The sequence below is a fragment of the Euphorbia lathyris genome, chromosome 1, assembly GCF_963576675.1.
Source record: "Euphorbia lathyris chromosome 1, ddEupLath1.1, whole genome shotgun sequence".
Taxonomy (NCBI): Eukaryota; Viridiplantae; Streptophyta; class Magnoliopsida; order Malpighiales; family Euphorbiaceae; genus Euphorbia; species Euphorbia lathyris.
In genome coordinates, this window is record NC_088910.1 from 103,322,286 (window position 1) to 103,394,374 (window position 72,089).

The following is a 72,089-nucleotide window of genomic DNA, read 5'->3' on the forward strand; positions in this document are numbered from 1 at the left end:
GTTTACAAATAAAGGTCTATGATATGTTTTATTTACAAAACAAAGTATTACAATTACACAATTAAGTTCTGATTTACAATCAAAGACATTTTTATCTTAAAAAAATTATTCTTACATATCAGCATAACACAACCCCCGAAAAAAACAACTTTCTAAATCGAAAAAATCAATAATATGTTGGAATTTTACGTTTTTTACTAAACTGGCAGTTTATTAACTAAGTTGATATTTAAGTTCATTTTACAGTTGCAATTTGATATTGGTATCTGTTTTTTGTCAATATATATTAATGTAACTGAAAAAAAATTAAAAAAAAATACTCTTCTTATCATCGATCATTTAAAAATTTAATTTTAAATAATTTGTTTTGTAAAAGAAAACATACTATATACCTTTATTTGCAAACTTTTAAACCACGGACTTCTATTCGCAAACAAGGCAAACCACGAGCATTTTTTTTGTACTTTACCATTTACTTGCTGGACAGTTACTTACTTATTTTTGCAGTATAAATACAAGTTTTGGCAGCAAGAAAAAGAATCCAACTCAATCAATTCAAAAATCAAACTCAAACAACAAATCTCAACAATGATTCAAAAGTCTTAGAAAAATCTCTAGAACAATTATTGTCAATCTCTTTCAATTTTCAATTGTCTTAGGCCCTGTTCTTTTTGACTGAAATTAAATTAAATTAAATTAAATTAAATTAAATTAACTTAACTTAACTGAACTGAACTGAATGCTACTGAACTGAACTGAACTGAACTTAACTTAACTTAACTACACCAAATAATTAGTTGAACTTAACTTAACTTAACTGAACTGAACTGAACTGCTGAACTGAACTGAACTTATTTATGCTGAAATTAAGTAAAAAAGAACAGGGCCTTAGTTCTACACTTTCTTTCATTTGTCAATTCCAGGTTCAATTTAATTCAATTCCTATATCTGAAATCTTTCAATTCCAAAATCTCAACTTCCATTATTCAAGCATTCATTTTTATTCTCAATTTCAATTTCGGCATCGTTTCTTTCAATTAATCTCGATATCCGTAGATTTAATTGACGAACTTTAAGCGTTTTTATGTCTTTTAAGCTTTCATACAATGTTTTGATTTAGAAGTCAGATTTCTAATTTTTATAAGTTTTCAATAAACTTTCTGGTATACTCGCAATCCAATTCACACAAAAAAAAAAACCAATTCACACACAAAAAAAAAACGTTAAACAGATGTGCATGAGTTGAATTACACATCCCATATTATCAAACAAACTTTCTAATTTTAGGATAAAAGTACTATTTGATCCCTAACCTATTAAAAGTGTTGGTTTTTATCCTCTAACATAGAGGACATCAAATTTGTGAAATTGGTAATTTACTATCTACATTGGTTGACATTTAATATGTCAGGAAGCAAAATGTTACCAAATACAAATAGGTTAGAGAAAAAAAACAATTATTTTAAATAGTTGAATAGAAAAATGTTATGTTAGTGGATAAATACAAATATTTTGGATACAAAATTAGCAAGCAATGCTTTAGCTATCTATTTTACTGGGAAAAGTACAAAAATAAATTTAATGGTAGAGGTATCAAAAGTATACATGACACGATTACACGACACGTAATTTTAGTGTTTGAGTTTAGTTTAGTAGAGGTAAATTACACCAATAGTACCTGAACTTTACCTATTTTACACTTTGGTATCTAGATTATATTTTGTCCCAAAAAAATACCCGAAGTAACGATGACCGGACAATTTAGTAAATTTTACCGGTAAATGACCGGTCAATGCAAGTTTGTCTGAGTAAATTACATCAATAGTGCCTGAACTTTTCCTAATTCACACTTTGGTACCTGTATTTTTTTGTCCTAAAAATATAACTCAAGTGAAAGTGACCGGATAATTTAGTACATCTGATCGGTTAGTGACCAATCAACGAGAGTTCGACCATTTTGAATTAAAAATTAGGACCTACAATACACTCAATTAACATAAAATTATAATACTACCCTTTAATATATATGTAGAGCTAAAGGGTAGTATTGCATATGTTAATTAAGTGTATGATGGGTCTAAATTTCTAATTTAAAATGGTCAAACTCACGTTGACTGATCAAATATACTAAATTATCGATTCATCTTTACTTGGAGTGTATTTTTTGGACAAAATGAAATTTAGGTACCAAAGTGTGAATTATGGTAAAGTCTAGGTATCATTAGTGTAATTTACTCATCAAACCCGCATTGACCGGTTATTGACCGGTAAAATATACTAAATTGTCCAGTCATCGTTAGTTCAGGTATATTTTCGGGACAAAATGTAATCTAGGTACCAAAGTGTGAATTAGAGTAAATTTCAGGTACTATTGGTGTAATTTACTCAGTTTAGTAGGTAATATGTCATTTTTGAGTTGACACGAAACTGACACATAAATTTTTGGGTCGGATTAGGGTTGACATGTGAATCCAAAAATGACACGAATATTGAAAATTATTGTTATATCCTCTCGTGTTTTTTTATGTCACTTTATTGATAAAGATAATAAAATTATAATTATTACTTGCAAATATTGATTCAAACCTCCTAAATTGTTATAAACACATTACATGACCCTAATATGATATTAACGAATTTTTCAATAGTTAGTATTAATATACTAATCTACAAGCGATATAAAATATTTAAGAATAGTACCATATATCTTCTTATATTTTTACAAGTTATCATTAATATATATGTATAACAAAATTACATGTAACTCAAAACACGATACGAAATCGACACTAACTCGACCAGATTAATACGATTGTGACATGAAAATTTTTGGATTGGGTTTGGGTTTACTCTTTTTGACACGAATCCGAAATGACACAACACGAACACGATTCGAACATAATAATTGCTAGGTCTACTCAATAGTTTTGAACGATTTGCAAAGACATCTCCGTGGTTTAAAAATTTACGAACATATATTTGTGATTTATGCAATTTGTAAATGCATGTATTCCATAAAAAAATATTACAGTGGCTATTTATCTAATATTTTTTTTTTTTGATGATTTCAGCAATTAAAAATACTAACTTCACAAATTATTCCATATGTCAAACTTTGAAAATCAACTGAATCGATTTCGAAAAAATTGACTCATATAACCTTTAATTATAAATCATAAAACCACAAATTTCTCTTTATAAACTGTTAAACTACGTAACTATATTTAAAAATGGATTAAACCATATCATTTATATTTTTATATTGTTCTGATAATAAATTAACTATCAATATAAACTTGTCTTTTTTTCCATTATGTCACTGTCTAACTTCTTTTGGTTTTTGAAATATGTCAGTGTCAGTGATAGAATGCAAACATCTCCTCGTATTATTAATGAGAAGGAAATTAATCTAATGAAAGAGGGTAAAAGGAGAACTTAGAGCATCTCTAGTGGTGGTAACACCCAAGTGGTGCCACATAGACATAAGTTACTCTTTATAAAATAACATCCTACTAGAGCTGCTGTAACTTTTTAATTTTAGAGGGTTAAAAAATAAAATCAAACTAATAATAAAGGATTGAAAAGAAAAATTGACATAATATAAAAATATATACAGTAAAAGCAAGTGGAGATAGTGGACATTCTTTTTGAGGCAGATTTGTCTCAAAAGAGGCGCCAGACACGCGCCTATGGTGCGTGTACTATCTATACGCATATGTATAGTATCCTCCGTGTAGTACCCTCTCCATACATTGAGTGCTTTTTTGTTTTTGAATGTAAAATTTGTGGTTTGTTACCACAGAAAGTAACAAACTTAAATTGGTTACAACCTTCATAGTGGTAGGTTGTAACTAATTGGAAGAAAGTTACATTGAAGTTAGAAGCATTAGAGATGCTCCGTCGTACATACTCAAATATTGAAATGTATATTTTTATGAGTTTTTACAAAATCATATTTTTTAGTTTCAAAAAAAAAAATCATATTTTAAGTTTTATTTATATTTATCAAAATATTTTTTATATATTTTTATTGTTATATAATTTTAAATCTTAGGCCCCGTTTGTTCGGGGTAAAATATTGTGTTCTGGAAAATTTTATGCAGGGAAAATATTGTGCAAGAAAATAAAATATTTTCCTGTGTTTGGCAACAACACTGGAAAATATTTTCCGGTGTTTGGCTACAAACACTGGAAAATATTTTCCAACCACTAAATATAGATTTTCTGTATTTTTTTATTTTCAATTGTATATATAAAACACAAAAAATATGTAGAGACGTGGAACACTGTGAAAACGTAAAAAAATAGAAAAAAATGTAAAAAAACCCATGAAAACAAGAAAATGTAAAAAAAAACACGAAACACAAAAAACGTGAAAAGATGTGGAAAACGCGAAAACGTTAAAAACACAAAAACCTTAAAAATATGGAAAACGGAAAAACATGAAAAACCACAAAAGAAACGTAAAAATTTATTAAAGACACAAAAAGTGAAAAAATGCGAAAATTATGAAAAGTAAAAAATATTAAAAACATGGAAAAAAAATTGAAAAACACAAAAATGTGAAAAAAAAAAAATATAAAAACACGAAAACCTTTTTTCACATTTTCGGCATTTTTTGTACGTTTTCTCGTGTTATTAACGCTATTAGGTTTTTTTTTGCATTTTTTCTTCTTTTTTGTGTTTTCACGTTTAGCTTTTCAGTTTTTCGGTTTTTCCCTTTTTCATGTTTTTTTTTCGCGTTTTTTTTTTCGCATTTTGTTACTTTTTCGTGTTATTCAGGTTTTTTTCATGTTTTTCGTATTTTTCACGTTTTTGTGTTTTTTACGTTTTCATGTTTTGTTTGCATTTTTCGTCTTTTCATGTTTATCGCGTTTTCACGTATTATCACGTTTTTGTGTTTTAGCATTTTTCGCGTTTTCGTGTTTTTCGTATTTTTTCACGTTTTTGTGTTTTTTGTATTTTTCATGTTTTTGTATATTTCGTGTTTTGTCTCTTTTTCGTGTTCATGTTTTGTGCTTTTTCAAGTGTTTGCTTTTTTTGCGTTTTTGTATTTTTCGCATTTGTTCACCTTTTCATGCTTTTTGCGGGTTTTTTTTGTCATAATCTCGTGTTTTGTAACGTTTTCATATTATTTATATTTTTCGTGTTTCATATTTTTACATTTTTTAACGTTTTCCCAAATTTTCTCTGGACGCATATGTTTTGGGAAAAATGTTTTACCCTTGTTTCTTCCTTGCTTTTCCATTGACTTGCCACTTATTTTCCTGCCCAAACAAACACTGGAAAATTGAAAAAATATTTTCCTTGAAGAATATTTTCCCCCAAACAAACGGGGCCTTAAAATATCAAAACTATTTTTTGTTTTTGTTAATTTTTCAGTTAGTCAGTTATAAAGAAAAACAGTTTTTTTTTATTAGAACTAGGTGTGGAGATCCTAGAACAGAAAATCCCAACTAGGTTGACACCCCTACGACTCTGAGAACCTCAAACCTACTTTATTAAAAATCGAAAAGAAAGAATAAACGAACCGACAAACAACACGATCGTTTAAATTCTCAAAAATAAACTCTAAACAAACTGGGAGGGCAAGATCCCACCAATGAGTCACTTGACTAACTCTACCTATATTTGCCAAACAGTCTGCCACCTTGTTTCCTTCACGAAAGATATGCCACACAGTCACCTGCATCCGGTTCAAATTATCCAAACAGTCCTCCTAATCTTCTCTTAGAATCCAAGGAACCGACTTAGCTCGAGTTTGGAATAGCATTACAACATATGTGGAGTCGGTTTCTAGCCAAAGACGACCAAGCCCTTTATCCAGCGTGAACTTGATCGCCTGCGTTGCTGCTTTCAGCTCAGCGAGGTGCGCAAAAGGTAGATCAGTCGGAGCAGCAAATGCATCGATCGGGTGACCTATGTCATTTCTACAAATTCCACCGTAACCCGTTGTTCCGTTCGCGACAGACACGTCCGTGTTCTCCTTAGTCTATCCCGTAGGAGGGCGTTGCCATCTGACCGGTAATACTTTCGGAGCTTGAGGGGGTCTAGGTGTGATTGTCAGGTTTGCTAAGATCGTGAGCTCAACAGCGAAATTCCAAACCGTACCTTTATTCAGCCCATTCGCTTGCTTGATGTGCGCCCAAAGGAACCTGAGAGCCATAAATATTGACGGAGCTACGCCATCATGAATAACCGCGTTGCGCATTTTCCAGACCATCCACACGACATGAATCACCGCAGTCTGCTAGAGTGCCTTAACTTGGGAGCTGAAATTAATTTGCAATGCGTGGAGCAATCGATCCTCAATATTATCTGTATCTAATAGTCGTCGGCTGAATAAACTTTCAATTGCCTGCCAAAGGGACCTAACAAAATCACAAGTGACAAATAAAATGATTAGTTGTTTCCGTGTTAGCAAAATAGAGACCACAACGCGAGGCCAACGTGACGCCCCTCCTCTATAGTTCGTTTTGTGTCAAAATTCGGTGCTGGAATACCCGCCATACAATCAGCGAATGGGACGATGGAATATACGGTTTCCAGATTGAGCTGATCGGATGAGTTATTGGGGGAGGAAGCATCCATTTATAAAAGAGGCCGACCGAAAACATACCATTAGCCACCGGCTTCCAGATGCAAGCATCGACATACGCTTTACCAGTGCGGGTTTCCTGAACCGCTGTGATGATGTCTGGAGGGAGACTAAGGAGATCGACCTAACTGTTCTACGAGCGGAACTGCTGAATAACCTCATCCCGTTGAATGCGATCCGTTTGAGTTAAACCGAGTCTCTCCGCCACAGTCGGATTCAACCATTCTAAATTCCAGAAATTAAGGTGTGAATTATTCCCCACAATCCATTTACAGTGTTGTCTAAGTTGCCCATAAGTCGATTTAATCGATCCCCATATTGATGAAAGCGAGATTGGCCTGGTTAGCCCTACACGGTTCAAACACCTGGATCTCATGAGATTAAAACAAAAAGATGATTCAGGAAGGACTCCCCAAGCAATTTTACCCGTCATCCCCATATTCATTATTTCAAGATTTTTTAATCCCAGACCACCTTCAGACACGGCTTTAGTGCATAAATCCCAAGACGTGGTAATTAATTTTCTCTCCCCTGTAGAACCAGACCAGATAAAGTTTTTCATCTTCCGAGAGAGACTTTTCAGTAGAACCTGCGGCCATTTATATACAATAATGGAGTGGATGAGCGAGCTACTGACCACAGTTTTCACCAGCGTTAAACGACCCGCCATTGAGAGGGCGTTGCCTTTCCATCTGGAAAAAACGTTTGTGGCTTTGTGTGCCAATTTTTTAAGGTGAGTCGTCCTAGGGGCACCACAGAAAAGCAGCACACCTAAGTACATAAAGGGTAATTTACCTAGTCGGATACCTGAAATCTCTGTCAGCCTCTCACTTCTTCTAGCCGTTATAAACTTCCGACGAAAAATTCTGATTTATTCCAGTTAACCCTTTGTCTAGACAAGGAGCCATAAAGGTCAAATGCCGACTTGATGATTCTGATGTTAGCCACTATCGCTTTACAAAATAATAGGATATCATATGCGTAAAGTAGGTGTGTAGGCATATGACAGGTGGCTGAGTAAGTCACCGGAGTAAGCATGCCCGTGTTCTGAAGCTTAGTTAATAGATGACTTAAATAGTCCTCCGCCAAACTGAATAAAATTGGGGACAGTGGATCCCCTTGCCGGACCCCATACGAGCATCCAAAATAACCAGATAATCCTGATGGCATCATGATGGATATGCGAGCTAACGATAATATATTTAACACCCAATCCCTGAACTGCAAGGAAAAACCAAACGCATCTAGGACCTCAAGGAAGAAGTTCCAGTCCATGGTATCAAAGGCCTTTGCAATATCAATTTTCATGCTTAAATTACCCCCAAAGCACTTTTTCTGAAGTGAATTCACCCTATCTGAAGCTACAACGATGCATTGATGTATGCTACGACCCTTAATAAAACCAAATTGATTATGCGAGACAATTTCACTAGCAATCTGTGATAATCTATCAGAGAGTAGCTTCAAGATAATTTTGAATACAAAGTTACTCATGATGATTGGTCTGTATTGTTCAATTTTTAGGGCCCCGTCAATCTTCGGAATTAAGGCCATAATGCTTCAACCCGGTTGAAATCAAACCCGTGTGGAAAAAGTTAAGGATAGCCCTACAAACATCCAAACCCACCGTTCCCTAGAAAGTTTGAAAAAATATGTGAGTGAAGCCGTCTGGACCCGGCGCGCTCGAAGGATCCATACTCATGACCGTTTGCCTAATTTCAGAAATTGAAGGAGCTATAGTAAGCGAATTATTCATTTCTTCAGTCACCAGACTTGGGATTACCTCCTTTACATTTGACAGATCCGCCAGGTCATTCGGGTTGCCGAACAACTATGCGAAATAAGCTGTAACATGGTTAGCGATTGTTGTTTCATCCGTGCAGATGTTGTCGTTTATCATCAGAGCCTGAATCCCAGACATTGATTTCCGTTGATTCACCATACGATGGAAAAACCTGTTATTCCGATCTCCCAGAGCAAGCCAATTAATTCTACTTTTCTCCTTAAGATAGGTTTCTTTTTGCAATAAGTGAGAATCAAGTCTAGCATGAGCCTCAAGCTCCTGCGCATGTAGTTCCGCCGTGATCCCACTCGTCGAAATAGCAAGTTAGATCGCTGCCAGTTTTGCTTCACTGTTGGAAATATTATTATCGAGGTGATCAAAATTCTCCTTGTTCCACCTCCTCAATACAGCGCGAAGCCCCTTGAGATTATGCCCCAACGATTGCATCGGCCCCAGATAGAAAAAAAAAGACAGTTTAAAAAAAACAATCAAATTTAACATTTAAATATTTTTTTTTAAGTATGAAACACTTATAAATAATTTGTCAATCATAACTATTATATAATTTATCCTTTTTACAAATACATGTCATGTGGTTATATGGATTAACAGATAAGTATATGTGATATTTTTCTTTACAAACGCAACTTTGTGGTTGCAAAATTTTGCATTTTGTTTTACTTTGCCAAACTTGACTGATAACAACATCAAAATGAAAATTTTCAAAAACTAAAATTGTTTAGTATCATATTTACTATAGAACCATATTTTTAATTTTTTAAAATCATCATTTTTTGAGTTTTCTCTCTAAACATTAACTTCATTTCACATAAAAAAAACACCTAAATAAACTCAAATCTAAAAAGTTGAAGTATTAAAATTACTTAAAATATAATTTAACTTTTGAAAATTTTCATTTTAGGGTCGTTATCAGTCAAATTCCGACAAAGTGAACCCAAACATAAAATTTAGCAAACCACAATGTTGCGTTTACAAAAACAAAAATACCATAAGTATTAATCTGTAAATCAACGAAACCACATGACACATATATATATATATATAATTAACCTTATTTTTATATTAATTACCGGATTTTTTATATCGTTTTCATATTTGGATACTCAATAAAAAAAAATAATACGAACTTTTATAGATTCATATTATATATATATTTTGAAATGTCTCCATCTAGGAGGAAGATTTCCTCCGAAAAGCTGAGGGGTCTAGAAACAAGAAATATCGGAATTTCAGAATAAGACAAAAAGAGAATTCTTTTGTTGTTGGGTCGGCCACCCAACCAAAATATATACTATGGTTTTTATGAGTTGCGCGACGGCTACCCCTAGATGAATTGTTGGCGGTTTTCATGTCCACTCAATTTTCTACTTCCCTTTTCTTTAATTCTTTGAAGGGTAAATTACACCCGTAGCCACTGAACTTTACCATTTAATATTATGGCCACTGAACTTTAATTCTTAACGGTATAACCACTAAACTTTATACATTTTAACATTGATGGTCACTCAACACCTCAAAACGACCATTGACCATCTCAAAATAAAAAACTGAAGAGTAAAATGAGATAAAAATGTATAAGAAAAATAAGCCCTCATAGTAGCCCAGTATTCTTAGTAAGAAAACATAGCGAACAAAAGAGAGGCAAAGCAAGAATGGTAATAGATTATCGAGAATTCCATGCAATTAGAAAATTTTAAATCTTGGTTAGGAGAAAAACGAGCACATGGAACCCTCAGAGAAAAATTATCATATCAATGAAAAAGAATTACTAGCTGTTAAAAATGGAATTAAAGGGTTTAGGTATCATTTGTTACCCATAGAATTTATCATAAGAACAGATAATACACAAGTAGGAGCATTTTCTTCAGTTAATGATATTTTAAGAAACTTTAATTCTTGACAATTTTCGTTTTGAGGTCATTTAGCTGTTTGGTTCGGAGAGAGAAAATAAATTTTTAGAGAGAAAAAGCTCCAAAAAATGTGATTTTGGAAAATAAAAAATATAGTTTCATTATAAATGTCGTTCTGGACAACTTTAATTATTGAATATTTTTATTTTGAGTTCGTTAACGGTCAGTTTGAGAAGTTAGTTAAAGTTGAGTGATCACCGGTGTTAAAAAGTGTAAAATTTAGTGATCATACTGTTAAAAATTAAAGTTTAATGACCACAATATTAAAATGAGGGAATTTAGTGGCCATGAGTGTAATTTACCCATTCTTTAAACATGCAAAATATCATATTTTTTAATATAGTTTATGCCATTTTCTCGATCTAAAAGACAATGTTTCGGTAAAACTTTTTCCAATTAGTTTTTTTTTCCATACATTAAAATTCGAATTTAAAATTTAACTTAAGCTATTTGAGTCTTTCAACTCTTTAAGCCAGTCAACCTTGTTTCTTCTTTAAAATCATCTGTGATGATTGGTGGTGAATTCTCGATCGGTATCCTTTCCTGCGGAGGGCGCCATTGGGATCGACGGGGGAAGTTCCGATGCCAAAGTTAGTATAAAGTAATAGAATAAATTATAAGCACAAAGTAGGGTTTAAGAGAGCGTGAATGTGTATCTCAATAGCTTAGGATGCAAGCTATTTATAGTCATGTAGTTGTAACTCTCGGTAACTAGAAAGTCTTCATTAATGCTCCATTAATGGCGGTTACTGATCTTATTCAAGTATGACCGTTAGTTCAGGTTATTAGTTGCCTTTGTCGGGAATCGGCTCAGCCGTTCTGCGGGCGGATCGAGATGTGATGGCGGGTCTCCCGTAGGTTTGACTACGGATAGCGTGTGGAGGAATCTATGTGATCCGCCTTCTTGGTAGCTTGCTTGATACGCCATAGTTTTTCCAATTGCCTTGATACGCAGTCGTTTGATCAATTTTCCTTTTAGTCCCGTAAATAATATTAGGATGCTATCAATCTCTTTGTTGTTGGAGTGTTTTAGAAGAGTGTTTGATCGGACATACTTGGAAAAGTCCTCGCATTAGGAAGACAATAATTACTTGTTTTCCTATAATAATGTTATCAATTTTTGACATCATTATTATCTTTTTTTAATGAAAAATATAATTAAACGTTAAAATATTTTATTATTTAATTTAATAGACATTTTTAATATAAATTCATTTTTTTTCAATGTAATGTACATTTATCAATTAAAATTGGGGTATATTCTAAATAAAATTCTTATAGTTTCATCAATTTACAGATTGGTGACTATACTCTTTTTAGCAAATAAATTGTGACCTACACCTTAAATTCAGGCTGACCTTGAAATTCTGGATGCCTAGGGACGAAGTACCAAATAAGAGACCAAATAAATAAATACAAGTAAAAAAAATCAATTACGTAAAAGAAAAATTATTTTAAAATAACATATTTTTATTACACTTAACAAGTGATCTAATAAAAACATCAAATAAAAAATAAAAAATATTTATTTCGCATTAAATACTCATTTGCTTAAACAAAACATTATCTACGAGCATTTCTAGATGTAGAATAACTAAAAATAGTGTCTACATGAATATTCTATAATATATTTCTTCCAGTACATAAAATTGTTAAAGCATTTAATCTTTCTTGAGATGTTAATGATCTCAAATAGTTTTTCAATAATTTTAACTCAGAAAAAATTCTTTCGGCAGATACAACGGTCATTAACATAGTTAAGAGGATTCAAAAAGCAAATAAAATATTTGGATAACAATCTACTGCTTTGACAAACTCAAAAATTTCAAATATCGAAATCAACAATTTTGGCAAAGCATTTGCAACACTTTCATTTCTGAAAAAAATACCGTCTTCATCAACATGCGAAAAGTTATTATAAGAAAACTTAGTCATAAATGTATGTATTGTGATTGTTTAGCCCTATGAATTATATTTATATTGTCATTGTATCTTTTGAGAATTTAATTTCTGTATTTTTTATAACAAATTTATTTTTTGACCCATTCCTCGTGCCTAAATGTGTGTTGCAAATTGTTTAGACCTAAGATTATTTCTATAACGGTTGCAACATCTAAGATTTAATTCTATATTATTACTATTATTATTGGAAAAAATATTACTTATGGACCCCTTAATCCTTTGGGCCCTGGGCGGCGCCCCTCCTTCCCATGCCTAGGGACGGTCCTGCTTAAATTTGATAACCATAAGCATTATTATAACATAACCTTACAGATCAAGTTAAGAAATGATGAGGACATAAATACGTTCATTCTGTTTCAGACGAATTGAAGTTCATGAGTCTACCTCTTCTTAAAGCTGGCTCAAAGGTCGGAAGGCAACTCTCTGAAGGGTTTAAAAACCTCCCTTTTGGTGTATAAGTGTGTGTAAATTCATATTTGTTTGCTATGGTTTCTGAAAATTCAAGCAAAATGTCTTGGTTTCTATGAAGATGGTCGATCGACCACCTAGCATTATCGATTGGCTATGGGTCTAGAGACCCAAAATTCCTACTTCGTCCTATTTTAGTTTGTATCTGGGTTATATATGATGTTTTCATTATTTTTCAATTTCAGTAGATTAAAATGATCATTTAAATGTTTAACAAGTAATTTTAACTTAAGTACGGATAAAGAGTAGTTTAGGAATAAAATGAATCCACTACAATAAATATATCTACGGTTCAGATTGAATGTCATGTTGATGTGCTAGAACTATATGATCTGATTGAGTCCTATTTTATTGAGTCCCTCGTCGTAGTATAAATCCAAAGACGTGATCCAATGTCCGACAGCTAACGTTTATCTGTCATACTAGTTTAATGGATTTATCTCTTAGGACTAGAACATATGTATATGATTTTTTTATGTGGATTTGAAATGTAATTTATAATTCTGCATTTATTTATCGCTTTCGTATAATGATTGTATAGAAACTCGAAAACATAGTAGATTATAGTTAATATTTTAATAAAAAGTCAATTGCACAAATTTATTGATCAAACCCTTGTCATGTGATAATTCGTGAACCCATCTCTGAAGAGGTGACATTATATGGGCGCATGTGTCATCTGTTTATTTTTCCGAACATAAATCCCAGGTGGCGACTTTGATAAATTGTATTAGCCTAAAAACATGATAAAAAGACTAATCAAAATGTGGCACAACCCACAACAAAATTAATAAACATGCACCGAAAAGGACCAGACAAGCGGCGTCCTAAGAAAACGTTAAGTGATAGTGTACTTTGCAATTAAACCGGCCTTTTCCAAGAAAAGGTCTAGGCGTTAAAAAAATTACCCCTTAGTGAGTCTTTGAACGTCAACTCGAAGCGTATCAAGTTTTTTTTACGTTACGTTACTTTAAGTTATGGTATGTTAAGTTTCGTTAAGTTGCATTACGTTACTTTATGTTACGTTCAGTTATAGGGTTAATACATCACCAGCTCCCTGAATTTGTCCAAAATAGTAGATTGGCTCCCTGAACTTTACAAGTGTCTCACTCCCTAAACTTTGCAAGTGTCCCACCAACTCCTTAAACTTGCTTATTCTGTAACAACTAAATACAAAACTTCTTAAATCTAAATTCTAAAAATACGTCTTCATCTATTCGAGAGGTAATTTTTTTCGCTTCTCCTACCTTTAACCTATTATAAGAGTTAGTGTTGCAGGTTTGAGAGATTGAATGGATGAGGATCGAAAGCTTAGTATTATGGTTTTTGTATTTAGTTGTTACAGAATAAGTAAGTTTGGAGAGTTGGTGAGACACTTGCAAAGTTCAGGGAGCTAATCTACTTTTATGGACAAGTTTAGGGAGCTGATGAGACACTTGCGAAGTTCAGAGAGCCAATCTACTATTTTAGACAAGTTTAGGGAGTTGGTGATGTATTAGGCCTCAATTATATTATGATAAGTTACGCTAAGTTACGTTACATTACGTTATGTGACGTTATGTCATATTACGTCACGTTATGTCACGTCACGTAGAGTTACATTACATTATGTTACGTTACTCTAAGTTATGTTACGATAAGTTACGCTATATTATATTATGTTATGTTACAGTATGTTACGATAAGTTGCACTATCTTATATTATGTTACGTTACGTTAAGTTTAGTTAAGTTATACTATGTTACATTACGTTACGATAAGTTATATTTAAAATATACTCCATAGTGTAGATATCAAGTAAAGTTACGTTATGATAATGTAGTTACTGGCATTTTAATGGTTCATTACTTAAACATAATTTACTTAAATTTGTATTTGTACAAAAAAGAATCATGAAATTTTCGAAAATATCGAATTTATTCGACTTTTTGGTTTGATGCTCGTCAATCGCTCTTTAGATGGATGCTTTGTCAATTAAAATTTCTACGTACACTAAAATTCGAATTCGAGATTTTTATTTTAAGGGAATGGAGATCCTTAACCACTCAAATTAAAATTAAAATCAAATTAATTTTAATTGATTATGTATATATTTTCTTGATTTGAAAACGAAAATGAATATATTTTCCTAAAAGAAAGAAAACGAAAGATCAGAGGCCCCGTGGGTGCCGCAGCTGTCGCATCCTTTCATTAACCAAACAAACAACTAATTCACATAATTCATAATGAAATGAAAATGAAATGAGATAAACGTAATTAATTAAGAACATGGGATATTAATTGTGACTTGAGATTTTATTTTATTAATTAGATTGAATAATTTAGCCAGTTTTCAATTAATTTCTTGAATGATTAATTTGGTCTCAGAATTTTAATTGATCAAAGGTGCCGATAATATTGGACAATTGGGAGTTGAAGTATATGATTAAAGGATTGTATTCAAATTTATAATGCAATTTTATTTATAATATTATCAAGTAAGGTTAATTTTATTTGTATTTAACAATAAATTTGAATGGAAAGATTTAATAGTTATTTAATTCGACTGATGTGTCTTTCAAATAAATTTTTCCTTAAACCAAAGCTATAAATATATTTTGAAAAGTTATTTATAATTATTTTAATAATATTTTGAAACATTTTAAACAGTTTATAATCACTAAATTATATCAAAATAATTTAAAATTATAAATATTTAACTATTTAATACAATTTTTTTTTTAAAAACTCAAGGATGAATTTCCTAACACAATCAATACTTAATAGTTTCTTCTCTTCGATTTTTATTCTATTAAGCATACCACATTAACTAGTTACCGAGTAAATGTGCTATTTATCAATATTATGAGAACTGGACCAGATATTAAATGAGATTGATAATTGGGTTATGGGTCATTTAGTTGGATCGGATGACTCGGATTGATCGAATCAAATGACGTAATAAATAAATAATATATATATATATATATATATATATATATATATATTAAACATATATAATTAATTTAAAATTATTTTTATAAATTATATATATCCAAAATAAATTATTGACAACTTTTGGTTTGTTATTTTTTATGAACTTGAGGCTTAAATATATAATGGATAAATAAATTTTAGAATAACTTGAAATATGTCAATGTATTCTATGCAATGAGATCTTTTTAATGATATATTATAAACCTTTAAACGGACAAGTGATGAATGAGAAATCGATGCTCAAAGTGAACCACTTGAAATTGTTTGGAAAAATATAGAAGGAAATTAAACATTCTCATCCTACATAAAAGAAATGAGAATCTTAACTAGTTTCTAAGTAAATGACCCTTTAATCAATTACTAGGAAAAGCTATCTCATATGTAAGGAGATGTAGTCGATATGTGCAAAGGGATGTAGTCGATTAACCATTGAGTTTGGATCATACTCACACGACATAGGCATGGCGAATGCCACATCAAAATAAATTCCCTTAAAAAAAGTAAAAATAAATAAATATATTCATCAAAAAAAATAAAAGTAAATTTAGTTATAAACAATAATTGTCTCCAATTATGATAAAAACCACACCCAACAAGAGAGAGTAGAACACATTAATGATGGATTGCTAAGGGAAGGTGGGACACACTGGAGAGTGAGACACATATAAAGTCTATATTTGAAATTTAATTTTCTTAATAATTAATTGTGTTTTCAATCCTTCTTGATTAATTAAAAAAAAAAAATTTACCCATCAAAACTATAAAGTAACAAATGTCTAGTGGAGTGTAACTTTTAGGTGTAATTTGAGCCATGGTATAAAATTATTTAAACTGACATAATTACTTTTTAAGTAATTGTGACAGGATAAAAAAAAACTAGTTGAACAAATTTAAATATATATCAGTTTAAGAAAGTTTATGGGCAACATAACGCAGCATGACCTTATACAGACTTTGGACTAAATAATAAAATTTGACTCATTTATACATAAATTATAAAATTTTAAACACATATTCAGAATAAATATGAAATTCAAAGAATGGAAAATATGAATTTAAAGAAGAAAGTTTACGGGTTATTTTAAATCTTGGAAATTAGACTGAAAGGCCACGAAGTGGAAGCAAAATCTTATATATTGCCTTCAAAATTAGTAATTGTTTTCAAATTTTTGGGATAAAGTATGAGAGCATCTCCAATAGGCTTTTAGTTCATTTTCTAAAAATAACTAATGCATATCATCTCCAACAATACTACTCATATCCACTCCGTATATTTATTATTTTATCATTTAAATTATTATGTATCATGCTATTTACCAATAGTGAGAGGAGACTGACTCTTCAATTATAAATTATTAATAAAAATAAAATAAGGAGGGGACAATGAGTGAAGAAATACTCATCAATAATAGAGATGAGAATACTCTTAGAACATCTCCAATAAAGGTTGCTTTAAAGAGTGTTAAAACTTAACACATCGTACTAAAAATAATATTTTATTAATTGAATCATCCATATCACTATTTGCAACTTTTGTTAAGAAAATACTCCAATAGTAAGCAACTTTAAAAGTTGCCATAATGACCCAACAAATAATTACTTTATATATAATTTATTTTAGGATAAATAATTATAAGATCCCTATATTTTTACACAATACACTAGTTAGTCTCTATGTTTTTAGAAATGATTATGTAATCCCTCAGTTTTTATTTTTGTCAACTCTTTAGTCCTTATTTTTCGGTGAATGGTCAAATTAGATTAAATAAAATTTAAAATACCAAAATTACCATTTACTATATGTTTTAATAATAACATATCCATTTTTTCTATTTTATGTATTTTTCCTTCATAATAATAATCTCTCGAATATTATTTCTCTAATATTAGTTAATTATTTTATTAATTTTTATATTTTATAAATTTTAATTTAGTAGTGTAGAGCTTATTTATTAAAAAATGAATGATAAATATTGTAAAAAATTTATTAAAATTGGAGTAGAATAATATAAAATTATAAAAGTGATTTTTTTAGGAGAAGAAGAAATATAATTTTCTTTTTACAATTAATATACATAAGTATAAGAATTTCAGTGTCTATATACTACACAAATTCATTAAAACTATTTTGATTAAATTTGAAAACTAAAAAGATAAGTTATTTTATTTGTATAATTAGGGGTAATTATGTACTTTCATATATAAAAATAAATAAAGATACTAAAGAGTTGATTAAAGTAAAACCGAAAAATCTTATAGTAACATGATGGATCTACTAACGAGTTAAGTAAAAACATAGAGATCTTAGAGCACCCATAGTGGTTATAACAAACCCTTGTTACAATAACATGCCACCTATACACAACAAACTACACACCACTATATCTCTTGTTATTTCAAAATCACAAATAAAAAATTAAGGTAAAAAAGTAATTGATTTAATTTATAAAAAAAAGAAGAAGTACTGGAAAAAAAAGAGTGGCAGTGGCAGACAGTGGTCTGCCACTCAAACACAATACAACTCTTGAATATACAAGAGTTTAAAGAGCGTGGTTGCCACCCTCTAAAATGGAGCTTGCGTGTTATTCACCTTCTTTTTCCTATCTCTTTTATTACATTTTCAATCTAAAATTTTGTGTGTTATTTCAGTAAGTAACTTCCCAAAAATTGTAACAATAAAGATATAACACCTCTAGTGGTTGGGTGTTACAAACAACAAGATTGTAACACCCACTAAAGGTGCTCTTATAATTATTTACCCTTTATTTTAATTATAAATATTGTCAACCAATAGTGAAAGGAGAGAGAGACTCGTAAAAAATGTGAATCAATAGTAATCAAGTAAATCATTTTTTATATTAAAAAAAGTTTTGCAACCTTAAAGGTAAGGTTGCTAAAAATTGGTAACCTTCCTTGCCACCCACCATCACTCCAATAGTGGAAACCCTTTGAAAGTTGCGAACCCAATCTCACACCAACTCACACTCTTTCAAGCACCATCTATTGGAGATGCTCTTAGTGATTTGAGGAGTCACTGAGAGGCTATTGGAGTCGGTTTTTAACTCTCGCTTCTAAAATTTTAACTTAAGAGTCAAACTAAAAGATTGGTGGAAATGTTTTGAATTTGCTCCTATTGTTCTAAGGGAAGTGCAACTTTACTCATGACGTGTGAAATAGTTAAATTTTACCTTTAATGTTTTTAAGCATGATAAATTTTACACATATCTTGTAGAAAATTTGAACAGACTAGTTTGACCATCAATTGATTGTTAGATCGAACTTTCTAAATAAGTTTGTCGATAAATTGAGCAATTTCGTCTATTTTCTCAGGTTATTTGTAAATGTGTTAATAACGTAATGAATATTTTATGCAGTTTTTTTTATGATTAATTTATATATTGTAGATTTAATTTTTGATATTTTGGCAGTTTTTTTTGTAACTATTTGTAACACAATAAATATTTTAATTAATATTTAGAAAATCTGATATAACAGTTAAATGATTAGTTAAATTATGGTAAATCAATCTGTTCAAATTTTATGTCTATTAGAACATTTCCAATAGAGGGTGTCTGGAAAAGTGAGTGTTTGAAATTTTCAAACAATGATGCCACTTTTTGACAACCTTCTAACAAGGTTGCTTACCTTTGTTTTAATATAAAAAAATGATTTAGTTGTATACTATTGGGCTATTTTTATGACAACATTTCTCATGAAATAAATTATATATAAAGTAATGATTTGTGGGGTCATAATGTCAATTTTTCAAGTTGCTTACTATTATAGTTTTTTTTTACAAAAGTTGACAAAATTGATGCGAATGAGTTGGGAAATAAAAATATTATACTTTAATATGATGAGTTAATTTTGTGTGATCTTTATAGCAACTCCTATCGGAGATGCTATTAGGGGTAAAATTAATCATGCCTAGAAAAGTTAGCGGCGAAATTTTACTATTTTATTCGTTAGATGTGAATTTACACTTTCCCAAAAAAAAAAAAAAACTTATAGGGGCAAACTTGAATCTTATATGCAGGGGCAGATATAGAGAGGCTCTGGCCACTAGAATCACAATGCTCACGAGTAGTTTCGGTCCCCCTATCTCCATAAAATTTGAGGTTGTGGTGGTTCCGGCCGCTCTGTCTCCAAGAAATTTAGATCGGGTGCTGAAGTAGCATCCTAAAATTGGCCCATGTCCTATTAGGCTCTATCTAAATCTAAAATTCTAATTTTTTTTTACCTGTTAGGCCTTCATTAAATCCGAATTTCTAAATTTTTTTAACCTGTTAGGCCCTCTAAATCCGATTTTTTTAGACACAATTTTTTTTAGAGAAATTTACACTCACATTCAATTCTTAAAAAGTATCTACAATTAGGTCAAAAAATAATTTTAATTTTATCAAATTAAAAAACATCAGTTTTTTTTAAAGCAAATCACGTCACAATCCTAGAATACAACAATTTTGAAATTCATAACTACTGACATTTTTCAAATATATTTACTGTTTTTGATATTTTATTAATTAAATTCTCCATATTGACTGAAGTATAAATACTATTCTATTCATGAGTTTTGTGTAAAAGACCATTTTTTTTACTTATTAAGAATATTAAACACAATGTAGCTTAATTTTGAAAAGTTTTAGAATAGTATTTAAAAATTGGTTCTTGACTACTTATTAGGTTATAACACATAGATATATGAAAAAAATTTGAACAACACGCACCTGTAAAATCGGCCATCTCAACCAAACAATATCCCTAATGTTTTCTTTTTAAGAATTCAAGCTGGAAAAATAGATTGCTTTAAATAAATTCTAAGTGGCCGATAGATAAGTTTAACTAAATTAAGGAGACCAAAGTTTCTGGGATACAATCGTTTTTTGGACCAAATCCAGGGCTACTGATATTGATGTATTAAACTTTTCCTTTTTTTCGTTAACTGTATGCCTCTATAAGTACCATACTCCATAAGGAAAGTTTATTAGATATCCAACTCCCAAAATAAGAAAGATGTCAAAGCCCCATGGAATCCCAAACTCCCAAATAGAGGCTGTCCAAACAGTGCCACCATACACCCTAACAGATCCAAGACAGGTTTTGAAAGTTTCAGGCAAAGAGCCAATTGGATCTTCCATTTTCAAGGCTGCTCTTAACATAATCTTCTTCTGTGAGGAACAAGGTTCTGGCCGGGTTGCTGCTGGCTGGATTAAGGAGTCTTTAGGCAGAGCTCTCAAAGATGAGCCTTTGCTCAGTGGTCGTTTAAGAAGAGGTGAAGATGGGCATGGTGATCTTGAGATTGTTTCTAATGACAGTGGTGTTAGGCTTTTTGAAGCTACCATTCCTATTTCTCTGCTAGATTTTCTTGCTTTGGAGGATGTTGAAATGCCTGAATCTCAGCTTGTTTTCTGGAAGGATATTGATGAACAAACTCCTCAGTTTTCTCCACTCTTCTATGTTCAGGTTTGTGCACTTTCATTTTCTTTTGAAAAAATCATGAAACCCTTTACCTTGACCTTGAGTGTTTATATAGTGGGTAAACAATTTATAAGTTATAAATTTGGTCCGTCACCGATAGATATGATCTTATTACAATTATATAGTGGAGATTAAAATTATCGTAAGGTTTATATTTAATAAGTTTAAATTTAACGGTGACGGATCAAATTCACTTGATCAGTCACTTACTAGGTGAAAACCATCGTTGATGAAAAAACTTATGTTTTTAGTTTTTAAAAATTTAATCACATATTCCTAATAAATTTTCTTTTATATATATATATATATATATATATATATATATATATAAATTTACACGTATTAATTTAATATATAGATAATCTATTATTTTTTCTCTTAACTTTTTATTCTTATTTTTTATTTATTTATTATAATATATTTAAATTAATCTTAAATATTATTATAAATTTTGAAATATGTTTTATAGTTATATTTGATTTAATTTTGTTCATAAATTTTATTAAAAATAAAAAGTTCACATATATAATTTTATTTTTCTCTCCTAATTTTATATGTTTGCAATATTTTTGTAATAAAGTAAAGTTATGCCAGTAAAATTCAAGTTCAATAATTATATAAAATTTGATAAATAAATTATTACATATTCGAGAGATTAATATTACAGTAAAACCTATATAGAAATATACTTGGGAACGGACTATTTGTATAACAATTGAGAGTTTATTATTAAATAGAGTTTGATAATAGGGGTTATTCATGTATAGAATATTCCTATATAGAGGTTATTATTAAATAGAGTTTGGTAATAGGGATTATTCCTGTATAGAATATTCCTATATAGAGGTTTTACTGTATATGGAAAAGAAGAAAAAATCATAACATAGGAAAACAAGTATGCAATCATTAAAAAAATATGGTAAAAGGTAATTTTGTCATTTCCAATTTTATTTAGTCATTGACTTTAACAAAAACACTAAAAAATTTGATGAAAACACAAGAGACTATATAATTATTTCTAAAACCATAAGAATTGATTAGTGTAATATGTAAAAATATAAGTACTAATAAATGATTTATCCTATTAATTATAGAAAGCTGATACACATCAAGAGTATGTTGAGAGAGAAATGTGAAGGTTTTGACTTTAAACCAAACTTGAAGAAATTAAAGATGGGAAGGTTTTGACTTTAAACCAAACTTGAAGAAATTAAAGAAATTTTCCAAATAAGAATAAGCCTTCAAAGAAAGATTAAACCTTTGGGAAAAAATATCTCAATTAATATTGAGTTTGATAATAATAAGATGATCCTTTTAGAAATATAAAACTACATATTTATAGCCTACAAAACGAAATTCTCAAAGTATTTATATGATTGGAAAATCTTTCCTTACATAGATAATTACATTGGTTTTCTTTCAGAAAAAAAACAAGAAGAAAGAAATGAGGACATGAGATCAATCCTGAAACTCTGAAACAGATTGCTTGCTGACGCAACCAGTTGAACAAATCTATAAGACATAAAACTTGATGACACATATTATTACCCTAATATTAGTCTAAGTCCTAAAATACATCCTAGAGGATTCGGTGGACAACCATAAAGATTCTTCCTAGGCCAGATCCTCACTCATTCGATAGATGTCCGCATCATTCTTCCTATCTTGTAAAGGACATGATCCCCTTCCTTCATCTAGGTAGTTTAGAGGTTCATCCGACTTCTAGGGACTTAGATCATTGACATTAAAAGACAATAATATTTCTGCCTAACCAATCTAGAAGCTCAAGGGCATATGTGTAACGATCGAGCTTTATTAGAACTTAATAATGTTCATACTTCCATGGCCAAAACATGCTACTGGTCTTGTGGGTGAGTCTTTCGTTCCCTAAGTAAACTATCACCTCATCCCTAACATTGAAATGCACATCGCTTCTGTGTTTATCCACCATTTCCTTGACCATGACATTCTTGCTCTCCAAATGATTCCGAGCTTCTTCGTTGATCACTTGGACCTCTCAAACCATCCTCTTAGTAAGATCATTTGTCTGCATTGTGCCCGAAATTTTTAATCCTTATTTTGATTATTGGGTAAACTAACAAAATCTCAAGTGGTTACACTTTTTGTTAATTGCATGCTTGTGTTTTTTTTTTTATCTAAACGGGGAGTGAGGTGTTTGCTTTGCTAAAAACGATGATGTTTTAGTTTGACATTATGAAAATGACTATTAATGACCTCAAAATGGGAAATTTCAAGAATTAAAGTTTTTTAGTGCCACATTTACTATAGAAACAAATATTTTATTTTTCAAAATCATCACTTTCCGAGCATTCTCTCTCTAAATATTCACTTAATCCATCCTCACCAAAAAACACCTAAATGACCTTAAAATTAAAAAATTGAAGAATCGAAGTTGCTTAGAATATCATCATTTCCTGGAATTTTTCAATTTTGAGATCGCTAACTGAAATTTTAAAAATATCAACAAAAAAATCATTGTTTTTAGCAACATAAATACCTCAGTCATCTTCTGGTCGTAACAAAACTCAAATCTCCGGTTGGATAAAAAAAACTATAGGCATGCAATTGATAAAAAGTGTAAACATATAGATTCTTTTGGAATTTATCTTAGATTATTTTATATCTTTTATTTTTACTAATTACTTAGAATATAGACGTGGGAGTGTGTAGTTTTTTTCCTTAAAACACTCTTCATTGTCCCCTTATCATATAATTAAATATTTTGAATTAGTTTAAGATAATCTAACTATCTTATTTTCTAATTATCAATATATATATAACATAATCTAAATTATATTTACATACATATAACTATGTATTAAATTAATTTATGTAAATTAATATATAATGTTAATTTACATTGATTATGTGGGCATTTAATTTAGTCCAACTGGAATGAGCTTAGTTTGACTTTAATCCAATTAAATTAGCCACAACCCATTTTACAATTTTGCACAACTATCAATTTATATTCAAAATAAATATAACTGTTATATTTATTTAATTTCGAACTTCTCATACGGACTTAGTATGATTTCTTTAGTGTGTAGTGGGCCTGATTCCATCTACCATCCCATATATTAAATGAACTCTAGCAAGTCATTTAAATCGTAGATTGAATAGTATAACACATATGGTAATGAGAAACTAATAGCAACCTTATTAATTACATTCCTTTACTAATGGATATTTGATTAGCATGCAGCAAGATCATTGTCACCCTCATTATATGCTAATGCGTTCGTTGATCCCCAATGAACTGATAAGATTCAAATGAACAGTTACCATACTGTCTCATTGGGTATGATCGTACACTTCTCAATCTCACCTATCAATGGAATGTGATATCATCTCTCACTTAGGAGAGTAGTAATCCCTTCACTTCACTCATGGTCCCTCAGCATGATTCAGAACATACCTAGCTAACCCATACTTGGCACTAAGTTACTGGCCCGTTAGGCGACAACAAACTTATGATGTGTCTCATCTAGGTTTCATAATGACTTTAGGTCTAAGAAAATAAAGAAGAGAGAGAAAGAAAAGAGAATATAGAATATGACTATTAAAACGAGATAAAGGCATACAAATAATCAGAAAGAAGGCAGTGGAAACATTATCTGTCTAGAAAACCATTGAAACCTGCATTTGAAACATGAGTGCTCTAGTGACTTCTAACAATTGATGATTCTTTCTTTTAACAACTCCATTTGGCTAAGGGGTAACAATGGAAGAAGTTTGATGGAGGATGTCGTACTGAGAAAGATACATCTGCAAGGTGTCAAACGTATATTCTTTAGCATTATCACTTTGCAAAATCCAAAGGTTTTTAGTAAACTGTGTTCGAATTTCATTATGAATGACATAAAAAGTAGTAAATAATTCAGAACAACATTTTAAAGGATAAATCCAAGTTTCTTGAGAATAATCGCCCACAAAAGTTACAAAGTAAGGATAACCAAGTTTTGATATGAGAGGACACAATCCCAATACATTGTTATGCACTAAATCAAATAAAAAAATCCACATGTTTATTTAGACATGGAGAATACGATAATTTGTGAGGTTTAGCAAACTGATGAGCTTCACACACCAAATTAGATTTTAATGAAAGACTGTAACACAATTTTTATAATACAGAAATAGATCAATGACCAAACTAATAATGGAGCTATAACAAGGATGAGCTTATGCATACAATTGATTGGCACCAAATTAGAGGTGTCAAGAACATAAAAGCCATTCACCATATTTCCTCTACCAATAATATGTTGCGTCCCAAGGTCCTAAAAAAGGAAGTAAGTGGGAAACCAAACAACACAACAATTAATGGTTTTGGTGAGTTGGCTAACTGATAATAGATTAAAGGAAAATTGAGATAGACATAAAACAAAGGATAAAGGAAGTGTGGAGGTTGGATGGGCTGTCCTAAGACCATTTAAAGAAGTTGTAGACCCATTAGCTAATGTTACAAACGGTAGATTGACAGAAGTATTGAAAAAAGACAGAATACATGTGTTGCCGATCATATAATCTGTCGCACCAGAGTCAATAGCCCAACTACAAGATGATATGGAGAAGCAAGCAATATTAGTACTCGTATCAGCTAATGATAGTTGAGGAAGTTAGTTATTGTTGATCATGATTGATGGATAGTTTCTAGAGCCGAGCATATTGGTCTATTGAAATAGTGATGGTTGGAAAAGAGGATGGATGAGATGGTAAGATACCATCATTAGCAGCTATGTTAGTAAACTTCCTAGTGGTGGTGTGTCGAGGGTATTGTGGAGGCTTTCCGTGAAATTTCTAACAATTCTTCTTGATATGTCCCTCACCTCCACAATAATGACATTTAAAAGAGATATGATTCCCAACCATGTTTGGGTGACCATCCTTCCCCCCATGATTTGCATTTCTAACTAAGGTCGTTGTATCTTGAGTCATTTCCATTTCACCACCCTTACAAATAGGGATCAACCAACCGTAGAGTTCGAAAAAGGATGGAAATTTTCCACTAATTAATATATAGGAGCATGCTACTTCATAGGTAGGGTCGAGGCAAGCTAGAAAGTAATGAGTAAACACATGTTCCCTTTGCGTACTTTTAATATCAACAACAATAGGGAATTGAGCTCATTTCTCTTCAAAGCCTTATTCAGAATCATTGTAATATTGGAACAAAAGTACATCCTTTTTGTTCAGCATGATATATCTTTAATAGCAAGTTGTGAATATGAGACAAGTCTTGTTTACTAGAATACATTGACTCAAGGTATTCCTAGAATTCTATGATTGTCAAAGTGAGTTGCAATATCATCAATAGTGGGATCTAAAGTATTCTGAATCATATTAATCCATTTTTATTGCTCCATCATTCATTCCTTTCTAGCCTCCATATTAGTTTTCGGTGGGGGAACATCAGATAAATGACTTTCCAGATCCGCGTTGTTAATAAACATATTAATAGTTTGTTTCCATTGCCTGTAATCCTTACTACCCATCAATTTTGTAATTGTAATTTTAGTAGTACCAAATGTAATTGTAGTGATATTTTTATGATCTTTTGCTTCAGCCATTTGTAACCCAATTCAAACTAATTCACCACAATAATCTAATTAAACTAGCACACAAAATCACTCAACTAAATAGAAAGACTAAATCCCAATTAAGGAAAATAAAGCCCAATCAATAGAAGCCAAATACACAGAACAAGCAACCTAATTTCCTTTTTATGCTAAAATAAACTTCTACTACAACTAGCCCAAATTACAAGAATGGGAACTAGAAGAAACTGGTCGGACACGTCAGTTCATGGCATCACACTTTACTTCAAATAGCTTATCAAATTTTGGAAATTCGAGGATAAATGTGGTACTAAGATTTTCTTTGATTAAGGCAAAGATGTTTTCATCTTTCTCCATCCATCTAAAACCATGTCCTTTCTTTAGGCCTTCAGTAAAAGAAGACAATAGTACTAAAGTTTCCGATAAAATTGCGGTAGAACATAAGAAATCCATGGAAACGTCTGATCTCTCTAACATTCATGGATTCATGCCACTGTCTGATTTTTCTGACCTTCTCTTCATCCACCTAGATTCCTTCTCCATTGATTTTGTAACCTAAGAATATCAATGTTGTAACATGAACTGGAACTTCTTAGTGTTGAAGAAGAGTTGGTTTTTCCCAGGAAGTCGAACACAAACTTTAGGTGGTATTGATGTTCTTCCATGGTTTAGCTATGCACTAATATATCATCAAATGAGACCACAAAAAAATTCCAATAAAAAACCACAAAACCTGGTTCATCAGGTGCATGAAACTACTTGGCGCCTTTGTCAAACTGAAAGACATAACCATTAACTCATATAATTTTTCCCTTAACTTGAAAGTTGTCTTCCATTCGTCCACAGCCTTGACCTGAATCTCATGAGAATTTCTCCTTAGGCCAATCATGTAGAAGACCTTCGACCCTCTTAGTTGATCTAGAATATCATCCAAATGAGGGATTGGGAAGTTGTACTCGGTTGTAGTCTTGTTTAATGCTCGGCTGTCTACTCACATCTGTCATGTCATATCCTTCTCACGCATTAAGAATGTGCATATCGCGCAAAGACTGATGCTCTCCTGGAATTTCCCTTTCTGCAATAGTTTGTCCATGCATTTCTTCATAGCTTCGAAGAGGACTCATTTGATAGTGTAGGAGATCCGACAGACCATCACCAATTATTAGGTCAAAATTATGATGGATATCGCACATGATCGGTAATCTTGGAATAAAACATCATGAATTCTTCCATGAGTTTCCTGATAGTCTCTTGGTTGGTTTCACCCACTCGTAACTTTTGATTCTCTAGATTGATCATTAATAAGTATAGTGGTCGATATGTGGAATGCTCTCCTATAAAGGACTTTCGATTGAGAGATTTCACTAGCGTCACCTTAGTTTTCTTGTCCACATCCTCTCTCATTAGAGTAAGGATTGTTATCACACTATCTTTTGTGAACTTGTACTGTTATTTCGATCTAACAGCCATGGGCATCCATATCCACCACATAATAGTACACCTCGTCCAAATACATTCTAATGGTGAGGAGTAGCTGACACCTCTATGTGACGTGAAGGCCTCATATTCTAAGAATCCACCCAATGTTATATGGATTCAAATGAATTTCAGGCGTTGAGTCGAATATTAAGGGTGAATGACTAATGGAATTCACTTGGCTATCACTAACAATGATGACATTGCATTTTCCACTGCAGACCAAATAATGAGTCCGAAATAGCTGGTGTCAATTGCCTTCATCTATATTGTTTTACACTAGGGTTCATCTAATGACTAACACAACTTGATGTTATCCTTCTTCGGAATAGTCATCCTCAATGATCGGTTCATAGTATACCCTATCATCTTTATCATCTTCTTCACATCTACCTACTAAATTGGAAATTCGCCTCTGAGGACATCCTTTTGAACGATAGTTGGGTCCAGTGTTCTAAAAAATCGGCCAAGGTGGCTGCCTAGGCGGTGATTTTTAGAACACCGTCCCGATTTCAACTAGTCGGACGGTATAAATTGGTTTACCGATTTTTTTCCTCCTAGACGGGTCTAGGCGGCTCCCAAGCGGTCATAAGCGGCTCCCATGCAATCCCAGGCGGTCCTTTTGAAAAAATTAGCCGTTAAATTTTATGTCAATTTTTTTTTATTTTAAATAAAATATTAAATAACAAAAAACAAAAAAACCTTAAACTATCACATGTATTTTTAAGAATATTTATTTTATTTTATTTTGACACATTTTGTTATAAATGTTATTTTATTGATCTATTTGTTATTTTTTTAAGGAAATTAATATAAATAATATTAAAAATATGTATTTTTTTATCCTAAATATTTTATATTGTTATTTTTACATAGTATAATTCATATATTAATTGTATTTATATTATCCTTTATTTAATAAAAAATAAATAAATACAAAAAGTACAAATCCGATTAATCCGCGATTAATCAATAAGGACCATGTCCGCCTGACTAGCACCTAGCGTCTTTTACAACCTTGGCTAAGGGGTGACCAATCTCTTTCTACATCCTTCTTCTTTTGACATTCTCCCTCCATATATAGGTTTTATTCCGCTAGGTCTAGCCCCAGTCCTTCCCTTATCCGCTTAGGGTTATCCCTTGCAAAGGAATGACCCTCTATTCTTTTTCAGATAACTCTACTGGTTTTTTAGCTCATCTTATACTCTTAGAATCATCTGGATGCTAATCTTTTCCTGAATGTTGGTTCACATTCCCCCTAGTTAATGAGAAACTCTCTAGACCTTCGACTCAATGAGTTAAGCTATGGAGGGTAGTCTCAAGAACTCGGTAGTATAATCTTGGACACTCTAAGTTCCTTTCAAACAACATTGATGGAACTAAATATGTATTTCCTGTGTTACGGTGATAAAAACCCTTCCCTCAACATGGCTCTCATCCGCTACCAAGATCTTATTGGATTCCTTCCACCTTTCATTCTATCTTGGACACATGATCCCACCAAAATGTTGCTCCTTATTTTAGTTGGTAATCTGCCAACTTCACTTTCCTATGCTCTAGTATGTCAGCATATTCAAAGAACCTTTCCACCTCTGATGTCTAATACAGAAAGCCATTATTAAAGATACAAGATTAAAGATAGGGTTTCTGGCAAACATTTACAGAAGAAAAAGAAGAACAGTTCGAATAACCAGAGAAGAAGAGGAGAGGAGAGACTCTTGGTTTTCCTTCTCGAATGAATGATGAAGTGATTAAATGTCCAAGTACAAATCACAAGACTTTAAGTTCTCCTTATCAACACGCAAACAGACATCCAAGGGCAGTTTGGTCCTTTTGCTCCAGCCAGGGGCAGTTTCGTCTTTTCCAACCCAATGGCACATTCTAGAAGAGGTCCACTACATTGTAGTGTCCCCTATCACATCCAATTGCATCCCAAAGGCATCTCCACCATCCATCACAATGGTTGTGATCAAATGGCCATCATCAAGACACTTGTCTCATTTTTTTCCTTGCTCATTAAGTTTACTTGATTAACAATCCTAGCATTTAGATATAAATGTAATAGTTAGAAGCCTTTAATTTTTTAATGAGAATTTTAAGTATTCAAGGATATTTTACCTCATTCAATTAATATGGTACCAGAGCAATTCTGAATCTTCTCATCTTTTGAGTAAGCACAAATGGCTGCTCCTATAATCAACTCTGGCAGTCCCTACCACCTTCCACCTAATGAAACTCTGGCCTTATCCCTCGTCTCGCAGGAGCTTTCTGGATCTAACTACCATCAATGGTCTCGGGCCGTTAAGGTTGCCCTCATGTCCAATAACAAATTTTCATTTGTTGATGGAACTATCAAGGCGCTAGCTTTGGATGATCCAATGTACAACCAATGGGAGAGATACAACAACATGGTCATCTCGTGGATAAACCATGCTATTTCCCCCTCCATTGCTCGAAGCATTATGTGGTTGGATAAAGCGGATCAGATATGGGCTGATCTGAAGGAGCGTTTTGCTCAGGCAGATTCGTTGAGGATTTTGGAACTCCGGCGCGAGATCCATAGCCTGAAACAAGGTAACAGAAATGTTACTGAATATTACACCAATCTAAAGATACTTTATGATGAACTATTGAACCTGCAACCTATGCCCAAATGTACCTGTCGGACGGCGTGCAGCTGCGGCGCGTTCAAGGCCTTGCAAGATCAACAAGACGCAGACCAAGTAATCATATTTTTACAAGGATTGAATGAATCGTACTCCACCGTATGCTCACAGATACTCCTCATGGAGCCATTGTCGTTGCTCAATAAGGTTTATGCCTTGTCTATTCAACATGAACGACAGATTGGTTTAGTACCTGTCAAACAAGCAGAGGGAAATGAAAGCAATCCGTTCGTAGGTTTCACTAACACACAGGGCAGACAAAACAACAATCGAAACAATAACCCAAGGTATGCGAATCGGAAAAAAAACAATAGAAATACATCCTTGTGCACTTATTATGGAAATACAGGTCATACTGAAGACATATGCTTCAAGAAACATGGCTATCTGATGAACTATGGGAATAGAAACAAAGGAGGGAATCTTTTCAGAACCAATCAACCCAAGGCCAACTCAACAGTGAATCAGGGCAGAGACGATGGGGACTCTGGTGAGGAAGATAACAGGCAGGCAAATGCAGAACCGTTCACTCTAACCAAGGACCAGTATCAGATGCTAGTTGCCCTATTGCCACTGAGCCATTCAGGAAAGGCCCCAGCCTCAGGTAGTAGCGTCAACACCTTTGTCAAGGGAGACAGTTCTGGTAAAAGCCTAAACCCTAACTCTGTTTCATCATGCTGGATAATAGACACAGGAGCCACGTACCACATCATTTGTGACACGAAACTATACACTTCATACACAAAAATTGACAAATGTTGGGTAAACCTGCCTAATGGAGAAAAGGTCAAGGCAGAATATGTTGGTACTGTGACCCTAAGTCCGCGACTCGTTTTGCATAATGTCATGTGTATACCCGCATTTGATTACAACCTCATATCCACTAGTAAATTGCTAGACACCGGTGAATTATGCGTTGTGATAACTGGGTCCATATGTGTGATACAGGACACAACAAGTTGGGAGAGGATTAGCTTGGCTAAGGAGCATGAAGGCCTTTACTATTTAGAGTACCCATTGCCTAGTAGTCATTTTTCTGTTTTTTCAATTAAAGCAAATGTATGGCATCAGCGTTTCGGCCACCCCTCTCACGAGAGGATGAAAGGCCTCAGTTTACCTTGTAATGACATTGATTCATCTAAAGAAATACCATGTGACATTTGCCAAAAAGCCAAATAGAAAAAGACATCATTCTCAAACAGTCATAGCATAGCAAAAAAGTGTTTTGACTTAATACATGTGGACATATGGGGTCCTGCCATAGAATCATACTCTAGCAAGCGTTATTTCCTAACTATACTTGACGATCATAGCAGGTATACATGGGTAACATTAATGCAAACGAAAGGGGAAGCAAGCATAGCACTACAACAATTCTGCGCGTACGCAAGAACACAGTTCAACAAAGACATAAAGATGATTAGAACGGACAATGGCCCTGAGTTCATCATGAAGGATTTTTACGCTACAAACGGAATCATACATCAAACATCATGTCCAGAGACACCACAACAAAATGGCAGGGTAGAAAGGAAACATTTAGACATCATGAATACCACAAGGGCACTCATGTTTCAAAGTTCTTTGCCCAAAAGGTTTTGGCCCAAGGCGGTCAGTCATGCGGTCTATCTCATAAATAGGCTACCTTCGACACCTATCCTAGGACAAACCCCTTATCAGAGGTTGTACAGAGAAAAAAGCAACTCAAAGGATCTCAAGGTTTTCGGGTGCTTAGCATATGCATCATCACTAGACAGACACAAGAGCAAATTCACAGAAAGAGCCATCAGATGTGCATTCACGGGATACAGGCATGGCACAAAGGGATATAAACTCCTCAATTTAAACACTAACATTCTTTTCTTTTTCATGCATGTCAAATTTTTTGAGCAATACTTCCCATTTTCAGAAGCAAATCAAATTACAGAACAGTTTTGCAGTGAGGAAGAATTAGACTCGTTGCACACCGCAACCATGTTTGACGATGAGGAAGAAATCCCAGACACAGACACCCAAGCAAGAATACCAGAGATAACACAGCATGTGGATGCAGTAAATACAGACAATCATGAACCCATAGAAGCACAGAATATGAACACCCAACCAGCAAATAAAAGACCACAAAGAACCAGAAGAACACCAACTTATCTCAGAAATTATCATTTGGCCCTAATACAAGGTTCGTCATTGCCTTGTCTTACAAATTCCCCACATGTGCTTTCCAAACACCTCTCATATGAGAAGCTCTCCCCGGCCAAGAAAGTTTTTTCCCTTAACCTCACTTGTCACAAAGAACATGCAACATTCATAGAAGCTCAGTCAGACCAGAATTGGGTGAAAGCTATGAAAACTGAGCTAGTAGCCCTAGAGGCAAATCAAACATGGCATCTGGTCGATTTTCCTGAAGGGAAAAGACCCATAGGATGCAGATGGGTCTACAAGATAAAGCATAAAGCGAATGGCAGCGTCTCGAGGTACAAGGCCAGACTGGTGGTGAAAGGGTATACCCATCAGGAGGGCGTTGACTTCACGGCAACATTTGCTCCTGTTGCAAAATTTACAACTATCATAATACTCTTAACTCTAGCCATTAAAAGGAATTGGCACATCCACCAACTAGACATAGACAATGCTTACCTGCATAGGGATCTAAATGAAGATGTCTACACTGCCTCTGGGGATTGAGCCGCTACACAGCAAGCAAGTCTGCAAACTTAAAAAAAAGCCCTGTACGGGCTTCGGCAAGCTGGACGACAATGGAATGCCAAGCTCACGGCAACTATCAAACAAAGGGGTTTTACTCAATCCACAACAGATCCTTCCTTATTTACCAAGGCCAAGTCAGAACACATGACCACAATCTTGGTCTATGTAGACGATGTTATACTGGCATGAAGTGACATGCATGCCATCACCATGGTCAAAAATCGTCTGAATGACATCTTCAGTATCAAGGATCTGGGGATCATACACTACTTCCTTGGTTTCGAGTTCTCACACACCAGCCACGGCCTCCACATGACACAAAGAAAATATACATTAGAGCTGCTATAAGAAATGGGATTCATTGACTGTAAGCCAGCCTCATCCCCAGCACTACCAAACTATAAGCCTAGCCAAAACGAAACACTACTACGAGATAATACACCCTACAGACAGCTCATTGGAAAATTAATCTACCTTACACATACAAGACCAGATATTGCATTCATTGTAAATCAGTTATCTCAATGTCTTGTACAACAAACCACAGAAGATCAAAGCAGAGCTCAGAGGGTGTTACATTACCTCAAAGGGACTGTTGGGCTAGGGTTATTTTTTCCCGTCATTAACGAACTTCAGCTGCAGGCTTTTACGGATTCCGACTGGGCAAATTGCACGGAAACACGAAGATCGGTGATTGGGTACGCAGTCTTTCTCGGATCCGCCTTGATCTCATGGAGATCGAAGAAGCAAAACACGGTCTCAAGGTCTTCGTCGGAAGTAGAGTACCGCGCCATGGCTTCCACCTCCTGCGAGCTTCATTGGCTCACTAATCTCCTCCGAGATCTGCACTCACCTCCAACCACCGCCTCTCTCCTCTTCTACGATAACATATCAGCCATGCATATTTCCCAGAACCCCGTCTTCCATGAAAGAACGAAGCATATAGACATCGATTGCCATGTTGTTCGCGAGAGAGTCCAGGCCGGCCTTATCCGCCTCATGCCGATTCTGTCCGCCTTACAACTCGCCGATTTGTTGACCAAAGCACAACACTCGCCGCAGTTAAAGTTTCTTTTGAGCAAACTAGGCTTGAAGAACATGTATCAAGTCTAGTTTGAGGGAGGATATTGAAGATACAAGATTAAAGATAGGGTTTCTGGCAAACATTTACAGAAGAAGAAGAAGAACAGTTCGAATAACCAGAGAAGAAGAGGAGAGGAGAGACTCTTGGTTTTCCTTCTGGAAAGAATGATGAAGTGATTAAATGTCCAAGTACAAATCACAAGACTTTAAGTTCTCCTTATCAACATGCAAACAGACATCCAAGGGCAGTTTGGTCCTTTTGCTCCAGCCAGGGGCAGTTTCGTCTTTTCCAACCCAATGGCACATTCTAGAAGAGGTCCACTACATTGTAGTGTCCCCTATCACATCCAATTGCATCCCAAAGGCATCTCCACCATCCATCACAATGGTTGTGATCAAATGGCCATCATCAAGACACTTGTCTCATTTTTTTCCTTGCTCATTAAGTTTACTTGATTAACAATCCTAGTATTTAGATATAAATGTAATAGTTAGAAGCCTTTAATTTTTTAATGAGAATTTTAAGTATTCAAGGATATTTTACCTCATTCAATTGATAGCCATCAATATCCATATCTCCTCATAGTGTTGGTAGATCGACTTTGAGCTCGACATTCTCATCACTATCCTGCATCGACATTCTTATCTAGGAACTTATGTGCTTCTAAGGCCTCTTCCATTTCTATAATGGTAATGAGCATTTTAACTCATATATTCAATGTTCTCTTTTTCAGGCTCAAAATTGCCTCTTTTGTAGTCAAAATCACCCCTTTCATTGTACACTTCCTCATCCTCATTGTCGTCATTGTAAATAAGTAAGGATCTATTACCTCACAATGTTTGAGGCATTTCAGATCCTCCACAAAACCTTGAGATTGTTGTAGTGGAGGCTTTTCCTCCGGGTACTACGTTGTTCCCTCATTGGAACTCTAGGGTGCTTACACATTTCATGCTCCGTCTAGAAGATTCATAATCGGGGGTTAGTTATGTTTAATCACCTCTATAAGCTTTCTTATAGGGTGGTGACTCTATCTTTTATGACTTGAGATTCAGTACGAGCTTCTTGCCTAAATCTTCCATTTGCTTGTCAAGCACTTCCATGTGTTCTAAAGTAACTCTTTGTTGGACCATATCATCAAAGAGGTTTTTTGGTCGGGAAACAATGAAGCTGTAATACTATTTGATACAAATCGAGAGGAGGTTGCGCGAAAGAAATGTGAATTTTTCGACCTAAACCAATAAAACTGGATTCTCAAGCTTAGGGATTAAAGAAAATTCCCAGAGAAGAGCATGCCTTCAAAGAAAGGTTGAATCTTTGAGAGAAAATATCTCAATTGATAATAATAAGATGATCTTTTTACAATCTGAAGCTACATATTTATAGGCTACAAAACAAAATACTAAAAGCATATTCAATAATTGACAAAATCTATCCCTAAAGAAATAACTACATAGGTCTTCATTAAAAAAAATGGGACAAAAGACCAATCCTAAAACTGTGAAATAGTTCCAAGCTGTTGAATAGATCTTCAAAACATATGACTCTACGAGATAGATTCCCATCCTAACATGAGCTCGAGTCCTCAAATATGTCGTGGAGGATACGGTGGACAAGTATAAGGATTATGCCTAGGTCGGATCTCTCCTTAGATCGATATCCATATCAAAAGCATCATTTGTTAAACTGAAATATTAGTGATTCATGTATAGAAATATTAATTGGTTAAGAGTTCTAATATGAACAACACTAATTTTTTAGTGAAATTTTGAACATATGGTTAGATGGATCGGTATTGTACAGGGCTTCAATTTGGGTTTTTTAACTAAAAAAGTTGATATTACTTGCAGGTGACTAACTTCCAATGCGGTGGATACTCAATTGGGATAAGCTGTAGTCTTTTGTTTGCAGATATTTTAATAACGGATAATTTCCTGGAGAAATGGGCAAAGATTCACAGGGATATTCTCCCCAAAAACAATGAAGCAAAATTGCCAATATTTTACATCCCAAACCTGAAGGCACCAAGTGCAAATCTCAATACCCTATTTCCCTCTGCAGCTAGAGAGAAACTCAACCAAACTATCATCTTTAAGAACATCATAAGTACTGAAATGGTTGATTTGAATGAGAATGTTGGATTGTTTTGCCTTGAGGAAGCTGAGAAGAAACTCGGAAAAGGTAAAACTTCATCAGAATTTGTTCTTCTTGTGAAAGAATCTCCAAATGTAATCATGGTTCAGAACTGGAAGAAAAGTGAGATTGGAAAATCTCGTTCTGAGAATGAAGTCAATTTGAGTTCTTTAAATTTGAAGGAATATATGGGGATGAATGAGGTATCTTTTACAGAAGGGAGTAAACCAACTACGGTGTCGTATTGGATTGATTCAGGTGATGGTGGTGTTCATGCCATTGCAGTTCCATCTTATGATAAGATGGGTGATTCTGCACAACTTAGCATTATTGTCATTATCCCTTTTCTAAATTAATGGGGATCTAGTTGTGTGATTAATTACTATTAATTATATGTTAATATGGAAAGTGTGTAATCTATCTTTTATATATGTTTAAGAAAAAATAAGAAGAAATATGAATCTACAGTTGTGTTTAACAACCTGGTAGGTAGACAATATTTCTAATTGTATGTAATAATTTGAATGAGTGAATCACAAGATTAACATATTCTCATTGAGGAATTAATATTTACAATCATTATTTTATATATTTGCTGGGTGTGGTCACCAAGCAAACTTGGTAATTAAGAAAATAAAGGACAAGACAAGTGTCCACAATAGAGCCCTATGATGACCTTGATCAAAATGGATGGTGATGATTTGCTTGAGCTTTGATTGAGTAAGGGTGGTCCATCATAAGGAGGTGGAATGCTTTTGGAATGTGCTATCAATGGGAAATTACCATGACGCCCTTATTGTTGTTGTAAGGGCTAAATTGCCCTTAAGCAATTTGGCTTTTTATTTACGGAAGATAAGAGTTTGGGTAATCCAAACTCATTTACTTCCCTGACAAACTCTTCTTCTTCTCTCTGGAAACCAAAAGGTCTCCCTCTTCCTCTTGTACCGCAAACTTCCATTGTTCCTGTAATTCTTCTTCTTCTTCTTCCATTGAAACTTTGAATTAGTGAGTTTAATACCCTCCCTCAAACTATGCTTGGCACAAATTCCTCAAGCTTAGTTTGCTAATCAAAAACCTAAGTTGTGGAGAGTGTTGAGCCTTTGTGAAAAGATCAGCCACCTGCAAAGCCGAGGGGATCGGTATTAGACGAATCAAACCAGCTTGAACGTGTTCGCGGATCACGTGACAGTCGATGTCTATGTGTTTTGTCCGCTCGTGAAAAACCGGATTCTGAGCTATATGCATGGCCGAAATATTATCGCAGAACAAGAGGGAAGCCGCCGACGGTGGCGTTTTCATGTCTGTTAGAAGGTTTGTGAGCCATTGAAGTTCACAGGACATTGAGGCCATGGCTCTATATTCCGATTCCGAGGAGGATCTAGAGACAGTGTTCTGTTTCTTCGATTTCCAGGAGATAAGGGCCGGTCCGAGGAAGACGGCGTATCCGGTGATCGATTTCCGAGTTTCTTGTCAGGTTGCCCAGTCTGAGTCGGTGAAAGCCTGTAATTGCAAGTCGTTGCATGCGGGGAAAAACAACCCCAAGCCTATTGTCCCCTTGAGGTAACGCATAACTCTTTCTGCTCTGTTTTGATCTTCTGTGGTTGGTTGCATGAGGTGCTGGGATAGTTGGTTTACAATATATGTGATGTCTGGCCTTGTATGTGTGAGATAGAGCAGTTTCCCTATTAACTGTCTATATAATGTGTTTTCTGGAAGTGTTTTGTCATTCTGGCTTGGTTTGTAGTTTGGTAAAGCAGGGGACGAGGCTAGTTTACAGTCGATGAATCCCTGGTCTTGTAACAATTCTAATGTGTACTTCCTTTGTGACATGTGGAGCCCCTGACCGCTGCGAGAGAACTCAAAGCCCGAAAAATAATGTATGACCCCAAGATCCTTGATGCTGAAAGCATCATTTAGGTGTTGCTTGGCCAGGTTGATGGATTGCATGTTGTTTCCTGCGAGAACCACATCATCAACATATACTAGTAACATGGTTACCTGTCCCGCATATTCCTTTGTGAACAAGGACGGATCAGCTACTGACTGAAAGAAACCCATTTGTTTGATGGTGCCGGTCAACTTGGCGTTCCACTGCCTGCCTGCTTGCCTGAGCCCGTAGAGGGCCTTATTGAGTTTGCATACTTGCCGTGGGCTCTCCGAAATTATTCCTGGTGGCATTGTCATATAGACATCTTCACTTAGCTCCCCATATAAGTACGCGTTATCAATGTCAAGTTGATGTATTTGCCACCCTTTTGCAATTGCTATTGTTAATAGAGTTCTGATGGTGGTGAATTTGGCTACAGGGGCGAAGGTTGCAGTGAAATCCACTCCCTCCTGTTGAGTGTAGCCCTTTGCCACTAGTCTGGCCTTAAATCTGGCAATGCTCCCATCGGATTTGTGCTTGATCTTGTAGACCCATCGGCAGCCTATGGGCATTTTACCATTTGGCAAGGTAACCAAGCTCCAGGTTTGATTAGCTTCTAACGCAGCTAATTCCTTATTCATTGCCTCCACCCAACCTTTCTCTAATTTTGCTTTTTGATACGTTGTAGGCTCCCGATGGCAAGTGAGATTGATGGAGAAAATTCTCTTAGCCGGAGAGAGTCTATCATAAGATAGATGTTTACACAAGGCATGCGGGGCATTGGTCAAGCATGGCAGAGTGGAGCCTTGTGCCAATGCCAAATGATAATCTCTGAGATAGGTTGGAAGTTTCCTTGTTCTTTGTGGTCTTGCGTTGATTTGTTGATTTTCATGTGTTAATGCCTCCGATTGCTCGACATTTTCTTCAATCTCTTGTATTTCATCAACATGCTGTGTTATTTCTGGTGTGCCTTGTTGTTCCTCATCTGTAATGTATGGTTCATCCTCATCTTCATTCATGCATGCTTTATGAAGTGACTCCAGTTCTTCCTCACTACAACATGATATGTCATTCTTCTTATGTTCCTCTGAAAATGGGAAGAATTTTTCAAAAAACTTCACATGCCTGGAAAAGAAAACAATGTTAGTTCTTAGATTCAAAAGTTTGAATCCTTTGGTGCCATGTCTATATCCCAAGAATATGCACTTCATTGCTCTTTCTGTGAATTTGCCTTTGTGTCTGTCTAATGTTGAGGCGTATGCAAGACACCCAAAGACTTTTAGGTCGTCTAAATGTGCCCCTTTCCCATATAGGCGCTCGTAAGGCATTTGGCCCTAAATTGGTGTGGACGGTAATCTGTTTATGAGATAAACTGCATGACTAACCGCTTCTGGCCAAAAAGTATGAGGCAGTGAGCTTTGAAACATGAGTGCCCTGGTGGTATTCATGATGTCCTGATGTTTGCGTTCTACCCTGTCGTTTTGTTGTGGTGTCTCTGGGCATGATGTGTGATGTATGATTCCATTGTCTGCGTAAAAATCCTTCATGATGAACTCAGGGCCGTTGTCCGTTCGGATTGTTTTCACATTCTTGCGAAACTGTCTGTTTACATACGTGCAGAACTGTTGTAGTGTTGGTCTTGATTCCCCCTTTGTTTGCATTAATGTGACCCATGTATACCTGCTATGATCGTCTAATATGGTTAGGAAATATCGTTTACTAGAGTGTGGCTTTTGTGTTGGACCCCATATATCTACATGAATTAGATCAAAACATTCATCTGCTATGCTATGACTTAGTGAGAAAGGCATTCTCTTTTGCTTGGCTTTTTGACAAATGTCACATGGCATTTCTTTAAGGGAATCAAAATCATTACATGATAGATTGAGGCCTTTCAACCTCTCATGAGAGGGATGACCAAAACGTAAATGCCACATACTGGCTTTAACAGAAAAAAAAGAAATGTGATTTGGTAGTGGGTATTCCAAGTAATAAAGGCCTCCATGTTCTCTAGCCAAGCCAATCTTCTTCCAACTTGTTGTGTCCTGTATCACACACATTGATCCCGTTATCACAACGCAGAGTCCACTAGTACTCAATAGCTTACTAGTCGATATAAGATTGTAATCAAAAGCATGTATACACAAAACATTATGCAAAACAAGCTGCGGACTTAGAGTCACAGTGCCAATATATTCTGCCTTGACCCTTTCTCCATTTGGCAAGTTTACCCAGCATTTTTCAATTTTGTTGTATGAGTTGTACATTTGTTTATTACAAATGATATGATCTGTAGCCCCTGTGTCAATTATCCAACATGATGAGACAAAATTAGGGTTAAAACTGTTACCAGAACTGTCTCCCTTGACAAAGGTATTGACGATGCTGCCCGAGGTCGGAGTCTTTCCTTGATTCATTGGCAATAGGGCAACAAGTGATTGGTACTGGTCTTTGGTTAGAGTGAATGGTTCTGGATTAGTTTGCCTGTTGTCTTCTTCTCCTGAGTCTTCCTCTTTGCCTTGATTCACTGCTGAGTTTTGATTTGTTCTGAAAGGATTCTTGTTTCTGTTACCGTAGTTCGGCAGATATCCATGCTTTTTGAAATATATTTCCTCTGTGTGTCCTGTGTTGCCACAATAAGTGCATAAGGATGAACTTTTACCATTGTTTCTGCGATTGTTGATCTTGGTATTGTTTTGTTTACCGTGTCTGCCATTGGTGTTAGTGAATCCTGCAAACATGTTGCTTTCACTTCCCTCATTTCCTATCGCAGGCACAAGACCAAACTGTCTCTCGTGTTGGATGGCCAGGGCGTAGGTCTTGTTCAAAGAAGGGATCGGTTCGATCAATAAGATCTGCGAACAGACAGTAGAGTAAGACTCATTTAACCCTTGAAGGAAGGTAATAACTTGGTCAGCATCTTATTGATCTCACAGAATCCTGAAAGCGTTGCAGCTGCATGCCTGCCGGCAAACACATTTTGGCATTGGCCTCAGGTTTGTTAGGTCATCTTGCAGAACTTTCAAGTTGGTATAATATTCAGTAACACTCCCGTTTCCTTGCTTCATACTATGTATTTCCCTTCGCAGCTCGAGTATTCGCAATGAGTCTGTTTGCGCAAACTGCTCTTTCAGGTCCGCCTTATCGAGCCACATTACACTTCTTGCAATGGTAGGTGAGACTGCATGATTTAGCCAGGATATGACCATGTTATTGCACCTTTCCCATTGAGTAAACATGTTGTCTTCGGGCGCAGGTGCAGTGATGGTGCCATCAACAAACGTAAATTTGTTCTTCGACATTAGAGCTACTTTGACAACTCTAGACCACTGGTGATAGTTCGGCCCGGTGAGGACCTGTGAGACCAGAGACAACGCCGGAGTCTCATTCTGAGGAAGGTGGTAAGGGCTGCTGGACGTGATCATCGGTCCAGCCATGATGGGTAAGTAAAAGGATAGCCTTTTAGTTTAAATTTGCTCTGATACCATAATAATTTGAATGAGTGAATCACAAGATTAACATATTCTCATTTAGGAATTAATATTTACAATCATTGTTTTATATATTTGCTAGGTGTGGTCACCAAGCAAACTTAGTAATTAAGAAAATAAAGGACAAGACAAGTGTCCACAATAGAGCCCTATGATGACCTTGATCAAAATGGATGGTGATGATTTGCTTGGGTTTTGATTGAGTAAGGGTGGTCCATCATAAGGAGGTGGAATGCTTCTGGAATGTGCTATCAATGGGAAATTATCATGACGTCCTTATTATTGTTGTAAGGACCAAATTGCTGCAATTTGGCTTTTTATTTACGGAAGATAAGAGTTTGGGTAATCCAAACTCATTTACTTCCCTGACAAACTCTTCTTCTTCTCTCTGGAAACCCAAAGGTCTCCCTCTTCCTCTTGTGCCGCAAACTTCCATTGTTCCTGTAATTCTTCTTCTTCTTCTTTCATTGAAACTTTGTATTAGTGAGTTTAATAGTATGCCTTAAATTGGAGTCTATATTCTCTCAATCGTAAATAATAATAATAATAGAAAAAGACAGAGAATGTATGTTACAATATTTTCTAAGATATTCTTTGTCAATACAATTTTCATTTAGTTATGGGGTAAATTACACCAATGGTACCCAAACTTTATCTTATTCACACTTTGGTACCTAGATTACATTTTGTCCCAAAAATATACCTGAAGTAATGATGACTGGACAATTTAGTATATTTTACCGGTTAATGACCGGTCAATAAGAGTTTCCTGAGTTAATTACACCAATGGTACCTGAATTTTACCATAATTCACACTTTGGTACCTGGATTTCATTTTGTCCTAAAAGCATAACTCAAGTAAAGATGACTGAAAAATTTAGTTTATTTGATCAGTTAGTGACCGGTTAATGTGAGATTGACCATTTTGAACTAAACATTGGGACTCATCATACACTCAATTAACATAAAATTATAATACTTTATGTTAATTGAGTGTATAATGTGTCCTAATTTTTAATTTAAAATGGTCAAACCCACGTTGAATGATCACTTATCAGTCAAATGTATTAAAATGTTGAGTCATTTTTACTTGACGTGTATTTTTTGGACAAAATGAAATCTAGGTACCAAAGTGTGAATTAGGATAAAGTTCAGATACCATCATTGTAATTTATTCATCAAACTCGCATGGACCGGCTATTGACCGGTAAAATATACTAAATTATCCGGTCATCATTACTTCAGGTATATTTTTGGGACAAAATGTAATCTATGTACCAAAGTGTGAACTAGGGTAAAATTCAGGTACCATTGATGTAATTTACTCTTTAGTTATGCTTTGTTGATCAGTTTGCAACACATCAAAGTTGGATTCTTATTAAATATATCTGTATAAACAGATGAAACGATAATTAAGATAGTAATTGAGTCGAGCAAAACTGACTTTTGATCAGCTCGTGCTTGGCTCTTCAAAAAATTATGAGCTCGAGCTCAATATTTTGTTTATTCAGCTTACGAGCAACTTGTTTATTTCTTCACAAACTTTGTTTATGAGCAACTCGTTAATTTTGTTCATTAACTTTGCTCGCAAATAATTCATTAATTAATTATGTTCATTTGAATTTTTTTTTTAATACAAAACTAAAAATCTATAAAACTAAAGTTTCACATAAAAGATGCATAGTCTTACATTTACCCATTTATAGAAATCCTATTATTAATAAAATAATCGAACCAAATTTGCTCACGAATAGGAGTGTACATCGGTTCGGTTTAAACCGCATACCGAACCGAACCGATTGAATTCGGTTTTTCGTTCGGTTTTTTTGACACTTCGGTTCGGCGTCGGTTTTATTTTTAGATGCATTTCGGTATTTGGTTCGGTTCGGTTTGGCAAGAAATGTAAAAAAATCGAACTGCACCGAATTACACATATTCTTATTTTATACATATACACACATTTTTTATTTTATAAGTTTAATTTTCTTTATTATTGCTGTGATAATAAGCTAATATAAATTTATTTTGGAAGTATTTCAATTTTTTTTTTTGTTCATGAGGTAAATTTAATTATGAAATATAGTGATTTTTATTTCTTTTTTTTTCATTTTTTAACTAAATTCAGTTTGTTCGGTTTAAAACCGAGCCGAACCGAATATTTCGGTTCAGTTGTATTTCGGTTTTACATTTTATTCGGTTCGGTATCAGTGTGAATTATTTTAGTAATTTCGGTATTCAGTTTTTTCGGTTCGGTTCGGTTTTGAACCGATGCACATCCCTACTCACGAGTGATACAGATTAATAGCAAATGCGTTAGTTTTGATTGTAAACTAAAAAAGAAGTTTATTGTCTTACTTGACTAGAAGAAATGAATCCCATAGAAAGGTGTAAAACCTTGCTCTTCAAGAGAGTTTTGTATTTTTGATTGAAAAATATAAGTATCCTTATAAAAGTTGGGGTTTAAATACCTCCCCGATTGAAATATAAAATAGATAATATCCTAACTAGGGTTACAATTCATAAAGGAAGTAATAAGTAAGGTAAAAGTGAAGTGGTTAAATGGTATAATGGTAAATAAGCTTAAATAGCAAACCAATAATATTCGGGTAGCAACACAGTATATAAGAGGAAGTAGGAATTTGACAGCTTTTGTTTTTTTGTTGGCTAAGTCCTCTCACACACGGCGTGTGAAATGTTGACATGACATGTGGCTAATTTCTCTGGTCGCTCCATTGTCCGACATTGCATCCCTTAAAGCCCCTCTGCTTCAAATTGGCAACTTTCTAGGAGTGTCCCTCTTATTGAGAATTAATCGACCAATCCAAGAATGGGAGCACAGGGCTAGCCGTCGATCATAAGCGGCTGGCGAAATCCTCACTGATTTGATTCCCTCAATGTCCGAAATCGGTCCAGAAAAGAGAGGAGCCTCCACAACATGTAAAGCCCCGATATAAGAGGCATGAATAGACGGAGGCGGAGGTGGTATTGTTTCTGTGGACTGCGGAGGAGAGCACATGCACATCATTTGATTGAAGAGAACTCCTATGTTGAGGTAATCCTCCGGATGAGTTGGAGAAGAAGAGGCCATGGCGGCCATAGCATCTATGGCGAGACCAGAGAGCGAAGGCACAATGGTGCGGCGGCGGCGGTTAGAGTGTTTAGTCACCTTTTTCAATTCCCCTCCTCCTAATCTTTTGTTTCCATTTAGGTTCAATTTATTAAAAGCTAACTAACATCTCTAAATTACTGCTAGGTTATAAAAGACATATAAATAAGTAAAATCATGTTGAATTTTTAAGATGAGACAAAATAGATGTGTTTTTAAATTAAAAAATACTAAGATATTTTTTTATCAATGCAAATTTAAACCGTTTTCTAACTTTAACAAAAAAAAAAAATTGCTATTTTTTAAATATGTAATTAAATTTCCAGAAATGTCACAATAAATTAAAAACCTCAATTATAAAAAAAAGTCACATAAATAAATAAAATACTTCTGGTAGAATTTTTAATTATAGGGAAAAAAATGTTTTCAACTTCAAAAATATTGGGACAATTTTATCGATACAAAATCTAATTTGGGTTTAACTTTAAAAAATTTGTCCATGCTTTTTTTTTAATCTGAAGTTAAAAATTTAATTTTTTTTTTAAGTGTTAGACCCTATTTGATAACAACAAAAATCACTTAAATTAATAGATTAAGCACTTATTTAGTTTAAATGTGTTTGATAATAATTTTTTATTACCACTTAAATCATTCAACTAAGCTACATATCACTTATTTTGATAAGTCAAAATATTTAACTTAAAATTTTAAGTTAAAAATTATCAACTAATATTTTAATATTCAACACTTATTTTTAATATTTATCAAACACTCATATCATTTAATAATTTCAGCACTTATAATATTCAACACTTAAAATTCAGTACTTATTTTTTCAGTACTTAATTTTCAGTTTTATCAAACGACACCTTATTAAGTGATTCTAAAACACAACACAAATAGAATAAATGTATTGAATTTTTAATATAGGGACAAAACTAAAAACTCTATTCAAATTTAAAAATTACCTTAACACTTTTTAGGGACACAAGATTTAATACGTCTTTAACTTTTAAAGAAGGAAAAAAGTATAAAAATAAGCATTGTGGTTATATTTGTTTTCGATCGGTACTCTTGTGGTTTAAAAATTTACAAACTGGTACTTTGAGGTTCATTCTGTTAGTAAACACAGACCAAGTTAACTAACGCTGTTAAAAGTCAAAGGAAAAAAAGATTAATTTTGTCCTTATATTTATTTATGGGAAAAGTACAAAAATAAACCTTGTGGTTTGGCCTATTTTCGAACTGCACCCCTGTGGTTTAAAAGTTTGCAAAGTGGTACCATGTACTTCATTCCGTTAGCAAACACATACCAAATTGACTAACGGTGTTAAAAGTCAAAGGGAAAAGAGTTAATTTGGTCCTTATATTTATTTATTTTATAAATTAATCCCCTTTATTATCTAATTATCACAAAAAAAAACCCAAAATATACTAAACCTCAAAAGCTTTAACTGACATGACAAAATAAAATTGAAAAGTTGTATTCGTTATGCTTTGCTATAATATCTGCATACATGTTATTGTAGTTTGGTTGGATCTGATTTTATTGTTCCCCGAATAACAATTTTTGCAAATCTGAGAAGTTTGTGCATGTAATTATCTCAACCCCAACTCCATCTCCATTGAAGAGATCTTTCTCTCTCTAACTGTCTGTATTATACAAAAGAGAGAAAGAAGGTGGAATCTTTCTCTCTCTACTTTCCTCTCCTCCTTTTCTCAATTCCCTTCTCCATAAGCATTGTCTCTCTACACTCTCCCTCTCTCTCTCTAAACTCTGAACTTCATCAATGGCTGCAGAAGTTAAAAATGAACCAAAACCAGAACCTAAAGAACCACTACTAGGAGTAAGAATAGGCGTCTCTAACCGGAAAGCAGGAGTAGAAATCCTTGCGATGGCTTCGGTTAGTATTATAAGCGGTCCTCGGCGGCAATCAGATTTGAGGGATTTATATTGATTATTTGCAGAGGAAGAGGTGGCGTTGCCAATGGGGGGATTTCGCTTAAAACGGATACGATCACCGATCGAGTGAAAACATACACCACTGGTGCTGTTGTTGCCATAGCTGCCATTGCTTCCATTAGCGCCGGCTTCATTAGCAGATGTAGTAGTGGGAGTGATATTACTTACCGCTTCGTCAATTTCGACAGGAGCTGGATTTCGGTCCATAAAGATCAGAAGAAAATCAAGGATGAAGAAGGAAGAGTTGGCATAGAGAGCAAAAATAGAAAATCAAGGATGGATGGAAAATTTTAGAGAAATCGAATAGAAAATGGAACTGCCAAAAAGAGTTGGTATAGAGAGACAAAAGATGCGTTTCCTTGTTAAGATTTTCTTCCAAACCTGTAAATTAACTATGGAAGAACTTGAAATTAACATTCTATCAACTCAAAGAAGAGAGAGAAGGAAGTGAGAGAAAGAAGGAAAAAAATAAAAAATTAAGAGAGATGGAGAAGAGAGTATATTTGATTTTTATTTTATATTTTGGGGTTTTTTTTGTGATAATTAGATAATAAAGGAGATTAATTTATAAAATAAATAAATATAAGGACCAAATTAACTCTTTTCCCTTTGACTTTTAACACCGTTAGTCAATTTGGTATATGTTTGCTAACGGAATGAAGTACATGGTACCACTTTGCAAACTTTTAAACCACAGGGTGCAGTTCGAAAATGGGTCAAACCACAAGGTTTATTTTTGTACTTTTCCCTTTATTTATTTTATAAATTAACCCTTTTATTATCTAATTATTATAAGCAAACCCCAAACTAAAAAATAAAAATCAATTACACCAACTTTTCTATATTTACTTATTTTTCTATTTTCCTCCCTAGACTTCCCCCGCCTCCCTCCTTTTTTTGCGGGAAATTTCTCCTCTGCCATCGTGATGCGTCAGAATCTAGCCTTAAACATCGCCGAGAAAGGTTTTCCAATTTCCGTCTACAACCGAACCACCTCCAAAGTCGTCGAGACTCTCCTTCGAGCAAACAACGAGGGACCATTTCCTTTGACTGGCCATTACAGTCCAAAGGATTTCGTTCTTTCACTTAAACGCCCTAGATCCGTCATCATCTTAGTCAAAGCCGGAAACCCAGTTGACCAAACAATCTCAGCCTTGTCGGATCATATGGAGGCCGACGATTGTATTATTGACGGCGGTAGTGAATGGTATTAGAATACTGAACGGCGAATTGAAGAAGTTATCAAAAGGGGATTCTCTATTTGGGGATGGGGGTTTCCGGCGGTGAAGAAGGAGCTCGGAATGGTCCTTCTTTGATGTCGGGTGGACCTTTTGAAGCTTATAATAACATTAAGGATATACTGGAGAAAGTTGCTGCTCAGGTTGAAGATGGGCCTTGTGTTACTTACATATGAGAAGGGGGTTCGGGGAATTTTGTTAAAATGGTTCATAATGGGATTGAATATGGTGATATGCAATTAATTTCAGAGGCTTATGATGTTTTGAAGAATGCAGACGGGCTATCTAATCCTGAATTGGTAGCAGTGGTGAATCCAGGATTTGAGGAAGTGGTACGGAAAAAAAAGTTAGACAAAAAATGTAAAAAATTTTAATTTTTTATGATAAAAAATGCACAATTGTTTAATTTTTGGTGACGAAAAATGCAAAATCGTTCGATTGTCATGCATTATTTTCATGATTTTTTTTGATAAAAAACGTAAATTATAATGTTTCCGACTCGTAATCATCCATTTTCGGGATTCTCGGCTTGTTACGCATCAAATATTCCTAACGTTTTGGGTCAGGTGCAATTTTACCCTTAACATCTAAAATGGTGCAATTTTACCCCTAATGTTTGTAGCCAATAGCAATTTTATCCCTAACGTTGATAAATTGGATCAATTTCAGACACTATTATAAAATAGGGTAAATTCCAAAAAAAACCCTGTGGTTTGGCCGATTTCCAAAAAAACCCCTGTGGTTTGTTTTTACCAAAAAAAAGGAGCGTGTTTACGCCGTTACCCGAAAAACGGAAAATCGGTTAATGGCGTTAAAAATGCTGACGTGGCGAAGGGTAAATTTGGAAAAACGATTTTTTTTTTTTTTTTCTTTCCTTCCTATTTTTCTTCTTCTTCTTTCTTTTCTTCTTCTTCCTTCCTTCCTTCTTCTTTTTCTTCTTCTTCTTCTTCTTCTTTCTTCTTCCTCCTCCTCCTTTTTTTTCTTCTATTTTTTTTTAAATTTCCGAAATCTGGAAATTTCCAGATTTCTGAAAATTTATAGAAATCTGGAAAATTTCCAGATTTCTTCGGAAATTCCCAGATATTAAGGAAATATAAGCTATAATTCAAGTCAAAATTCAAATCGACATGATCAGATCCAAATAGAATCGAAATTACAAGCTATAATTCAATTAGAGATGAAATCAAAGTGAGAAATAACCTGAGCCGCCACCTAGAACTTGATGAACGGAAATGGAACTAGGAGTGGAATCTCCCATTAAGATCGAATTAGGGTTTTACGAATAGGAAAAAATGGAGAAAGGAACAGAACAGAGAAGAAAATGGAAGAAGATGATGATGATTATGAAGATAAAACTGATAATTGTTCGCAAACTAGATGTTCATAAACCGTAATGTACAGTTTTGGAGAAGAAACTGAAACAGAGAAAATATTTAGGAATTTTAATTTTGGCTGGATCTTTTATAGGTTAAAGTTAAACTGCCGTAATCGTCTCCAAAACTGCCGTAATTTTGGCTGGATCTTTTATAGGTTAAAGTTAAACTGCCGGTATCGGAAATTTAAAAAAAAAATAGAAGAAAAAAAGAAGGAGGAGGAAGAAGAAGAAGAAGAAGAAGAAGAAGAAGAAGAAGAAGAAGAAGAAGAAGAAGGAGGAATGAAGAAGAAGAAGGAGGAGGAAGGAGGAGGAAGAAGAAGAAGAAAGAAAGAAAGAAGAAGAAGGAAAGAAAAAAATAAAAAATAAAAATAAAAAATCGTTTTTCCAAATTTACCCTTCGCCACGTCAGCATTTTTAACGCCGTTAACCGATTTTCCGTTTTTCGGGTAACGGCGTAAACACGCTCCTTTTTTTTGGTAAAAATAAACCACAGGGGTTTTTTTAGAAATCGGCCAAATCACAGGGGTTTTTTTTGGAATTTACCCTATAAAATACAGTCATTTTTTTTCTTTATTTTGCACCAATTGTATATCAGTTTTGTAATTTTGCACCAATTTTACCCCTAACGTTGATAAATTGGATCAATTTCAGACACTATTATTCATGACCGAGAAGACAGTTTGATGAATTATTTCTCAAATTGACCCAATTTATCAACGTTAGGGGTAAAATTGCTCTTGGCTTTCAACATCAGGGATAAAATTGTACCATTTTAGACGTTAGATATAAAATTGCTTCTGACCCAAAACATTAGGGGGTATTTTTACACTTTAACCCTTATTTTTAGATTATTTTTTTTTATTTTTTTTTTAATGGGATGAAGGGGGTTGCCCCTTTGACCCCTACATCTGCCCCTGATTGGCAGAGATTTTCACAAAGGGGAACAAGGGTGAGTTAGAAAGCTTTTTGATTGAGATTACAGAGAGAGAAAAATAATTGGAGGTGGTTCGGTTGTAGACGGAAATTGGAGCCTCTCTCGGCGATGTTTAAGGCTAGATTCTGACCCATCACGGCGGCGGAGGAGGGATTTCCGGCAAAAAAAATGGGAGGGAGAGGGGGAGGTCTAGAGAGAGAAAATAGAAAAAAATTAAAGAAAGACATAGAAGATGATATAATTGATTTTTATTTTAGGGTTTTTTTTATGATAATTAGATAATAAGAGGGTTAATTTATAAAATAAATAAAAATAAAGACAAAATTAACTTTTTTACCTTTGACTTTTAACACCGTTAGTCAATTTGACATGTGTTTGCTAACGGAATAAACCTCAATGTACCAGTTTGTAAATTTTTAAACCATGAGGGCGCCGATCAAAAACAGGTGTAACCATAAGGTTTATTTTTATATTTTTCCCTTTAAAAAATACAGATGCTTTTTTTTCAAAATGGGTAGTTAAATTTTAAAAAATCTCACACAAGAATTAACTGCGTCATTAAATGGTTATAAAAAGCGACACAAATTAAAAAAAAATGTGGTTGAATTTTGACTATGCGGATAAAAAAAATAAAAAAATACCAAGACACTTGTTCACAACTTAAATTCTAAACCGTCTTTAAATTTAAAAAAGGGTTGATACTTTTTCAAAAGCATAGTTACTTTTTTTAAAATACCAACCTATAATAAAAAAAAATGTCTTTAAGTGATAGTAAAAACAGACGCAAATACAAAATCTAGCTAAAATTTAAAATATGGAGACACATCCAAGAAAGCGTAGCGGGAAAAAAGTGTTGTGGTAAACCTTTTTTTCTTTATTTTAGTGATGTCTCTTTTTGAGAGATTCTTGATGCTTTAGTTTGAACTTTAATTCCCTATTTGATGTTCCACTTTATGGGTGTTGTTATACCCTGCCTCAACTTTCTACCCTTAATCCTGTGAAATGACGAAAATGCCATTTCAAGGGTTGAGGTGGAAAAAGAGGCTATTTTTTCCTCTCCCGACACGTGGGTGTGAGGACATCACGCCTCACCACAAAGTGAGGGGTGTGGCTATCACGCCTCACCATGTGGTGAGGCGTGATGTCCTCACGCCCACGTGTGATTATAATTTATTACAACTTCAAATTTTAATTATTATTATTATTTTAAACAATTCTATATATTATAATTATTCACATTATTCACACAGAGTCCAAGCGATTATAATTAAAAGTAATTAAAACAAAACGATTATAATTAAAAGTAATTAAAACAAAACAAACATAGGTAAAACAATATAATTAACATTATAATTAAAAGAGTTATTAACATTATAATTAAAAAAAATATACATGAAGTATATTAAAATGTGTTAAAATGTTTTATTTTACGATATTAACATTTTAATTATTAACATTATAAGTAATAAATATTAAAAAACTAAATTATAAGGCCAATAAGGCCGTCATTCTCCTCCTGAGCCGATTCTGTTAGGCGTTTGAGATTTATAAGGCTAATAAGTACTAAAATAATACTAACATTTTTTCAACGTTTTTTTATTTTTATTTTGGTAGAAATTTGAGATTTTGTTATGCTATAATTTTCTGGATTTTAGTCGATTTATATGATAGCTTTTGAAACCTTGATCTACTATCTGAATATTTAATTGGTATTACATAAAAAAATTTATTTTCTAATTTTTATTATAATTATTAACATAGGTTTTAAAAAAAAAATTATAATTATTAACATTATAATGTTTTAAAATGTTAAAATATGTATTAAAATGTATTAAAAGTACAAAAAGTCAATTCGCCATGTTCCATGCCTCCATGATCTTAGGGGTGACAATGTGGGTGACAATGGGGCAGGAAAAAACCGAAAACCGTGGGGATCTGAACCGACGGACCGAGGAAAACCTGAAATTTTTGGGTGCGGGGCGGGGTGGCTGTTACTATCCCCGAACCGTGGGGATCCCCGCCCCGCCCCCGAAAAACCGTCCGTAAAAATAACCGAAAAATCTCCCAAATGAGGATGTATTATTCTTATTAATCAAATAACTTATATTTTTTTCTTTTTAAAATGAAGATTTTCTGTTTGCAAGTTTAATTTAGATAGTATCCTTCTAGTTTCGTATGTTAGGGATGAAGTTGTACATTTAAAAAAAATTATAAGACAAATTTAAATTTTATGTCTAATTTCAAGTTAACCTGTTGTTATAATTCATCTCAAAGTTTACATAGCATAAAGAAGATGGCCATTTTATTATATAGTTATCCCCTTCGTATTTATTTTTAATTTTAATTTTAAAAACAATCTCATTGTCACGGAAGTGATGTACACATTTTAATTCTGTTTGAGATAGGGGCTTATTTGATGAAAATTGGAGAAATAAGAGGCTTGATTGCTGATTTTGAAAGGTTGGGTAGCTAATTGATTTTAAGAAAACAGTTCAAGGAGCTGGATGAGCTTTAGCCCACAATAAATTACAAATCACTATTTAAAATTTTAAAATTTATTTGGGGTTTGGGGATTCCCCGTAACCGGTGGGAAACCGTACGGGCGGGTGTGGGTATTAAAAAATCTCCGAACACTTTTTTGGGATTCTCCGAAACCGTCCCCGAAAATATCGGGTGCGGAATGGGGGATGCAAAACCGCCCCCGCCCTGCCCCGTTGCCACCCCTACATGATCTGCTCCAGCCGGGTCCTAACTGGTGTAGCTTGCTCATCGGACATGAGTGCGATCGTCTCCTGATTGACGTCTGCCAATTGACTAACCCACTGTATAAAATTAAATGTTAAAAAAACTATAACAAATAAATAAATATTGAATTATAAATAATAAGGAATTATAAATTATACTAACATAGGTAAAAAAAAAAATTGTTACTCTCGGGTGTATGAGCATTACGCCCCTCCAGAGGTGGGGGCGTAATGCTAATACGTCTCTCCTGTGGAAGGGGCGTATGAGTATCACGCCCCCACCACAGGGGAGGCGTATCGTCATTACGCCTCTGCCTGTGGAGAGGCGTAATGTTCATACGCTTCTCCAGTGGTAGGGGCGTGATACTCATACGCTTCCACCCCGCGATTTTCACTTTTCAAAAATCAGATTTTTCGATCTAAAAACCGTAAAAAAACAATCGTTTGAGTCGAAATTACGTAACATTAATGTCTTTCCTTTGCCACCCCTCCTCTGATCCATATTTTTTTTGTCCGGATTTAAGTTTAGAGTTAGAGAGGATTTGAAAATTTTCCTAAAGGATATTTTCGTCTTTTCACGAGGCTAAGGGTAGGAAATTGGGATTGGATATAGTAATCCACTTTATTTATCTCTGAATCTTTTCCATCACTCCTGCTTTAGAAACTTGATTGCCCTCATCAGGCTTACAATTCTACCATATTATTGTTTGGCTTGCTAGCCTATTTTAAATGTATTATGGTTTTTGCTCAAGCGCTAAGGAAGGCAGGCAAGAGAAATGATGATGAGTTCAAGGATATCAATGCAGTCCAAGTCCAACAAGCAGTGGCCCATCACGATCCACAAGGTTCTAATCTCAGCATCTTAAAGGATCTTCTAAAATCATGCGAGACAAATAATTCCTCTTATGGCTCAGACTCCTTAAGGGATCAGGAATTCTAGCTCCGCAAGGATTCCCCAAACAAGATCACAACCTTAAAACTAATCAAACACTATAAATACACAGGTATCGGCACAAGGTTTGATATGTTAACTACTATCTCTAAACTAGTCCTTATCCTTCCATTCGGTCCTAAATCAGAAACTGACTTAGACATCGGAGCGGGTTTGCCGGACCCTAACCCCGTTTGACTTGCATACTCTTTTATAGGTTTGAACATGACGTCAGATCAGTATCACGGTTGGACATGTAACCTGTCTACCTCTTTGTGTTTATGTACAAATGAATATATAAATAACATGTATATAGTCAACTTTATACTATAATCAGATCTTGCAAGGTTATTTTATTAGTGTGGTTGAAAGCATGTCATGTTACATGTTGCATTCTCAGTGAGCTGATTATTGTGTTGAATTTAATGCTAAAATACAAATTAATAAACATTTGGATAATGATGTTTTTATAGGATGTTAGTGAACTGGACCTTTGTTGTTTCTCTTTCTCAAAATTTGGTTTTTGAGGTTTGTAAAATAATGTTTTCTTGTTCATCACCTTATTAGTTAACATATTATCACATCCTCATTTTCAATGGATTTTGAGGTTTGTAAAATAATGTTTTCTTGTGTTCAATTCAGCCATTTTCTATAAATTGATTGATTACTTCTTCCCTCAGCAGCCAAATGACCTTCTGAGTCTCAGATTCAGATTCTTAATCTAGATTGCCTAAAACGCTTTTGTTTTCCTAATTACAAGTGTTGAATCTGAAATTATTAAATACATGTCAATAAATTCTTGGAAGGTACTTTGGTGGCGTGGCCTGGCAGGAGTTGTAGAAGTCCGCGGAGAATGGGTCGGAGAATGGGTGCAACAAGTAATGGTATTGATGGCATATGAGAGTTTTTGTTTGGCTAAGTTAAATGTTAGCTTAAGTTATGAATATTGTGATTTTGTTGGTTCGAATTGCGTACATGTATCTTTTATATGTGCGATTTGTGCACATTTTGATGTATGTACAAGTTTAATATTATATATAAAGTTATTTATATATTATTTGCATTACGTTGTGATTGTACTTTTGTTATATATACAGGTTTGTGAAAGATATAAAAACTAAAAAAACAGCTTATATAGGACACGGAATTAGTAACCAACTGTCATACTAATTACGTCCCAACGACATATATATAAACTAAAACTATCATGACATTTATATAACAACTAAGTTTAAGGATATTAGTCGACAGATTTTTTTTAAAATAATGTCATATGACATTCTTTAACTTGACAGATATGTCTAGATTTATTGTCATTTGAACGTTAATACTTTGACAAAATTTAATACAAATTATGTCATTTGAATTACGTTACAACGATAGTTAGGAAAACAAAAATTATCGTAACATTAATATAACAACTTCGTTTTTTGACAAATTATTTAAACATGGTGTCATTAGAACATAAATTCGGTGACAATTGTTATTAGATAATCCGTCATATGATTAGTGGCCAAATGATAGGTCGTTATTTGGTCGTTGTCATGTGAAGCTATTACGAATGACAGAATGCAATCTTTATCTGAAGTACCATTAGACGGCAGCGAACCTCATAACAGTTTTATTTTGAACTTCAGCTATGGAGACCATAAAAAAAACTTGTGCCTCCACTCCGGTAGTTTATTCGACAGTCCTCTGATGACATTGAACTTCGGATGCGGTAAGCAATATGCTATGATTTCTCCTCTTGATTGGTTTGAAGAACTTCTAGAACATTATTAATATTATATTAAATTAAACAATCAAATGGTAATATTAAATTGAAATAAATCAACCATAATTCATTAATATTTGCAACATCAATCCTAATCAATCAATTTTTTAATTAAATTTGAATTAATTGAAAATTTATCAATTAAGAAAATGACATTGCAAGATATTTAATATTTCAAATAAACAAATAACCCATCAACTAAAACGAGAAAAAAAAAAAATATTTTTTGGATTTTAGGTTTTGGACTGGGTCAATCCATCTTCGATTTATTTATTTATTTTTTTAACTCAAGCGAAAATAGTGTCGTTTAACCTATAAGTTCGGCAAGACAGATCTTTTCCCGACCCATAAAGAACAAGTAAACATTTTTTCCTCCAAGATATTGAGGTGTTTAGTTCCCCACTTTTCAACTTAACTCTTATTTATGTTTTCATTTTAAATGACAAAGTTATAGGTGTTTAATTAAACACTTTCTAATTGATTTTTATAGCTGAAAAATAGATTTTTACAAAAGCATAAAATCCACTTTTTGAAAAAATAATTTTTTCTACCAACAAACAGCACATAACTAAACGGACTCAAACTACCGTCTCGGGATGGTTTTTGACAGCTGAAAGTGGGATGGCATCCCATATGCCCCTCTCTGTGTACGCCTATGTCTCATAACTGCCTCTCACTATATCAATTGATGATTTGATTTAAGTTAATTATTGCACAATTAAAATTCTGAAATTTGTTTTATTATTGTATCTATCTTATTTCCATCACATGATGAATATTATATTTTCATGACATTACTATTATCTTTTGACATTTAAAAATAAGGGCCAATGATATTCAATTGTTTTCTATTATTAATTATGACTCGGATTTCAGACATTAATATAAGGAAAGAATTTCACAAACACTCAACCAAGTAAATGGCAAATTATAATTTCCCCAACCAACTTATTAATGTTTTCCATTTTCAATTTTATTTTTTTCAGCTATGTCACGTTGGTTGGTTAGTTAGTTGGGGTGTCAATATACACCATTTGTGACCACAATACATCTCTTCTATCAAAATGCCTTTTTAAGATGAAACTTGTCAAACAAATTTGTATCAATTTGTAAGACTTTAATTCTAGAACTTCACAACTTCAATCTAACCTGATTTTGACATTACCCTATAAATAAATACCATATCCATAAGGAAGTTGTTCAATCTCCACAACAAAACATAAGAAAGATGTCAAATTCCAGAGTTGTTCCAAAGTCCCAAATTGAGGCTATGCAAACAGTGCCACCTTACAGAGTGACTGATCCAAGACAAGTTTTAAAAGTTTCAGCCGAAGATCCAATTGGGTCTTCCATTTTTAAGGCTTCTCTTAACATTATCCACTTCTGTGATAAGCCTGCTGATGATGATGATGATTCAGGGTGGCATGTTGCTGGCTGGATTAAGGAGTCTTTAGGCAGAGCTCTCAAAGATGAGCCTTTGCTTAGTGGTCGTTTAAGAAGAGGTGAAGATGGTCATGGTGATCTTGAGATTGTTTCTAATGACAGTGGTGTTAGGCTTTTTGAGGCTAAGATTGATATTAAAATGAAAGATTTTCTTGCATTGGAGGATGTTAAAAAAGCTGAATCTCAGCTTGTTTACTGGAAGGATATTGATGAACTAAATCCTCAGTTTTCTCCGTTGTTTTATGTTCAGGTTAGTCTAATTTCGTGTATGTTTGGTTCTTGTTTTCGTAGTTTTTCTTATTTTAGTATTACTCGCAGGTGACTAACTTCCAATGCCGCGGATACTCAATTGGGATAAGTTGTAGCATTCTGTTCGCGGATGTTTTAATAACGGATAATTTCCTCGAGAAATGGGCAACGATTCATAGGGATATTGTATCAAGAAATAAAGAAGCAAAATTGCCAATATTTTACATCCCAAATCTGAAGGCAGCAAGTGTAAATCTGAACAGCCTATTTGCCTCTACAATTAGAGAGAGAGTCAGCCAAACTGTGATCTACAAAATCGGCACTACTTCCGAAATGGTTGATTTGAAAGAGAATGTTGCATTGCTTTGTCTCGAGGAAGCTGAGAAGAAACTCGGAAAAGGTAAAACTTCATCTGAATTTGTTCTTCTGGTGAAAGAATCTCCGAATGTAATAAAGGCTCGAAATTGGAAGAAAAGTGAGGTTGGAAAATCTCATTTGGAGAATGATGAAGTTAAAAGTTCATATTTGAAGGGATATATGGGGATGGATGAGGTATCTTTTAGAGAAGGGAGTAAACCAGCAATGGTGTCGTATTGGATTGGTTCGGAAAATGGAAGTGTACAAGCAATTGCAATTCCATCTTATGATAAGTTGGGTGATCCTTCACATCTCAACGTTATAATCACAATTCCTTATGAAAATGAGATTATTTATTAGTGGGGAAATAATTGCTAGTATATTGTTCAACAATAAGTGATAGAGTGTAAAATTCATCCAATGATGAAAATACACAAGTAAACAAAGTAAGCATAGCCTCTACTTATGTTTCGTAGGAAGTGTGTGATGTGTGTATATATATAGCATTATAATAAAATTTAAATTAGTAACAAAAAAATATTTGTTTATGTGTATGTTCAATTTTATTTTCATTTGTGATCACTAATATAAATATGGTCTTTGGTGACGCTTTATTGGCAACAGTCTCTTTAATAAACCGATGTCAAAGGTCTTTTGTGGTCAGTCGATTGAAATTGCAGACTCCAAAGATGTCATATTGGTGACGGTCTTTATAAAAAACGAATGTAAAAGACCACTGATTTTAGATGTGCATTCAATTGAGGGATTTTGGCAACGATTTTAATTAAAAACAGTAACAAATATATTATTATTGAGGTCAGTTTGATGTGTCATCCGCCCCAAATGAGTTATCATTAACAATGGTCACTATATAAACCGACGCCAAAGAACCTATACCTGTCAGCTTTTTCAACTCAATTACGAATAGAGCTTTTTATATATATTTTTATACATTTTGATATATATTTTAATGAATAAAGATATTTCTGCTAATTTTCATTGATAAAGATGAACATTTACACCGATGGCAGCTTAAGTAACCGTAGACCTAGGGGCTGCAATTATCATTGTGTCGGTTTCATGTCAACCGACCCAAATGATTTATAATTTGCAACAATCACATTAAAAACCGTTGCCAAGTACCCTCAATTATAGAAGCTTTTCAATTAAGCCTCTTTGGAATCGAGTTTATTAAAAACCGTCGCTAATAAGTTATTATTGTGTTCAGTTTTGTGGTGCAACCGATCCTAATGGTTTATTACAGTGATTTTCACCTGGTCAGTGACTGACCAAGTGAATTTGGTCAGTCACCGTTAGATCTATGCTTATTAAAATCAAAACTACTGTGGTTTATTATTGGTAACAGTCACATTAAAAAACGATATCAAAGACCCTCAATTACAGAAGCTTTTCAATCGGGGTCTTTAACGTCTGTTTTTATTAAATGTCGTCGCTAATAAGTTTCCACCCGTTCCTGATGATTTATCACCAATTTTGTCGTTAATAAACGAAATGGCGTCGTTTCAAGTGAAACGATTTCGTTTTTTTATAATCAGAATAAAACCTAAAAACGTCCCCTCTTCTTGTGCGATTTCCAATTTAGAACTCTCAAGGCATATATCCAGTCTCTGTCCATGAGATACACCCAACTTGAGTCATTAATTATAGCATCATTTAAATGTACTCCATCTTAAATAAATTAAATTTAATTCAAGTGGTAGTTGACTGCTTGTTCACGTGGGATGTTTTGTAACACTTAAGTTTATATTTAGACGTAAGACAACAAAAATCTAATTTGTATCTTCAAAATTGAAGATCAGAAATTTATGTTGAAATGTAAATCCAAATATAAAAAAATCTATTGCCACTGTTGGCATGGAAGCTGTGTATAAAGAGTATTATTCTATTGTTTTTTTTTTTTTTTTTGAAACATAGATAAACTTTATTAAACATCACAAAACACGTCTCTTACAATGACATCACCGATCCAACTCGGTTCAGAAAAAGAAATGTAATCGTTAGCTAAGGAACCAGCCTGTCTTGCCATCGCATGAGCAGTTGTGTTCGCTAACCACGGTATAAATAAGACGGAGTAACCCGGTCTAGAACTCAAAATATCTCTATAATCCTGTAATATGCAACCATAGTCAGAAAGATCTTCGCTGTTGTTTAGAATACTAGAGACCACTCCTTGCGCATCTGACTCGAATATAACTCATTCCCAACCCTCGTTTGCTGCTAAAACCAATGCTTTCCGGATTGCCAGAATTTCAACAACACGAGGTTCCGTTACACCAATAACCTTCGAGCTGCATGCAACAATTACCTTACCCTGGCTGTCCCGAACTACACATCCCAGGCCACCCGACTGTTGCTCTTTGAAGACAGCACCATCCGTGTTGCATTTCAGATGACCAGCAGGCGGCGGGATCCACCGAATTTGGGGACGAACTGCTGTATCGATAGTTGATTGGACCTGCAGATTGTGCGATTTCCACTCCTCATAAAATCCCAGACAGCGCGTCCAGCATACAGCAGGCTGTTGCACCACTCCCTTCCACATCAGTGCGTTACATTGCTGCCAGATCGTATAAAAAAACCAGAACAGTTTTAATAAGATCAGTACCAGATGCTGATTCACATTGCTCGAAGAACCAATCTGCAACGGTGTCATGAAGACCATTCGGAGCAGTAACACGAGCCTTATCCCAGCAGCTAACTGCGAAGGGGCAATCTGCAAATAAGTGCCAGCTGTGTTCGATATCGGTCAGGCATAGACAACACTCCATTTGAATATCCATTCTTCTTGCCTGAAGTGTATGTCTTAGAGGTAAACAACACGCGCAAAACTTCCATAAAAAGTGCTTCACATTTGGAGGTAAATTCAACTGTCAGACTCTCCTCCATCCCATAGAATCAACGACATTTACACGCGAAGATTCGAGTGCCTTATATCCTGATTTTGGAGTATAAATTCCATTTTTAGTATGCATCCATATCATTCTATCATCCATCTCCTTATACGGTAATATCACCTTTAGAATTGCAGCAGCTTCCACTTCCTGGAATTGAGATTCCACTTTACCCTTATCCCAGATTTTAAAGCCATCCATGAATAAGTCCTTCACTCTAGCGTTCATCTCTAAACAATCAACACTCATAATGCCTCTCGGCTGGCCGTCAACCTCAATCTAAGGATCTTCTAAAATTCGGATTGTCTCACCATTCCCCACCCCCTATTTTAACCCGAGTTTTAAAACTGGGATCGAGCTCCAAACACCCCTCCAAATCATACTAGGATTATTACCCAAATTTGAAGAAAGGAAAGTATTGTTCTGAAAATATCTTGCTTTGAAAATCTTACTCACCAATGAGTTTGGCGCTGAAACCAGTTTCCAACCTTGTTTTCCTAAAAGGGCTAAATTGAATAAGTGTAGATCACGGAAACCCATTCCCCCCATTTTCGACCAATCAAACCAATGGATATTCCGTTTTCCGTTCGGTTTCATACCCCACCAGAATGAGTTTATCATTTTCTGCAATTCATCACATATAGATAATGCTAGCAGGAAAGTACACATGCAGAAGGTTGGAAGGGCTTGAGCAACAGCTTTGATAAGGACTTCCTTCCCTGCTCTTGAAAAGAATCTGAATCCCCAACTACTTAATCTTTTCCTTAACCTGTCAAGCAGAAAACTAAAAACATTCCTTTTGGACCTCCCAATAAGAGAGGGGAGGCCCAGATACCTTCCAGTATCCAAAGAATTCGAAACACCAAGCAGCAACTTTATGTGTTGACTGACATCATTATGCACATTAGGGCTAAAGAAAATACCAGACTTGTTAAAATTGATAGCTTGACCAGAAGCTTCTTCATACCGGGCAAGAATGTCTGTAATCACCTCTGCTTTATCTACAGTGGCCCCAAAAAATAAAAAGCTATCATCAGCGAAGAACAGATGTGATACCGATGGTGCTCTACGATGAATTTTACAGCCTGTGATCAAAATATCGGCTTCGGCTCTAGATAAGAGTTTCGATAAAACTTCTGTACACAAGATGAGTAGATAAGGAGACAATGGGTCCCCTTGCCTCAAACCTCTACCTGGGGAGATAGGACCCACCAGGTCCCCTTTTACAGCAATATGGTATTTTACCAAGAATGTAATCTATTGTTAATGTATGAAGAATGTAATAAAAGTGTGTCCAATAAAAATAAGTGCAGACAGAAATTTGTAATGAGTGCAATAAAATAAATAAGTTGTAAAGATAATTAGACCATGATTTTTAGCAAAAATTACAAAATTTGGTCAAATTGAAGAATCGTTTACATATTTAGACCACTTAAGCAACTCATTACCTATCTAGACTATATTTATGTGACTTTCCCAAAATACCTTTCATATATATAAAAAACACATAGAAATTTTTTAATCTTTCTTCTTTCTCCCTTCCACCTGACTTCGCATATTTCGCAATATGCGAAGTATGCGAAGATAATATTTGCTTCAGAACATGAATTTAGTTCGCATATTTCGCAATATGCGAAGCATGCGAAGACAATACTAATTCGTAGAATAACTTTCATTTTTGCAGATTTCAAAATATGTGATAGGGGCATTTTGCCCCTATCTTTTAGCGTGATTTACGGTTTAATTTCGAGCTTAATAGATAAGTTTAATTACAAAAATAGTATGTTTTCAAATAAATTATGAAATAAAAATCAATTTTACATTTTTAGTTGATTTCTTTAGTTTTTGATTAATTTTAGAAAAACAAACGTCAAGCTAACTCGGTTCTCGAAGATCGTATTTTTCAGGTACAAAGAAGAAATCAATCAATCACTAATTCACGGTTACGCGGGGCGTAGAACAATGCCCCTCAACACACGGCAGTCAACTGAGCATTCCCACATGGTCAACACAAACTACGCGGGGCGTAAATCATACTACGCGGAGCGTCTCCTGTGTGAATTGAAGACAAAAGTTCCAGGAACTCACTTACGCGGGGCGTAACCCAGACCATGCGGAGCGTACAAGGCATGTTTCGAGCAAATAAGTTCCAGAAGCTCAACCACGCGGAGCGTATCCTAGTTTACGCGGGGCGTGGTTGAGTCAACAAGTCTAAATCTAGTCCACGCGGAAGAAATTATCAACGGGATGGGTTGATTTTGCAGATACACGGAGCGTACCACCTTCTACGCGGGGCGTACCTTGTGAAACCTATAAAAATAGTGTGAATTCTTGTTTGTAACTTGTGTAATTATGATTCTACCCCCGATCTTGATGTGTATAAATAAGAGTGATTAGCACTCATTTCCTCATTCAGAATTTTGTATAGCTAAACTCTACCACTTTGAGAGCTTGTTCACTTATTCCGTCACTTCGTCGAAGTTCCGTTCCATCCTCCTCCACCAAGCTCGAGAAGTTCCACCTCTAAGACCTAAGAGACGGCTTTGAGTCCAGTTAGCTAGTTCCAAGGGCCGATTCTTCCCTTTCTACTTGCTAATTAGCTTGCACTCTTCCTATGTACTAAGCTTGGTTGTATTCACATTTTTCCATTCCACATTTATAATATATGATTTGCAATTCTCGTTTCTCTATATGTGTTGATCTTTACTACTTGTTTTGATATTTGTAATTGATTATTGTGTAGGGGGAGTTCGATACCCTGCGCCCTTTGTACGGGTCATCTTTAGGGAACCATATAGGCGCTGCCCTACTGGGAGTAACATTCCGAAAACCGTAGGAATTGACAAGCCACGGAACTTACGGGTCCTAGTTTCTGATCCCCCGCATTAGACACGCCTTGACTAGGAACCACGTAGTCTAAGTACTTCACGGGGTCAACCGAACTACACGTAGTCGTCTTTGCAAGAGTAAACCACCAATCGTATATGTTTGGAGTCTTTGCTTATCATATTTATATCTTATCATAACCCGTAGAGTTTTGGTTATATAAGTCTGTCTCACCATAGTTTAGGAGTAGTTTTTAGTTGTCACCCAAACCAACCTAAAGTATTCACCGCCTAGATAACGAATAGAACCGAGTAGTTTAATACTTGTAGATATAAATCCCGTGGATTCGATACCCGGTCTTAACCGGATTATTACTTGATACGACAGGTTACACTTGCCCCTACGTAGTAGCGTCTAGTAGAGTTTTTCATCAACGCACACATCACATTTATCATCACCCATATAGCATCCACACATCCCATTGTCACACACTTTACTACTAGGCGCCGCCCATCAATATGCGAAGTAAAAGACGTGTTTTTAAGCAGTATTATCTTCGCATACTTCACATATTTCGCAATATGTGAAGTGGTATATAACAAAAAAGGCATAACAACAAGGGTACAATAATAATTCTAACATTAAAATCATAACATTATCAAAATTTACAACAAGATTGCAATAATAATTAAAAACTAAACCCTAAATCCCAGAAGCAGAAGAAAAATCGGCAGAATAAGCGACCATTTGAGATGGGAAAAGGAACCCGAATTTTGAGAAATGGAATCCAAAGTTTGTGGTGATTTTTCTTTTCTTTTCAAGAAAGAATCCAAGCAAGATCGGCAGGTTCCCATCACCCCTACATCCCAGTACACCGCCTACTGTGATTAATACCTCAGTATTCAACCACCTTCACAAAAATTAAGTTGCCTTAGCAAGAGAAAAGACGATTTGGCTTCGCAAAAGAAGATTATGCGAAGCCTGCGAAGAGAAAAGTAACAATAAAAGGACGATTTGACTTCGTGAAACAAGATTACGCGTAATCTGCAAAGATAAAAAAAATCATAAACATTTCTCTTCGCGTAATTTGTTTTCGCGAAGTGAAATCGTCCTTTTCAGCCTATTTTCCTTGCAAACCTTCGCAAACCTCATTTCACGAAGTGATTTTTTGGAAAAAGATGAAGATTAAACAGTAGATACTTATATTTTTCCGCCTTTTACCATTGAAATTGTCAATAACCATATGATAAACACAGAAAAACAATCAAAATAACGTCAAATAACGATATCTCTGATCCGCACAAGAAGGAAGAAATAAAGAGACAAGAAGAAACATGAAGATGAAGAAACGTGGCTTAATTTTATAGAAATAGGAAGATGAGGAATCAAGAGAAAAGGAGAGGAAGAAGGGAAAGACATGATGACGAAGAAATTGGTACAGATTTTGCAATATAAAGGAAGAGAGGAAGATCAAAGGTCTGGGAAGGGGAAGAGAAACCGTGTAATTGGAAGAGGAATGGGAAGCGGAAGATGAAAGTTTGGAGTATTTTGGGAAAGTCACAATAATATAGTCTAGATATGTAGTATGTTGGGTAAATAGGCTAAATATGTAAATGGATCTCCCATTTGACCCAATTTTATAATTTTTTCTATTTTTTATTATTTAATTTCAGTATCAATCAGTTCACTTCAGTTCAGTAGCATTCATTTCAGTTCAGTTCAGTAATTTATCATTACTTATAATTATAATTATTTTTTTCATTATTATTATTGTCATTATTATTAGAACCATTATTATTTTTATCAGATTTTTATTATAATTATTGCTATTTTTAAACGATTATATTATTATTTCAGTTTCACTAGAATTCAGTTCGGTTCAGTTTTTTCAGTTATAAAAAACAGAGTCTTAGTCTTCCAAAATTACGTATTTAATCCTCATATTTAGTACTTGCTGAATTACATATTCAATACCTTTCCTCCAATAAAGTGGTATTAGAGTCTAGCTTGTGAAAGTTCATTCTTTCATAAAATATTAAATTTCCTAAACTGAGTGCTTGATAGACCCTATAAAAAATGGCAGACAGTTCCAACAACATTTATTTCCACTACATTCAACTCACAAAAACCAATTATGCAAGCTGGTGCATTCGAATGAAGGCATTACTAAGTATTCAAGATGTTTGGGAAATCGTTGAAAAGGGCTACCAAGTTCCAACATACGAGTCACAGTTATCCTAGACAGAAAAAAAAAATATTTTGGAGAAAAATCGTAAAAATGATCAAAATGCACTTAACCTCATAAATCAAGGCTTGGATGAATTAATGTTAAAAAAGGTAGCTGAAGCTACCACGTCCAAACAGGCATGGAACATCCTACGTGTTTCTCTTGAAGGTGAAGAGAAAGTTAAAAAGGTTCGTTTGAAAATGCTGGGGGGAGAATTTCTGGGGGGAGAATTTGAGATGATGAGGATAAAGGAGACGGAGTTCCTATTGATTACTCATCTCGAGTAAAATATGTCATGAATCAAATGCAACAATATGGTGATAAAATTCAAGAGTCCGTAATTATTGAAAAAATTTTGCAATCACTACTACCAAAATTTGATTTTGTAGTGGTGGCAATTGAAGACTGCCCAACTAGCGCCTAGCTTTTTTTACATAGGACCTCTTGTTGACATGAGTCTGTGTCACATATAAGAGAAATAAGAAGGACTGAAAGGGTTATTAGCCAGTTCTGATAGTTATTTCTCTTATTTTAATGCTTATGGTTGTTGGATGTATTGTTTATTGTATTTCCTTTTCCTAAAGGTGGCTGAGGCTACTAGATAGTTTGTTATAACAGCTAGAAGGTAGTATAGCTGGTGTAACTGTTTCCCTTGTCTTATTCTTTACATAAGAGAATCTAATTGTACTAACTAAGGCATGTAAAAGATTAATGAAATCATCTTCTTCTTCCTCCTAAAATTCTTTCTTCTTTCTTCTCTCTTATCTCATTTTTCTTCTTCTTTTCTGATTATTCTTCAGTCGGAACTTTCTAGTTTTGACATTGGTATCAGAGCTTCGATTCTCGGCCAAAAAACTCTGTTGAATGGTCGGTAACGATCCAAAAACCAGAGCAGCGAAACAAACCGTAACCATGGACGTAATGGCACAATAAATCCAGGCATTAAACACAAAGTTGAAGGAGCATATAGAAGCTAACGCTGCTGATCTAGGTTCTTTGAAGGTGCAGTTCAACAAAGTTCATGTTGCTCAGGACTTGCGTTTGGATTCCATTCATTTGGAGCAATCCAAGACCCATCACACCATTGAAGAGATTGTGAAATATCTAACCCATTTAACCCAACTCGTCCAGAACAACCAGTCCTCCACCCCATCTCCAAAAACACCTCATCAACCATCTCAACCAACCAAAGAAAATGGTAGTTCATCCTTCATCTTTGTCAATACCCATAAGGGAGTCCTTGGACCCCATCCCAAATCTCACAACTCGGATTCAACTCCTAACCTTCCCTATCTCACTAAAATGCTTCCAAAGTGTAGCTTATCCTATTTCGACAGGCTGGAAGTAGAAGCCTGGATGAGTAAATATGAGAAGTATTTCCAACTCTTTGAAGTTATGGAGGAAAGGAAGGTAGATCTGGTAGGATTATATTTACAGGGTAAGGCAGAAAGGTGGTTTAAGAATTAGATAAAGGCTCAGACAGTGATTAATTGGGAAATATTTGTTGAGGCAATCCTCAAACGGTTCCAAGAAACGGAGACTGCAAATGTGGTAGAATAGTGGTCACGGTTGCAATAATCAACTACAGTTCTGAATTATCAGGAATAATTTGAAGAGCTCGGGTTGAAGATGGAGAAAATTCACCTAGGAAACAATGAGGCCTTCTATGTATCCAACTTCATAGCATGACTCAAACCCGAGCTTCGAACCGTTGTAAGATCTCATGAACCCAATGATATTTACTTTGCCTTTAAACAAGCTAAATATTAAGAGAATCATTTGAAAGAAGTCTTGGAAATCATGAAACCAAAACCCAGTTTTAAGCCAAACACTACATCAAGGGTTTGGCAACCCACACCATTATCCACCTATAAGCCATCACAATACCCACAAACACAGTCCTCAAACCCCTCCAATATGTTACAAAAGAACCATGTCCCAAAATAACTCGCCGACCAATTACCATATAAGAACATTCCAGGAGCTTATTGGAAATGTGGGGAAAATACTCCCGAGGACACCAATGTACGGTTAAGAAGCTCAATGTTTTTAATGTTGAAGAAATCCAGCCCGAGGAAGCAGAAATAGGGGAGTTAGTGGAGGATGTCCAGTCAAGGGAATTGGAGGAAAATATACTGGGGGGAGAATTTGAGATGATGAGGATAAAGGAGACGGAGTTCCTATTGATTACTCATCTCGAGTAAAATATGTCATGAATCAAATGCAACAATATGGTGATAAAATTCAAGAGTCCGTAATTATTGAAAAAATTTTGCAATCACTACTACCAAAATTTGATTTTGTAGTGGTGGCAATTGAAGACTGCCCAACTAGCGCCTAGCTTTTTTTACATAGGACCTCTTGTTGACATAAGTCTGTGTCACATATAAGAGAAATAAGAAGGACTGAAAGGGTTATTAGCCAGTTCTGATAGTTATTTCTCTTATTTTAATGCTTATGGTTGTTGGATGTATTGTTTATTGTATTTCCTTTTCCTAAAGGTGGCTGAGGCTACTAGATAGTTTGTTATAACAGCTAGAAGGTAGTATAGCTGGTGTAACTGTTTCCCTTGTCTTATTCTTTACATAAGAGAATCTAATTGTACTAACTAAGGCATGTAAAAGATTAATGAAATCATCTTCTTCTTCCTCCTAAAATTCTTTCTTCTTTCTTCTCTCTTATCTCATTTTTCTTCTTCTTTTCTGATTATTCTTCAGTCGGAACTTTCTAGTTTTGACATTGGTATCAGAGCTTCGATTCTCGGCCAAAAAACTCTGTTGAATGGTCGGTAACGATCCAAAAACCAGAGCAGCGAAACAAACCGTAACCATGGACGTAATGGCACAATAAATCCAGGCATTAAACACAAAGTTGAAGGAGCATATAGAAGCTAACGCTGCTGATCTAGGTTCTTTGAAGGTGCAGTTCAACAAAGTTCATGTTGCTCAGGACTTGCGTTTGGATTCCATTCATTTGGAGCAATCCAAGACCCATCACACCATTGAAGAGATTGTGAAATATCTAACCCATTTAACCCAACTCGTCCAGAACAACCAGTCCTCCACCCCATCTCCAAAAACACCTCATCAACCATCTCAACCAACCAAAGAAAATGGTAGTTCATCCTTCATCTTTGTCAATACCCATAAGGGAGTCCTTGGACCCCATCCCAAATCTCACAACTCGGATTCAACTCCTAACCTTCCCTATCTCACTAAAATGCTTCCAAAGTGTAGCTTATCCTATTTCGACAGGCTGGAAGTAGAAGCCTGGATGAGTAAATATGAGAAGTATTTCCAACTCTTTGAAGTTATGGAGGAAAGGAAGGTAGATCTGGTAGGATTATATTTACAGGGTAAGGCAGAAAGGTGGTTTTAAGAATTAGATAAAGGCTCAGACAGTGATTAATTGGGAAATATTTGTTGAGGCAATCCTCAAACGGTTCCAAGAAACGGAGACTGCAAATGTGGTAGAATAGTGGTCACGGTTGCAATAATCAACTACAGTTCTGAATTATCAGGAATAATTTGAAGAGCTCGGGTTGAAGATGGAGAAAATTCACCTAGGAAACAATGAGGCCTTCTATGTATCCAACTTCATAGCATGACTCAAACCCGAGCTTCGAACCGTTGTAAGATCTCATGAACCCAATGATATTTACTTTGCCTTTAAACAAGCTAAATATTAAGAGAATCATTTGAAAGAAGTCTTGGAAATCATGAAACCAAAACCCAGTTTTAAGCCAAACACTACATCAAGGGTTTGGCAACCCACACCATTATCCACCTATAAGCCATCACAATACCCACAAACACAGTCCTCAAACCCCTCCAATATGTTACAAAAGAACCATGTCCCAAAATAACTCGCCTACCAATTACCATATAAGAACATTCCAGGAGCTTGTTGGAAATGTGGGGAAAATACTCCCGAGGACACCAATGTACGGTTAAGAAGCTCAATGTTCTTAATGTTGAAGAAATCCAGCCCGAGGAAGCAGAAATAGGGGAGTTAGTGGAGGATGTCCAGTCAAGGGAATTGGAGGAAAATTTGGAAGAAGTTTCTCTCTCAATACATGCCATTGGCGGTGGTGTATCGGAGAATACTTTCATATTGAAATGGGTGGTCAACAAGAGGCAGATTCTAATCCTCATTGATAGCGGAAGCACTCATAGCTTCCTGGATCATAAATTAGCAATTGCAGAGAAACTACCATTGGTGCAAACTACACCTGTGGCAGTGATTGTAGCTGATGGGAGACAACTATTGGTTAACACCAAATGTGAAGATTGTACATGGTCAATGCAAGGAACGAAGTTTTCCTTTCCATTGAGGACACTAGAATTGCAAGAGTATGACATGATTTTGGGATCAGACTGGATGATGTAACACTCCCCTGTAACATTTGATTTTGTATTACACAAGCTACTGATTCACAAGGACCAAAGAGAAATAGTTCTCAAGGGCATGACTGAGACTATGAAGCTTAAAACCATGACCCTGAAATCTATCAACAACCTAGTTACCAAAGGATGGAAGGGAATGACATCCAAATTGTTCCTCATATTAGTTCAACCACTTTCCAATGAAGCCGAAGCCCCAACACCTGATCCTCAACTACAAGTACCATCAAAATTTCAGCCCCTCCTTAATAAGTTTCATTCCTTATTCCGACTTTCCACTACATTACCACCACATAGATCCTATGATTATTCAATTCCGCTTAAATCCTCCACTAATCCAATTAATGTGAGACCATATAAGTACTCTCATTACCAGAAAAATGAAATTGAGCGTTTAGTCTCTAAAATGTTGGAAAATGGTGTAATTCAACCTAGCCAAAGCACGTATGCTTCTCTAGTCTTGTTGGTCAAGAAGAAAGAAGGTACATGGCGGTTTTGTGTAGACTATAGGGAGCTAAATAAGGCTACAATCAAAGATAATTTCCCTATTCCTATTATTCAAGAGTTAATTGATGAATTGTATGGGTCCAAGGTGTTTTCTAAGATAGATCTTCGGGCTGGATACCATCAAATAAGGATGAACCCTGCTGATGTGCATAAAACTACCTTTAAAACCCACTCTGGTCACTGTGAGTTCTTAGTTATGCCATTTGGCCTAACTAATGCCCTTGTAACCTTGCAATCATTGATGAACACAATTTTTGCCCCTTATTTAAGGAAATTTGTGTTAGTTTTTTTGATGATATACTTATCTATGGCCCTGATGAAGATACTCATTACAAAAATTTAGAATTGGTGTTCCAATTACTTATCCAGCATCAGTTGTTTGCCAAAGCATCCAAGTGCAATTTTGGGGTTACACATGTAGTCTATTTAGGTCACATAATTTCTGCAGATGGTGTATCCACTGATCCTACCAAGATTTCAGCAAGGGTTAATTGGCCATTGCCTCCATCTCTCAAAGGACTTCGGGGGGTTCTTATGATTGAAAGTGTACTATAGAAGATTTATCAGAGGCTATGGAGACTTGAGCAGGCCATTAATTGGCCTCCTTAAGAAAGATCAGTTCCATTGGAATGTGCAGGCCACATCAGCCTTCAATCAACTTAAACAAATCATGACAACAGCCACGGTTTTGGCACTTCCTGACTTTCAAAAACCCTTCACACTTGAGCGCGATGCTAGTGGAATAGGGTTGGGTGCAGTCCTGGTGCAAGAAGGCTGGCCTCTTTGTTACTTGTCCAAAACTCTTAGCTTATGCAACCAGAGGCTCTCAGCCTATGAACGAGAATTGTTAGCCATTCTTTAGGCTTGCACAACATGGAGGTTGTAGACACCGAGTCGGAGGA

General features: G+C 34.7%; 2 protein-coding genes across 2 annotated transcripts; both read left to right on the plus strand.

The window, feature by feature from the left end:
- Window positions 1-20,696: 20,696 nt before the first annotated feature.
- LOC136209524 (uncharacterized) lies at window positions 20,697-37,403 on the plus strand. Its single transcript, XM_066001019.1, has 2 exons — window positions 20,697-21,181; window positions 36,558-37,403. The coding sequence occupies exons 1-2, from the start codon at window positions 20,732-20,734 to the stop codon at window positions 37,194-37,196; spliced, it is 1,089 nt and encodes a 362-aa protein (XP_065857091.1). The 5' UTR covers window positions 20,697-20,731; the 3' UTR covers window positions 37,197-37,403.
- A 20,053-nt stretch (window positions 37,404-57,456) lies between these two features.
- On the plus strand, window positions 57,457-58,873 carry LOC136209534 (uncharacterized). Its single transcript, XM_066001030.1, has 2 exons — window positions 57,457-57,956; window positions 58,025-58,873. Exons 1-2 carry the CDS (start codon window positions 57,492-57,494, stop codon window positions 58,670-58,672), a joined length of 1,113 nt encoding a protein of 370 aa, XP_065857102.1. The 5' UTR covers window positions 57,457-57,491; the 3' UTR covers window positions 58,673-58,873.
- Window positions 58,874-72,089: the final 13,216 nt, after the last annotated feature.

Coding starts and splice junctions, on each gene's coding strand:
- LOC136209524 (XM_066001019.1), top strand. CDS start 20,732: ATGTCAAAGCCCCATGGAATCCCAAACTCCCAAATAGAGGCTGTCCAA. Junction 21,182..36,557: donor CTCCACTCTTCTATGTTCAG/GTTTGTGCACTT, acceptor TATTACTTGCAG/GTGACTAACTTCCAATGCGG.
- LOC136209534 (XM_066001030.1), top strand. CDS start 57,492: ATGTCAAATTCCAGAGTTGTTCCAAAGTCCCAAATTGAGGCTATGCAA. Junction 57,957..58,024: donor CTCCGTTGTTTTATGTTCAG/GTTAGTCTAATT, acceptor TATTACTCGCAG/GTGACTAACTTCCAATGCCG.